The sequence below is a fragment of the Cydia splendana genome, chromosome 24, assembly GCF_910591565.1.
Source record: "Cydia splendana chromosome 24, ilCydSple1.2, whole genome shotgun sequence".
Taxonomy (NCBI): domain Eukaryota; kingdom Metazoa; phylum Arthropoda; class Insecta; order Lepidoptera; family Tortricidae; genus Cydia; species Cydia splendana.
The window spans coordinates 11469859-11541947 of record NC_085983.1 but is presented as its reverse complement, the minus strand read 5'-3'; the positions used below and the strand labels follow the sequence as shown (position 1 = coordinate 11541947).

General features: G+C 39.0%; 1 long non-coding RNA gene and 1 other non-coding gene across 2 annotated transcripts; both read right to left on the bottom strand.

The window, feature by feature from the left end:
- Positions 1-28488: 28488 nt before the first annotated feature.
- On the bottom strand, positions 28489-28561 carry Trnat-agu (transfer RNA threonine (anticodon AGU)). Its single transcript has one exon. It is a non-coding gene; the product is annotated as a tRNA-Thr (tRNA).
- Positions 28562-33520: 4959 nt separating this feature from the next.
- LOC134802532 (uncharacterized) lies at positions 33521-49356 on the bottom strand. The gene is made up of 4 exons (XR_010145855.1): positions 49223-49356; positions 48155-48325; positions 43241-43481; positions 33521-33656 (listed from the first exon to the last, which is right to left on the bottom strand). It is a non-coding gene; the product is annotated as an uncharacterized LOC134802532 (long non-coding RNA).
- Between the last annotated feature and the right edge of the window lie 22733 nt (positions 49357-72089).

The window sequence follows — 72089 nt, the reverse complement described above, 5'->3', positions numbered from 1 at the left end:
AGAAATGGTAGAACCAATTGCTATTTTTACATCAATAACTAATTGTCATACCTAACTATGGAATCCAAAGGTACCTATAGGTTTTATTGGGATATGCTCAGCTAATACCTTTTAATGTGATTTGCTACGTCTGAGTTTTAAGTCATAAGTAATTTTTTATACCCTTATAACAGTTATTATTTTATATTTTATTACAGTGACAATTTCCCTTGGCGGAATTTTGGATCTTTTTTGCACGGGAAGTAAGTAATTTTTTATTATATTTATTTAAACAATGATTTTAATTAATTAACTTAAAAGTTTTTGTTATGATAATTTACTTAGGTATTTAATATCTGTGTGACCGAGCTTTGCTCGGAAAACATAAAACTCAAAAATGCGCGTTTACCCAGAGATAAGACCTAGCTGGATTGATTTCTCTCTTCCTTGTCGTATCCTCATGGCTGAGGGACGTGACGAATGTGGACACTCTTCACCAGCGCTCTCCAAGCCGCAATGTGGCGTTTGTCTCTGACGTTATTCTGTCCGCCCAACGCGTGGCCATACGTCCACCCCTACGCCGCTTCCCCGCCATACGGCCAGTAATAAGGAGCTCTTCCAGGCTATCTGGCCCTGTCCTGCTCAGATGACCGAAGAAACCAAGTACACGTTGGGAGCAAACAGTGGAGAGCCTCGTTCTAATATTAAGTTCGTCGAGAATGGATGCATTTGTACGGCGTTCAGTCCATGAGATCCGGAGCATTCTCCGCCAGCACCACATCTCGAACGCATCTATCCTGCGACGGGTTTCGGGTTTGATGGTCCAGGTTTCGGACTGCCGTGTCACGCGCATCTCATGTAACTTTAAAAGTTGAGTTTCGAGATAATTACCTACGTTTAAAGTTTTAAAGATTCAAATGCTGTTATCGTTGACGGTTCGTCGTATTTTTTATATTTTTTATAATCTACATGTAGTAAATATGGTCACAGATTAGGCCCTTTAATCTTTTTTTCGCATTATTGAATAGTTTTCATTTTATTCGAATTAAATGATTTCGCATGATCAACTCTTCCATACTATAGTGGTCACACGAAGTCATGTAAGTCAAGTTACATGACATACGCGTGATCAAACGTGACACGTTTTACTATACCAATATTGTTGTCGTATAAATCAAGCGCTCGGCCAGTCATGCCTAACTCCGGTAACTTAAGAAACAATGTTGATATTTTGGTTGTGTCAGCCATACAACTCAAGTTAACTGAGTTGTGCCTGACGCCATCGGCAAAAAAATGAAGTTACATGAGTTAGCCATATGCCGTTCTCAGTAAATAATGAAGATTTTCAAAATTTTCTTTTAGAAGATATATATTTAATGGTTTTTAAGACGATTTAGACTGGTTATCCGTAACTCATGTAACTCGAGTTAACGGAGTTTGGCGTGACACGGCAGCGGACGCGTACATAAAGATCGAGAAAACAAGGGTCCGCATTAGTCTGATCTTTGTTTTGCGGCTTATGCTTCTGTTCTCCCATAGTTTCTCGAGTCTTTTCACCGTAGCCTTGGCCATATGTGCTCTTCTCAACTACCTCTTGGCCGCATTCACCATCGTCGCCTATTTGAGATCCCAGTTACACAAACTCGGATCGATTTATCGCCCCCGAAAACCCCCATATAGCAAATTTCATCGAAATTGTTAGAGCCGTTTCCGAGATCCCCGAAATATATGTATAAATAAATAAACATAATTATAAATAAATAAACAAGAATTGCTCGTTTAAAGGTATTAGATATATATATGTATCCGACTGCCATTTTAATGTTTTTTGTTTGTTTTCCAGTTGGTTCCATCTTTACCAGAAGTAAGTATAAAACTAGTGTATTTTTCTAGATTTAATATTTTAAAAACAGTTACTAGTTCTTTGCTTACAGTATGTATAAGTTACTCTATGGTTTACTATAATATAGCTAGCTAGCTTAGTGCTGCACTCTGGCGGCAGAACATTACAGTAATACTCCCTATTAGTTTCGCCAAGTTTCGCTTATTTCATGATTCAATGTACAGTCAGCAAAACTATTAGCATAGCGCTCTTCTTCCATACATATTTGTATGCAGGGAGCTCATTGTAAAGTTTGTTCTCTTGTGACACAATATTATTTCCTAGTTGTCGCCGTAATCTACAAGATCGGCTGCTGCGTCCACGGCTGGGGAGACAAAAGCATTTGCACTAAAGAATACAACTCCCAAGTCGGCGTCAACGGCGATGCCACGGATATCGAAGATCTCCGCGATTTGTACGGACTACGGACGTGCAAGTCTGATGTCATCACCATTATTAACAAATACACTGGAGGAAAAGGTATGTCAGCTTTCAACACGTTTGCGGACGGTAGTGAGTAACGTCACGTGCCAAAGGAAACAAAAAAACATCGTGAATGCTATAGCATTCGTGTCTTAAGGAGTACCACGAGGAAGTGTATTGGGGCTTGGACATTTCATTTCAAATTCATGGGTAGTAGAAAAGGTGCTGTTTTATGTAACTTGTAGATGTTTTCTATAATTCTTCACGAAGAAGTACAACTCATGTTTAACCTAGCAATTATGATCACTAGAATATATTAAATTGTTTTACATTACTTGGAGATATATTTTACGCTTCCCCCTCTCTCTCTTCAATTCCACAATTCTCTTCCGTTCTGTATAACTCGTTTCAATCGTGGATGTTGCGCGCTACCTGTCTATACCTAATTAATTATACTTGGTGTTTTTAACGTATATCCATCATATGTATTCATATATGTAGGTAGGTCTCATACTGAATAACTTTTTTCTGTAAAAACCTACAAATCGCAAAAAAAACGATTATTTCATTAAAAAAAATCAACAATTAACTAACAAACTATTACATCTATTCAGCCGAATTGTACAGCCTATGAATCAGCATTATTTCGGCATCTCTATCATCAATGCAATGTCAGTAAAAATTAATCTTTTTCCAGATATCTACAAACAAACCGACATGATAAGCATCATCCTTCAGAAGATCCTGATCCTCGTGGACATCATCGACTCCGGAAAAATCACCAAGGAACACTTCTCCACCTGCTTCGTTCAGGTCATCAGCATCTTTGGCTGCGTCATCAACTCTTACTCTAAAGAATGTAAGTACTTCATATCGTTTACCCGGCTTCTGTATCATTTGTTAGGGATATACTAAAATTAGTTTTATTTTCTTACGATTTGCGGCTGAATTTCCTGCAAATAAATGATTTGATATTTGATACTTAAAAATGACAGATGTGCCTACCGAAAATATAGGTCCGACAGATCTAAACACAGCATTATAATAACTATTATTATAATAACGTTAGTATTATCAGTATTATGCATAAGTATGACAATATATGTATACTCTCTGGAGCCGCCATTAACAGGCGTTCCCCTCTGCAAAAGCTCGCGGCCGCCGGTCAAGGAGGTTATATAAAACTATTTAGTTGCCACACGTCATACGCCATTTAGCAAACGTCAGTCTAAGCGGAATTATAGGAGCTGAAAATGCCGAATTGCAGCGTTTTCTCGTACAAAATGAGATCGGAAACGTCTAGCGTACAAAAAGAATACGTTTATTTTCATATGTAAGCACTATTACATCTAAATATTATCAAATAGTGCACTAACTTTGCAAAAAACTAAAACACATTGTCAATCTGAAAGTGATACCACTTAATGATACTAGATCTAATTTAGGGTAATTTTCAAGATGACTTTCTAAATATTAATTAGGTATAATTTCTAATAGGAAATATTATGCGAAAGGCGTAGAGGCGTAGGGGGTGCTACTACCACAATCCATCACAATATTCACAATCTGGATGCGGACCGCCTTCATAAAGGCTTGTGCGCTATTTACGCGCGGTTCGATAGGAGGGGAGGGGGGTTTTAGAAAAAGTTGATCACGTTGGGGGAGGGGGGTACGTGAAATTACCGATAGACTACTGTTTGAAAATTCATTTTTCCTTTAGTTTCTACATAATTATATTTTTATTGAACGTGTCAAATATTTTATTTATTTTAAGGTATTTACGGCTGTCACTTTCCATAAATAAGCACTTTTAATTTATTACTCTGGTATCACCTTACCAAAGTTAGGATGGGATACCATAAAACCAATATCGATAAAATCTATATAAACATTATGAATATATTATCAGTTTTATTTATTTTTCAGATTTAAGACACAAAAGTATACCAATATTAGGATAAATTATTTATCTAAAAAGACTGACCTTAAGAAATGCATTAGGCACATATACACAAAATTTTTCATTTTAAGAATCAATAGAAATTCATTATAATATATACAAATAAAATATTATTATAAAAGTTCTTTTTTGTTGTTTTATAAAAGCTGTTATTTCCATTAAAAAAATGTGTAAAATTGTTCTGCCTGAGCTTAAATTCAGGCCAATCACCCATGTGAAAATAAAAACCGGGCAAGTGCGAGTCGGACTCGCGCACGAAGAGTTCCGTACCATAATGCAAAAAACGGCAAAAAAAACGGCCACCCATCCAAGTACTGACCCCGCCCGACGTTGCTTAACTTCGGTCAAAAATCACGTTTGTTGTATGGGAGCCCCACTTAAATCTTTATTTTATTCTGTTTTTAGTATTTGTTGTTATAGCGGAAACAGAAATACATCATCTGTGAAAATTTCAACTGTCTATCCGTTTGCGGTTACTGGTTAAATAACATGATCTGACTAGCGACTACCAGCCATATCGTCAGGGCCGTCTTCAACTATGCTGGGGCCCTTGGGCACATAATAATTTGAGGCCCTTTTGGAAAGTAAAGAAAGCAAATTGAACTAACATTTTTCTACTATGACCTTCTATTTATTATAGGTAATCAAATATACTGCTACTGTCTGATCTCGGGGCCCCCTGAGGAGGGGGGCCCTGGGCACGGGTCTCGTGTGCCCTTATGGTAAAGACGGTACTGCATATCGTTCAAACCTCAACGTTTGACGATTTGCCTGGTGACGTTTAGGCATACCTATCAAATAAGTAGGGTGTGATATTCTTAGGCAGATCATGAAACGCCGCCATTTCATGATTTGCCTTTATATTATTATTTTCCTTTATTTAACTTGGGTCTTGGTTAGGGTTTTAGGTACAATGTGAGTATAAAAGTACAAAAGTATAAAAACACTTACAAAACATTACAAAAAATATATAAACGACGAAAAAATTTATTTGACGACCGGTCTGGCCTAGTAGGGTAGTGACCCTGCCTGCGAAGCCGATGGTCCTGGGTTCGAATCCCAGTAAGGGCATTTATTTGTGTGATGAACACTAATATTTGTTCCTGAGTCATGGGTGTTTTGTATGTATATAAGTATGTATTTATCTATATAAGTATGTATATCGTCGCCTAGCACCCATAGTACAAGCTTTGCTTAGTTTGGGGCTAGGTTGATCTGTGTAAGATGTCCCCAATATTTATATTTATTTATTATTGTTTATTTATAAACACATTATAAAAAAATAACCTAGGGTGCCGCCGGCAGCGGGGCATAACTGCCGGTGGTCTGGGCCGCAGAGTGAGGAACCGACGTACTATAAGCGCCGTGACCAAAATTACCGCCTTCTGCATGTGACCCTTGATCCAACCACCCAGCGAGAGTCTCTCTAGGTGTTGGTCGAGCGAGACCGTTCGCTGACACGACTATAGGAACAATGATCGTCGATTTAACATCCCACATGGCGGTTATCTCGTGAGACAAGTCTAGGTACTTGCTGGACTTGTCCTTTTCGGCCATCACGAGATTCTCATCATAGGGGATGGTGACGTCGACGAGCACGGCCTGGCGGCGCTGCGATCGATCTATCAGCACGATGTCAAGCTTATTGGCTATAATAGTCCTGTCAGTGATGATAGATCGACCCCAATAGAGCGTGTCACGACCATTTTCGAGAACTGGCGCAGGTGAGTACTTGTAGTACGGCACTTCGCGGTCCACAAGGCCGTATATAGGAGTGCCAGTTGCTGGTGAATAATTCTGGCTACGAGATTATATCTGTGCAAGTTTTAATTTAAGCTTTTCTATGTTTGAAAGTATATTAAATCACATATCGTTATAATCAGCGTTAAATACGCTATTTGAATAAAGCAATTAAATTATTATATTGTTTATACATTTGGCCAGACCATCAAACTCCGGAAGTAAAGTTTTCTTGTTAAAAATGAATACCACCATAAAACAAATTGATGATTGGAGGTGCTCGCTATTTAATTATCAAATTAAGACTTCTATTTTAAAGATTATATCATTAAAAGGGACCTAACATACAATTTATTTTACAAAACAACCTCTTAAAAATCAAGACTGAACTCGAACTAGGCGGTCGCTCCCGAATTAATGGTAAACAAATTGTATACCAAGTCTAGGTATTTGTGTTCCTTACGGTATGCTATGCTAATTTTTGGCGCTAGAAGAGCGTAACTATACTTAAATGCCTTCAATTTCACCTCTAAATACGGCAACACCTCATTAACCACTCACTGGTGGCCGATAGTTTACTGGTTTTCGCATCGACCCGTGAGGGGTGGGTCGCCAGTTTACTGCTTTGTTTGATTCGACCATTAACGGGTTGACCGCCACTTAAAGGGATATCGACAATATTATCGACGCGTCCCTCGCACTGCCTAGGTTTACTTAGAAGTGACGTCATCTCGTTCACGGACGGGGTTGTCTGTGTTTGTTCTTGTACTAGTGTGAATATAGTTTATGCTAGTGTTTGATAATTATATCGTGTGCGTGTGTAGCGACACACGCATAAAAAGCATTAGTGTTAACATTATTTGTGTGCGTTACCTCGTCCACCGCGCCGAAAACGACAGAATGTCTCAGATAGAAATTAGTGCTCGTCGCCGCTCCATTGTTAATTACTCCGAGTATACTCTTTACGAAAATCTTAATAATTTCTGATTCTTTTGAATCTTGGCTTCAATCCTTTATGAATGTAGGTACTTAGTCGAAGAATAAATACATACTTCGCAACTAAATAACTTTTCTCAAAAATGGACGGCAAAGTCGACTTTTACGTTTAAAAAATTGGTCGCGAAGCGCGTAGTTTATGGTCAGTCAAAAATTAAAAAGTTAAAAACATTATTGCAGTCTCGATTGTGGGACTGCAATGTTGCATACAAATTCCATTATTTGTCGTGTTCCAAACTTTTTAAAAGTTGAAATGGCCATATCAAATAAAGACACAGGCCCATTAAACAGCCAAAGAGATGATTAGTACTTATAATTATAATGTTGGTACCGCGACTATTTAGCTGTCTCAAATAGGTTGGCGTATTTTCGGCAGAAAAATACACTTCTATTTATTAATTAAAAAAATAAAAAGGCGGCAAAGCTAATTTTTTCAATTGTTTCTACTTTTTTCTGTGAAAATATATGCGTAAGAACGTTGATTCTGTAAAATATTTCTATTATATTTATATTTCTTGCACCATTTTTGAGAAAAGCACTATATATGACTCGGCTGGAAGGCTACTTGCTGGCTTCGGATTCAATTAAACGGACTCCCAAGGTCGTCCGTTTAATACGAATCCTCAGCCTGCAAGTAGCTACTTCCGAGCCTCGACAATAATGTACTATTGTGTATCCAAGCCTATAGATTGCACAAACAGAAACACTCTTTAACTGTCCATCGGTGGACCTCAATAATAATGGCATATAAGGTCCACCGATCGGTGTCATAAACTTAGCAAGAGAAATATCTGTTTTTTTCCGATATAATAATAGTTATTTGTTTCACTCGGGGCCAAAGTTGTTGTTTAACTGCTCGTGCTAATATTGATACCCGAGCAAGCGAAAGATTCCAAAATTGAACCACGAGCCTAGCGAGTGGTTCGAAAAATGGAATCTTGAGCGTTGCGAGGGTTTCAAAGCACGAGGGTTAAACAAAATTTGCCCCCGAGTGAAACACAAAATTTTTCACCACACCAACCTGAAGCAAATATTAAATGTAAAATATCAAACAAAATCAAACCAAATCTAATCCAAATGAATGTAATTAAAAATTTATCATCCAAAATCATCATTTAAAAGTCATTTTTACCAGCAAACATAAGAAGCCAACTCAAAATTTGCATTTGATTACTTTGTCTCACATGTGAATAAAATGCAACTTTGCTATCAGTTTTTAAAGTGCAAAGTAAGCCTTTCCGAGCTGGTGTGGTGAAAAGTTTTTTTAATAATACAATGATGGTGGCAAACAAGAATACGGCCCGCCCGATGGTAAGTGGTAACCGTAGTCCATGGATGCCTGTGACGTCAGCAACAGTGATGTTTTACAATTGTCGCACCTGTCACCGTGGTGAAATTGGGGCCTGTACTTTTCAATACGGCGTGTCTTAGTCTTAAAATATTTTAACAGTAACCCGTTTTTTGCAGACGGCTCTGTGATCGTCCAGAAGGTCATCCACGTGTGCGGGCCGCACCTCGTGAAGCTGGGCTGCCCTGACATCCTGAAGGAGGAGACCAGGATTGTGACCGTCATCACTGTTGGGAACAACGCTAGGATTGACTGGAAATATATTCAATCTGTGGGTTGACGATAATAGGGAATATTATGCGAAACTCTGCGTAGGAGGCGCCACTACCACTATGCGTCACAATATGGGGGTCTACCGCGAAACAAGAAAATCGAAATTTCGTTATCTAACCTCTCTATCACTCTTGCATATTCGAGCGATAAAGAGGCAGATAACTAAATTTCACGTTTCCCGATAGGCCCTTGTTACCAAACCGCCTTGATGCATCAATGTCATATTTTATTTTCTGTGAAAACTTGTCAAAAAACAGTATGTATAAGATAATCTATGGTTTACTAGAGGAGCTAGTGCTGCACTCTGGCGGCAAAACATTGCAGTAATACTCCCTATTGGTTTATGTTCTTTGCTTCTTAGGGTTGGTTGCACCAAACCGTCTGTCACCGTTAAAGCGTGCGCTAAATGATATTGCATGGGAAGTTTCATAGACCTCTGCTGATCAGTCTGTTAAATGTGGTTGGTGCAACCGGCCTTTAATGTTTTAGTTTTAAAGGGCATGTTTTGGTTACATAGTAAGGTCAATATAGAGAAGACCGTTTATCAGGTTAAGACCGTCTACAAGCTCTTTCATCGCTTCTAACTCTGCCGTTTATACACACTCTCCACAGAAGGTCGGTAGAGCAGATAACGCGAAAATCTGAGCGAAGTACAGTCGCCATCAGATATATCGGAGCGGCGGAGGTGCTCAAAAATATCTGAACACGCACCTAGCGCCATGACAATACAGCCGTGTTCTGATATTTGTGAGCATTTTGGCCGCTCCGATATATCTGATGGCGAATACACAATTTAGTAAAGCGGAACTGCTTATGAAGGCCATAAAGATTTTGTGTAGTACTTTTTTTTAATTAAGATTTTTTTCAGAAATACAACTCCGGTGACCTTACCACGGATGTGAAGATCGCCTTCAAGGATAAGGGCTCCAACCCCTCCCTGAAGCAGGTGTACAACCTGGAGACACCCTCGAGCTTCGACGGCTGCATCAGATTTCTACTGAAACTGTTGCACGCGCTGGGAACCATTATTGACGAGGTCTGCCATGGATTGGGAAAGCTTATTGTCAGAAGTAAGTTTCTCCTTCTAAGTGTCAAATTGTGTAGGTACCACTATAAGCGTCATATCTTCTTCTTCCTCGTTGCACTTTTTACAGAATGGTAGTGCTATTATGTAAAATTTTCAGCGACTCGCTTAACGACACGTCGCCATTCCACCAGTAGAGCTGCTCTCCGTGAGCATTCGCTTACTGTGGCCGAAATACTGGCTTTGATTTGGTCGGTCCATCCCATTGGCGATCTTCTTCTAGCCCAGTCACCTCCCACTCTTTTTTGCACAACTAGACGTTCTATGGATGTTCCGTCTCACCGAGACACGTATCCAAAGAAGTGGAGGATCCGAGTTTAGACCATAGAAAGCCAACCGCTCGTTCATGCCAAGCTCCTCAAAAATCCGGAAGCGTCATATATTCATAGGAAATTGACATTTGGACCTATGTAAAGCCCTTTTCTTGAAACCCTGGTTTGGGACATTGTCCCATTGCTTTGGGGCGCTGTCTCCACGCCTCGGCATGCTGCCCCTGGAAAATTAAACCTTGTGACAGAAAACACGTCTTAATATTGAACATCACACTGATATTTCCGTTTCATTTTCCAGTCGTTGGCTTGCTCATCCACTACATCCTCGCCATCTTGGGTAAAGGACGCCACAGCAAGAGCTTCGTCTGCCAGAAGGCGTATTTCAACAGCTTTGAGATCACCGTGAAGAGTTCGCAGTGGGCCGATCTGGTGACTGGTTTCAAACTTGGCAACTGCAAGCAAGATCTGGACGATATAGTAGCTTCTCAAAAGGACAAAGGTAAGTTTTGACAGGATTTATCTAGTGATATAAATATCATATACTAAGAAAAAGTGATCAACGCCTCCAGTGCCCCAGGCTGGTTCCAACCAGCGTCCTCTGCTATCGCGGCAGGTGCCTGTGCCATTCGGCCACCGGGCCACAGCGGCATACGTCGAATTTTTCCAAGCAATTCTTACTGAAGGCTTATAATGGCGCCCCCATCTGTTCGTTTAGAATTTATTTATCTATTCGTTTAGAAGGGAATACTTACCGTTTTGTTTACCCAGGTTGACATGACAACATTTTAAGTACAGGTAACCATTATCATTGACCCTTTCGTCAATTGAATGATGGTGTATTTAACGAGAAAACACTTTTGGTAGCTGAATACCCAATTACACAGGCCTGACAAAAAATGTTCGCAGCAGATGGTCCTTAAATACTTACCTTGACGTGACGTCTTTAAATAAGTACTTAGGTATCTTAAAATTTAGAAAATGGTTTAGAAATCAAAATCACACACAGTTTCATGAATACGCGAGGTGTTATGTGTGGCTTCTCTCGGTTCATCTCTACTATAATATTATAAATATCAAAATAATATATACTGTCTGTCTGTCTGTTACCTCCTCACGCCGAACATATAAAATTTGATATGGAAATTGGTGAGGACCGGGAAGGACATTTATGATAGTACTTATTATCAATTATCATAATCTTTTCACGCAAACGAAGTCGCGGGCAGAAGCTAGTCCCATCGTCCACACTCTTAACTGTCCATTGGGCCTTATGCCTTTCGAAATAAGGTCCAACGACGGGCAGCTTGACCGATTGAAGTCTGCAACGATTTTGATAGCATACGCAGTGCAAGTGTTATTGATACTATTAGAAGTTTGACATTTAAAATAACATTTGCACTGCGTGAGCTATCAAAATCTCTGCAGACTTTTCTTGGTCTAACACTAAGAGTGTTGCTGTGTGTACTGTAATTAAAAACTCGTTGAAGTTGTTCCACCATTATTTATTTTTCGCAGACAACCCAGTGATCAAAGTGATCATCGAGTGCACCAGGTCCCTGGTGTCCATCGTCCTCAAAGGCCCCAAGATCGTGGAGGACGACTTCACGGACGTCTTCAGCTACTCCTTCACCATCTTCGCCGCCTTCGCCAACAGCTGTCAGCCGGACCTGGGGAAGAAGATCAGCGAGCGCTTCCTGCCGGTCTGCAGCGACTTTTTGAAGAAGAATGATTATCCAGGTAAGTTCACCATTCACTAACCCAGGGTTAACCGGTTAACCTTTTGGACGCCAATGACCGATATATCCGCACCGCAGGTTCAACGCCAAATACCGATTAATCGGTCACAGACCACAGAGCAACCTACCTACGTGCATATGCATAAAGTTCAATAGGGAATATTACGCAAAACTCTGCGTAGAGGGCGTCACTCGCATACTCACAGGCCCTACCGCAAAAACACGAAAATCGAAAATTCGGTTTCTGCCTCTCTATCACTCTTGCTTATTCGATTGATAGAGAGGCAGATAACGAAATGTCCATTTTCGGGTTTTGCGGTAGGCCACCTGTAAACAAACCGCCTTGATGCATCAATGTCATAGTGAAAACTAGTATGTATAAGTTACTCTATGCTTTTACTCTATGTTTAGTGCTGCACTCTGGCGGCAGAACATTGCAGTAATATTCCCTATTTCAGTTTTGACACTTGGGTGACGTGACGTCCAAATGACAGCTTTTGTGTTTGACACGGCGTTAAAAAGGTTAAACCTGGAGTTACCATGGTCACTAGTGCAATTTGACACTGGGTTAACGGTTTGTGGCGCTAAGTGATTCACGCACTGACACTGCCCGAGTAGCACAAGGGCATTAATTTTGTTTAAAATTTCCACTTATTTACATATGTAGTGCATAATTGTTTTCATTTCTCATGCTCTGAAAGAGGGTCATTGTTGTTCTAAAAGGTGTTCAGAAAATGATACGTTTCTGCACTAGAGCATTTTAGGTACCAAGTACGATTTTATTTATTTTATTACGATAAGCAATTGAAATTTGGGTATAAATGGATTTGCTATTCCATAAATAACGATACTTTTGCCTAAATTGTTAATTGAAAGTACCCAAAAAAATACTTTAAAATTTTTTACTTAGTCATGTTTTAAGGTGCAGTGGGTTCAGAAAACGAAGTTTTTAAAAAGCCGTAGCTCTTTTTTGGATCACAATACGGCTGCCATACATTCAATTAGCAATCTTGAGGGCTTTTTCTAGTGACTTCCGCGATTCGAATCCTAAGGTTTTGACTTTTGCTCGATAGAAAACGATCACGAACATAGGTCTAAAACGGACTTTAAACATTCGTAACAATTTGTGCACAAAAGATAAAAATATGAAAACTGCTTCTAATAACGCGCAATTTTATGCTTGAGCGAATTCCGCGATTACTTTTGACATTGGAAATGTCTTTTCGTTCGCTCCAGTATACGGTCCGATTTCACGAAAAAGTGCGATCCCCTTATATCTCGGAAAGTTGTGAAGATATGATATTAAAAAATAGGCTCAAAAGACGCATAATCATGAGAGCTGTAAGGTGCAAAAATAATTTTTCGAGAAAGTCAAAAACAAAAAAAGTTATGGTCGAAATAGTGAAAATAAAATTCAATTTTTTCCGAATTTTTGATTTTGGTGCTCGATAATTTGGAAACGAAGAATGATATCAAAAATTTGAGAAAAACGGCTCTGGACAATTTAGTCAGCTACAATTTGAGCCTAAAACAAAGACGATCGGGTTAAGGGTTTGCCCTGTAGCTTAACCTTAAAATAGTCAAAAAGTCAGAACGACATTTTTCACAGGACATTTATGACTTCATGTTTCGCATAGTTCGTTATCGGTGTTTGTTGTGAATTATCGGGATTATGACGGCAGAATAACACTTGCACTGCGTGGGCTTTCAAAATCGCTGCAGATTTTTCTTGGTCGAACTCTATCTATCCTGTTTGAGACGGGCGTAATGATTATGATTATGATTATGAGGGAGAGGGAGAGGGAGAGGGAGAGGGAGAGGGAGAGGGAGAGGGAGAGGGAGAGGGAGAGGGAGAGGGAGAGGGAGAGGGAGAGGGAGAGGGAGAGGGAGAGGGAGAGGGAGAGGGAGAGGGAGAGGGAGAGGGAGAGGGAGAGGGAGAGGGAGAGGGAGAGGGAGAGGGAGAGGGAGAGGGAGAGGGAGAGGGAGAGGGAGAGGGAGAGGGAGAGGGAGAGGGAGAGGGAGAGGGAGAGGGAGAGGGAGAGGGAGAGGGAGAGGGAGAGGGAGAGGGAGAGGGAGAGGGAGAGGGAGAGGGAGAGGGAGAGGGAGAGGGAGAGGGAGAGGGAGAGGGAGAGGGAGAGGGAGAGGGAGAGGGAGAGGGAGAGGGAGAGGGAGAGGGAGAGGGAGAGGGAGAGGGAGAGGGAGAGGGAGAGGGAGAGGGAGAGGGAGAGGGAGAGGGAGAGGGAGAGGGAGAGGGAGAGGGAGAGGGAGAGGGAGAGGGAGAGGGAGAGGGAGAGGGAGAGGGAGAGGGAGAGGGAGAGGGAGAGGGAGAGGGAGAGGGAGAGGGAGAGGGAGAGGGAGAGGGAGAGGGAGAGGGAGAGGGAGAGGGAGAGGGAGAGGGAGAGGGAGAGGGAGAGGGAGAGGGAGAGGGAGAGGGAGAGGGAGAGGGAGAGGGAGAGGGAGAGGGAGAGGGAGAGGGAGAGGGAGAGGGAGAGGGAGAGGGAGAGGGAGAGGGAGAGGGAGAGGGAGAGGGAGAGGGAGAGGGAGAGGGAGAGGGAGAGGGAGAGGGAGAGGGAGAGGGAGAGGGAGAGGGAGAGGGAGAGGGGAGAGGGAGAGGGAGAGGGAGAGGGAGAGGGAGAGGGAGAGGGAGAGGGAGAGGGAGAGGGAGTTTGGTGCAACATAGACAAACGCTGTTATGGTCATCTCTCGTCGCGTCAAACTGCTGTCAAGAAAATTTCATATCTTGCAGCAAATGGGCCGCTGCCGATCACCACTTCTCGAGTTGACTACGGATTTACCGTGTAATAATTTTCTTGTACTTTGAACATTAATATATCCTGCTTATTAATCGAAAAATGAAATATGTACCTATACTTATGCGCCACGGCGACAATTATTCAAACTTGGATACGCGTGTGGAAATTTTGCAATTTGTTTGTTCACATGCGTTATGTCCAGGATACTTGTGTTAGTCTAAGAATAAAATAATTATCATTCAACGTTGTAGTTTTATTTTGTAACTTTTTCCTTATCCAGACTTTCTCGTCGCTCAGCGACAATATTTTTTCGAATTCCGTAGATTCATTTCCAATGTGCTCGATAGTCGTGTGAGGCACGAAATCTGTGATTTTTTTTTTTAATTTAACATTAAATAAATAAGTTCAAAAACATGATATCAGCGGTCCCGTGCACGCAACTTCTTTGATCAGATGCCCGCTGGGCTTGAACGAAGGCGGTCCTATCGCGGGGCGCACTAAACTGACAGTTGGGTTTTGCAATTATTTTGACATTAAATCATATACGTATACGAAAAAGTATACCAGTAGACAAATTGTATTTAAAAAATAGGGTAAATTAATTATCATCACATAGAGCTCGAGTCTCATCTTAAATTTGATTTGTTGTTGTTTACGGGGGATAATTACTGAAAAACGCAGTAAACTATCTTAAAACAATACGGTTCTAAAATCATTTAAGTAATTTGCTCCTTAAAACCCCGCTTAAAATGGAAAAAGTTTGAAGACTCATACTTACTGATTGGAGTTAATTTTCATTATGCTGGTATTACCTAATATTGCGTAATTTTAAAAACATACCCATGTGACTTCTGTACGTCAACGTCAATGATTGTGATGACAATTTTGTGATCTTGTATTTATGTTAGAGAACTTTTGATCTTCAAATATTACCTATTAATACGGAACGATATGTAAATATTTCGTGTACTACTTGAAAATCTTGAAGCGGTACACCTATTTTGTTGCTGTGAGGTCCGCCCAGATATATAATGCGGTTACGTGCTGTTCTGCAAACCTTCATGAAATCAAGAATAAATAAACGACTATGGTCTAGCCTCAGTCCTAGTGAGTTTTTGCGGCTCGTGAAGGCCGAGATATACTTGCCTACGAGGCTTACAGGCCAATACCGTTGCGGACTGGTTTACTGTGATTGTCTATGTATCGATTGTTATCCAAATTTACTATAAAATAAAACAAAGTTTCTAGTTCAATTATATTCTGTGCATATTTAATTTTATTTTTTATACCTCGTCGATGACAAACAAGCATACGGCCCGTCGGTTTACTAATATGTGGCCGAAAATTGTATGGCAAATTATCACTTCCCAAACTATTTTTCCCATAGTAAAATTTGGCAAAACTATCAGATGGCAGACCAATGTTTCGCATATATAACATGTCGCAAATGATTATTTACAATATTATGGTATGGCAAAATATTTAGTTGGTCATGTTTCAAAGTCTTTTATTGTTATGTCGAATGTATTGATAGGCATAAATTATTTTTCGCCTAATATTGTGAATAACGTACCTATCCGTGGGAGCAGTTTCGTTTTTAGGGTCAAAAAAAAAAAACCCTAACCTACCTATCTCTGGGAGCAGTCTCGTTTTACGGGTCATAAAAAAAATGCTAAATATAGTTGTGATCCAATAAAAAGTATGCGAAATTTCAATTTGGGCAAACGTTATTTAACAATAAATAGTTAGGTATAATAAAACATTTGCTTAGTAACTATTTTTCTAAATGAATCGTGGTAAAATGAACATCTGCTAAATAAAATTGTGTTCAAATAAAAATTATGCTAAATAATAATATGCTAAGTATTGGTTTGCCAACTAAAAGTACAGCAATAAGTTGGTTGGGAAGTGAAATTAGGCGAAAAATATTTCGGCGAGATGGCAGTACACCCGGCCCGTCTGATGGTAAGCAGTCTCCGTAGCCTATGGACGCCTGCAACTCCAGAGGTGTTAGGTACATGCGCGTTGCCGTGCCTAACCCTCCGCACCCTCGTTGATAACTGACAACCATACTCACCGGCAGGAACAATACTATGAGTAGGATCTAGTGTTATTTGGCTGCAGATTTCTGTAAGGTTGAGCTCTGCTCTAGATCTGGAATGACATCCGCTGTGCTGTGTCCTACCACACAAAGCGAGATGTAATTCACAGTGCCCATACCTCTCTTTTGGACGTAGTTCAAGGACCAGAGGAATGTCCATATATCTTAAGTATTTTCGTACTAAATAACTACACAGATTCAGATTCTGAACATATAACCGTAAGTTTACCAAAAATTTGGCGTAGCTGTACAGTCAGATGCAGAGAAAAACAATCCGCCAAAATTAAATTTCCACCCTGCCAGGACTTTATTTATTGATAAAGATAACGATATGTTTGCAAAAATGTAGTGATGAACATAGGTGGACAGTAATTTTGGATGCGTAGGGGAGAGCGGGGAGAAACGCAACACTTTGTACTTTGACCTTAGTTTCTGACTAACCGTTATTATTTTGATGAAATTAATGTAGTCATATATAACTTCATTGCATGTTCTGTACATTAACATCTTGATTAACCTTATAATTGTGTATTTTGTATGTAAGTACCAGAGTGACTAAAAAATCGTCTTTTGTTACTCATGACCCCGTTGGCGTGCAGAAAGTAACACGTGTGGGTCAAAAGTAACAAGACACAGTGGGCTGTAATTAATATAATATGATAGGTATATGAAATCAAAAAAGTACTAATTAAATACATATGTAAATTATTATTGATCACACACTTTAATATTTGCATTTTAACTAGATAAACATTAGCATTTTAAGAAAACAAATCAATATTAAGTCCTCTTTAGACATTGTTGACAGATAATTCAGGGCCAGAGTTTTTTCACTCACAAATATGGCATACATCGTTTAAATCAGGGGTCTCCAAACTTTTTTACCTGAGGGCCATATTGCGCCTCAGCATTTTCGCGCGCGCCACTGTCGGCGCCGGGGGGGGGGGGGGTGTATCTGGTTGCTGCTGAACTGATACTGATAGGGCTGAACACCTGGAGCCTGGCTCCCGCGGGCTGGATTGGACCGCTGTCGGCGGGCCGGATTGGAACGCTTCGCGGGCCGGATTTGGCCCGCGGGGCGGGGTTTGGAGAGCCCTGGTTTAAATCATCATTGACGCATTAAGCATGTGACACCATATTAGATTCAATAGGTATATATTCTATGGGATGTAAATGTTACTTTTGTACCTATACGGCTTTGTTACTTTTGTACCCGACCGCATTTTTCTGAAAACATGAAAGATATCTTTGAAACGGAACGTGCTCGAGAAAATAAATTGCAATCAATCTAATCAATAATCAATATCCCTGCGGGTGGCAGGGCCTCCGGTTGAAGGGTAGGAGAAATGGTGCGGCCATTTTTTTAAATATGCCCCTGCGTGGCAGAGGGCGGGAGCCGGACACTTCCCTAATTGGCGGCGAACCGGGAGACGGTTCCGTCATAACAAGCCCGTGAGTGGCAGAGACCGTCTCCCGGCCTCTGTGCGACATCGTATTTCGCGCCTAAAATAAAACCGTTAAAACTATGCCTTGCTTGTTCACTCTTGCAAGATGCATTCGTCAATAAACAAGGATGGTATTCCTTAACGGTCGAATTCCCGCGTAAAATAAAGTTTGTTAGAACTGTGTGAATCATATTAAATGTATTGTTTTGTCATATAAACTGCTTTTTCTACAGTCAATTGTTTTATTTCCTAATTATACGTATTTTTATACATGAAAGTAGAAAAAAAATGGTAATAATATGAGATTTGATCAAGTCCAGCATAATTCACATAAAATAGAATGTAATTCATTGGTATACAATCAAATAAACCACTATATGCTGAATTCAATAATACATAGTTAATATATATCATTCATACATATTTTTTGAGAAACGGTCATATTTCTAACACGCGCCAAATTCGTGATGACCCTCCTGGAGGCCCCACCACTTGACGTATATTTTTCCAAAATGGCCGCGCCACTCAACCTCAACCCACCGTTAAATCTGAGGCGCCGCCATTCAACGGCTTGTTATGTCTGTCCGTCTCCCGGATCCCCGCCACTTACCGTAGAGACCGGGAGCCGGACAATGCCACTCTAGGAGATATGCAAATATTCAGAAAATGTATGTATTTTAATACAACGTAAACATCAAATAACTAAAAGTCGAAAAACGTACTTTTGATTCGAAACATCACGTTGCGTCCTCTCACACAACCTAATAGCACGTGGCGCCTGTTTCGACTGAATGCAAGTGAAGGGGGCGCCACTGTCTATCACGTAATAGCAGCGGAATGGTGTTTTGACTATTAGATACACCTACAGAGCAATAGTTACTTTCCTTTCCACCCGCCGTTACGTTTGTCCCCGCTCTCCCCTACATTTCACATGAAAAAGCATGCAAAATTTTCTTATTAGCTAGGTACTACAACTAAATATATACAGATTGAAGCTAAGCTAAGGTAAGTACGTTATATAATAATAAGATCATCGGAATACACATATGATTTCAATGAAATTGTCATTGAATTGATTTTGCGCCTTATCGAAAGCCCTATTGAATAAACGACTTCTGTATTTATTCGGTTTATTTAGTACGCGTATCTAATGAATTCGATTTTAGTTAATTTACATTTAAATACGTCACATGTGACATGCACAGACAAGGAGAGTAAGATAAAATATATTGTTTCTCTTCCTTCTTTCAATGGAACTTTTTTAGAGTTTCTCTTCCTCAAAGGAGGCAAGTGGTTAACACGAAACTCAAAATACTCTCATTTGCATCTTAAAAAAAACAGGATGGGTCACTGACCTGTCCCAGTAAAGTGAGGTAGTGTGCGTGAAGTGTGCTTGTGTGTGAAATGGGGTAATTTGACAGAATCTGAAAATTTTCCTCGGGCATACCTCGCCTTAAAAAAACACATGCATTTTACTTTCCTCGTATTCGAAATGAAAAGTAGAGTATTTAACTCTGGTGAAAGGCATCATTTCAGCCTCGGACTATTGGCGCCAAACTACCTCGGCAGAAATGAGTGCCTTTCATCCCTTGGTTAACAATCTACTATTTACTTCGTATTGTCTCGGAAATGTTCGTATTTGTCATGCTACTTAATCAATCTCAGTAATTTTTGTGCCGAGCCTGACTAAAATAGCAAGACACGTTCGTACGTTTCCGTGAAAATACGATGGAAAATAATTATGCATTACAGTCATCTGTAATCGTATGGCATGCAATAAAGAAAGATATTCAGAGTAAAACTTTGAGGTCGCTAAACCAGGCAACCAACTCTACTCCACCAGGGGTGCGAAACTTCTGACTTCGGCCAAACTCGGCTCGGATAGTGCCATATCAGGGATAGCATGATTCGACCCTGAACGCGCGGCCAAACTTCGGTTTTGTAGGAAGTTTCCTTTCTGTACGGTAGTACTATTACTTATTCTGTGACTCCACTTCCAATCCACTCAGAATCGCAGGCATTTCGTTTCTGAGCGTTTCTTTTATTACTTACAGGAGAAAAAAAGTGTCCTAAAATTTCCATACATTTTTCAAACTTTCCTGTTTGTTACCGCCATACAAAGTATATGGGGAAATGGTAACACAATAGGAACAAAACTCTGGGACATTTTTTATCCCATTAGGATCGAAATAGCTCGTGACTCTGAGTAGAAATAACACAAAACTGCCAAAAAAGGTAACAATATACAAAAATGGCAAAAAATAAAAGAAACGCTCTTCTAATAAAGCATTCTGTGTTCCTAAAAGCGTCCCAAAATTTCATAAATTTTTAGCTACCTATTAACCTTTTAAACGCCATAGAATTTTTCATCGAATCAGAATCAGAATCAGAATCAGAATGCTTTATTTGTGAAACATAGGTATACATGGTCTTAGGTATATAGGTACATTGAGCGCTATGTTTTGCCGGTTGGCATACAAATGTCAAAGAGAGTGAAAACCTAAATTAATATTTATGCAAACTTAAGTTTCCCTTTTTGGTGTAAAATACACTATTTAGTCTAAAAATTAATATTGCAAATGTCAAAACTTATAAAATAAATTAATACAGTTGAAATTATATCGAGCGTGTAATGTAGTAAATGAAGCAAGTTGTTGTATGGAGACCCATGCATTAATTTCTCAGTCGATGAAATTTAGCTTGGTTATTGTATAGAATGAGCCGAGACTAACATTATAAATATCCAAAAAAAAAACCCTCCTAAGTTAGGTAAAAACACAAATCTGATTATATATTGAACCGAGTAATTCCTCAGTCCAAAATTATTTTACAAAATAAGTTATTTGTATCAGTATGTGATACTAGAAAAAAATCTAAAAGTTTTGTCAAACATGAGAATATTTTTTTATGATACTTCCTTTTTTTGACGCTCATTTTCATCGGAAATTGCTCTGTCATTTTTTTCTTCTTATATGATCTTAGAATATAATTTGGCGCAGTGGGTAAAAAATCCAAAAAAAAAAATGCGTATCGAAATGTATGTATTATAGAACTATTAAAAACTGAGAGTGGAAAATTTTTAGATTTTCATTTTGTAGGTATAAAACGGCAATAAAATGGCATTCCAGTGAAAAAATTAGACTGAGCAATTTTCCGGTCCAAGACACGCCAAAAAATTTTATTTTATTAATACTGGTATTTCTGCTGGGATATTTTTTTGATATTTCATATATTGTTGGAATACGTTACATGAATATGTCTGGTGACGAAAGTTTGAACGGAGCATTTTTCCGTAAAAAGATATTAACGATTTAAGACTTTAGGTATTTACTTTAATTCTATTATTATTATTCTTTGGAAATTTATACAATACTTTTTATTTATTGATACTTTATCATACTGTAAAGTTTTTTCTGGCTGAGGAATTACTGCGGGGTCCACTACCTTTATTTACTACACTAGTGCTCGTGTCGCCGGCGCTACGAAGTTACACGAAATTTCGTCTTATTTATCAGACCGCTGCAAAATGAGTCCGATTTTGTATGTCTTATATATATATCAGTCTCAGTCTACAGCAGTTGAAAGGCTAATTTCTGCTGCCGATTGTACATGAATCGGTTTAAAACACTTAGTTATTTATCGTTGTTTATTCCACAGCACTGTCTGGCCACCAGACGACCATCATCAAGAAGATCGAGGTGTGCAACAACGCCAAGGTCGCTTGGGTCACCAAAAACTGAACTGTCGTCGAAAACTAAACATAATCCTAAACTTAAACACTCATATTTGGCCTGTCAGATTTGATCATTGAAAAAGTGACCTTGACATTTAAAGTAATAGATTTAAATTCCCACGCACGGATCCGTGTCTAAGCATATAAAGGGTTAAAAAAAACATTCAAAGCTAAAAGTATGAACATAAACTTGAGTAACTATATTGCATTAGTTTTTTTAATAATTAAAATGAGATCAATTTGGAGAAGACCGTCTACAGATGTAGCGCATAATTATTTTCCATCGTATTTTCACGGAAACGTACGAGCGTGTCTTGCTATTTCAGTCAGTCTCGGTACAAAAAGTACTGTGGTTGACTGAAGTAGCATGACAAATACGAATGTTTCCGAGTAAATACGATGGAAAACAATTATGCACTTAACATCTGTTCAAGTTTTTCATCGCTTCTAACTCTTGCGTTTGTATACATGAGTATGTGTACACTTACATAAGGTCGGTAGAGTCGAAGGAGCTTCTTCTTTCTTTCTGTGTCTGAGCGAAGTTGACGAAATATAGAGCCGATCTCTCGAACAAGTTTGAACAAGATCGGCTCACTTTATCGGCCCGATTCGAACTAATTTAAGCTATGTGAAATATTACGTCTAGATATGATATGCATTAGATATGTCAGTGTCAAAAGTGACGTTTCTTCATACAAAAACGTCACTTTTGACGCAGACATCTAATTCATATCATATCGTATGTAGACAGAATATTTGATGTACTTAGCTTAAAGTTCGAATCGTGCAGCATATTTCGACAACTTTACGTATGTAAGTACTTATAAAAATACGGGAGCTCTTGCCTTATGACTTATGACGGTATTTCCAATCAAACATTTCATATGCCGGTTTTCCTCACACTGACCTTATTTAGTATGAAAACTTAGCGTGGTCGACTCTAATGTAATGTAAAATATCTTCCTACTTCTAACTATAAGTTAAAAACAACGATTATGCTCACAACACGGTTTACGAAGTTATCATTAAACTTTTGGACGCCAACGACCGATATATCCGCACTGCAGGTTCAACGCCAAAGACCGATTAATAGGTCACAGACCACAGAGCAACATAGATCTACGTGCCTATGCATAAAGTTCAATTTCAGTTTCGACACTTCGGTGACGTGGCGTCCGAGTGACGGCTTTTGTGTGACATGGCGTCGAAAAGGTTAAACTTTCTCAACCTTTTGAACGCCAAGATCGATCGATCGCTACAGGCGTCATAACCAGTCGTGCCCACGGTGCCATGAATACACATAAGTGTTATGATGGCGTACTCTGTTGAAGAAACCTTCACACTTTCTAATAAGGTTTACATTAGCTCGCTTGCGCCGATGACCTTGGCGTGTGAGTGACGTTTTTGTTTATGACGTAAAGCGTTCAAAGGGTTAATCTTTTTTCTTTGAATGTGCTTTTTAGTAAATACCTACTTAATACATTAAGTACATGAATTTTAATTTTTTTTAATAATTTAATAATTTATTTGTGAATCATTTTTAGTTTTCCAATAGAATAATAACGTGTATTTTGTGCTGTAAATAAACAACTTCATCAAAATTTGAGTTTTTTATTTCAAAAACGTTCCTTAAAATAGACACTAATGGTTATGTAGAAAAGTATGAATATAAGTTTTGTTATATACATGTTCATGATACATAAGTTAAGTACAATACTAAATCACATAACACATCTAATATGAAAAAATGATAACACAATGAAATAAAAATTAAGGGACACTTTTTTTTCCTAACAAATCAGATAGAATAAGATCTAATATCTTTAAAAAAAGATCAATGTCCAACTTTAAATGGGTCATTCTCTGGAAATATGTTCTCGGTTGCGTCTAATTGCCACGACTCTTTTCATACATTGCGTATCGTTCGTGGCAATTAGAGCGCAGGCATATTTTTTAGAATGACCGAAATAAATTGACCCATTTACTCGTAAGATCAGACCCTAATGGCTGATTTAGACGGTGCGAGAACTCGCATGCGAGTTTCATTACATTGCGTTATTTGATCAGTCGGCTGAGTTGATGTAACCATAATGGTGCGCAATGTAACTAAAATCGCATGCGAGTTCGCGTGCCGTCTAAAAGAGCCCTCACTGGCAGTGGTAGTTGTTGTTTTCTTCCCCATATATTCGCTCGGTAATTTCGAAGTCTTCACCATAACGAAGATGATTACACCAACGAACATTAACACGGACACTGTCGAAAATGCGTACATGAAGATTTTGAATTTGTTGCTCCTTTTGACGCCGTAACTTTCGCGGGCGCGTGGCGTTGGGTTCGAACGGGATTCAGAAAACGCTTTACGCTCCATTTTACTCTGTAATAATAAATAGTTATTTGGATTACAAAAGGGCAAAGTTGTTAATATACGCGCCACTAGAATTTCAACTTTGGCATTCGTAGTAAAGATTCAAATTAGATTGCATTTTCGGGAAATTTGACTTGTCTTCAAATGACTCATCAAAGCTGGATTAATTGGAATATATTTGGATTTACCGGGAAAATCTTATAGATAGGTGCGGCCTGGAAAAGGGTTAACTGCTCGTGCTAATATCGATACCCGAGCAAGCGAAAGAGCCCTAAATTGAACTACGAGCGTAGTGAGTGGTTTGAAAAATGAATTTTGCGCAACAAATTTTGTCACCGAGTTAACACACAATTTTTCACCACACCAACACAAGGAAAATGCCAACTGTAAAATATCAAAAAAATGAATGTTGTTAAATATTTATCGTTCATAATCATCATTTAAAAGTGAATTCTACCCGCCAACATTAGGAAACAACTCAAACTTTGCATTTGATTACTTTGTGCATAAAATGTTGCATTTTCTACTCTCATCAGTTTTTGAACAAACAAGAGAGCTTTTAACAGCTGGTGTGTTGAAAAAAAGGATTATAGTTTAGCCATGAACTGTATCATTTAACCTTTTCGCCGCCATGGACTCGATATAAAATCAGTACATTTCGTGCCTCACACACGCCAGCACGCCACGACTTGATATGTTGTACGGGATGTTCCAATTTGTGACTTGGCGTTGATGACAGTTTATTTCATTAGCGTGGCGGCGAAAAGGTTAAAACATCGACAGAGATAATCACATCGTCTTTTGGCCTGAGCCTGAGTCGAACCAAAGAGGATTTGAAGAAGAGAGTTACTGTCATGGTAAATTATGTAGCTACAGTTCATTTACTGCCATCTTTCGACAGAAGATTAAACCTGTTTGAACGCCATTTGACTTTGATCCTTATTCTTTAACTAATATGTTTTAACTTTTTAAATATTAATATTCACGCCATCTACTCGAGCATAGGTTGAAGGTTGTGGTGCCATCGCTCGAAAACATGGAACCATACCTTTGGCCTATAGTCGAGTAGATGGAGTGAATATTAATATTTAATAAGATAACACATACCTATCACTGAAAGAATAAGGGTCAAAGTCAAATGGCGTTCTAACAGTTTTATGTTCTGTCGAAAGATGGCAGTAAATTTACAGTGGCTACATAATTTACTTTGACAATCCGTCTCTATAGACTTTATTCTCTTTGGTCGAACTTTAAGATACGTCAAAAGTTTGCTAAAGATACCATTGAAGATACCACTTTTGACACTGACATATCCGATCGTATCTTCAGCAAATTTTTGACGTATCTTAAAGTTCGAATGAGGCGTTTGTCTTACGCTAGTACTAGCACCCAAAAACCGGACTCGCCCACCGAGGGTTCCGTACTTTTTAGTATTTGTTGTTATAGCGGCAATAGAAATACATCACCCTTGAAAATTTCAACTGTCTATTAGCTATCACGGTTCCTTAGATACAGCCTGGTGACAGACAGACAGACAGACTGACTGACTGACTGACTGACTGACTGACTGACTGACTGACAGACAGACAGACAGATGGACAGTGGAGTCTTAGTAATACCCAAAGGGTAAAACCGGGACCCTAAAAAGGTATGAGTATAGTTCATTTCTTCTACTTTACTGAAAAAATTGGTTTATCGGACCATAGATTAGAATAAGCACTAAATCGGAAGTATGCTTGAAATCGACTACGAAAATAATGATTCGGTTAAGTTGTGTTCTAATGTATGGGGAAGACAAACAAATTATAGCCAACCTTTTATGAATGTAGTATGATACCGTTGAGTATGGTGCTTTACCCACGCTAGCGTCCCCCTCCCCCCTGCCGCAACCCCCACTTTTTGCCATGAAATATTTCCCAGTTGACGGTTTTTATTAATTTTTGAGAAAAGTTTTAGAATTAGGAATAAAGTGTCAAGGTAAGAAATAATTCTTAATAAATTCTAAACAAAAAAGGTTATGTGCAACTTTTTGGTAAGACTCACCATATTCATGTATTAACTTGTTAAAGTTCAATATAACATAGTACGTGATAGTACCTACTGAAAGAAATCTTACACGGAGAATAAGCTTGCAAGGTTATTCTCCGTGTAGGATTTCTTTCAGTACTATTACGTACTATGTTATATTGAACTTCAACAAGTTTTTCAACGGTTAAATTTTGTCGAAGTTCATCTAGCCATAACATGAATATGGTGCGTCATACCAAAAAAAATTAATATAACTTTATTTGTTAAAACTTTCCCCAAAAAATGAAAAAAACTGTGAACCGGGACCTATTTCATGCAAAAGGGAGGGGCAACCCCCCCGGGTTGCGGCAGGGAGACGACACAGTGACGACGACAGTGAGGGAAGGGGACGCTAGCGTGCGTAAAGCACCATACCCAAAGGTATCATACTACATTCATAAAAGGCTGGCTATAATTAGTTTTTCAAAAAACACAATTTGACCGAATCATAATAGTCGTTTTGGTACCAAAACTGATGTATGGAGTGAGCCCTCTATACTTACTATGTTTCTCTATGCCTTGGTTTTCAAAATCAAATTAAAAACACTTACTTTGCTTGTTCTTTTTTCTACACTGGATACCATACACAATAAAACCAATCAAAAGGGAGATTATCAGAGCACCTCCTACAACATATTTCAGCCTATCGTAGTAGTGGTCCAAAAACTTATGGATACACCCAGGCTCATACGGTATGTGCGGTAGGGACGTGCTGAGTATGTAAAATACAAATATTTAAATAGGTAGGACATAAATTAATTTTATATCAAGCAGAAACGTCTGCGAACGATGCTATTATGTTAGGGGATATTACTGCAATGTTCTGCCGCCAGAGTGCAGCACTACCGACTCAGTAAATTCATAGACTAACTTATACATACTGTGCTTTAACTGTTTTTTGACAAGTTTTCACAGACAATAAAATATGACATTGATGCATCAAGGCGGTTTGTTAACAAGGGCCTACCGGTAAACGCGAAAATCGAAATTTAGTTATCTGCCTCTTTATCGCTCGAATATGCAAGAGTGATAGAGAGATTAGATAACGAAATTTAGATTTTCTTGTTTCGCGGTAGGCCATGTGATTGACGTGACGTGTGATGTGTCAATGTGGTTTGTTTACTGTATGTGCCACAAAGGTGCCACCTACGCAGAGCTTTGCCTCATATTCCCTATTAAGTACCTAACCCTTTTCCAGGCCGCACCAATCTACAAGGTTTTCCCAAAAAATCCAAATACAGTGAAACCTGGTTAATTGGCACCTGGATAAATGGAAAACCTCAATAATTGCAACCAAAAGTCCGGTCCCGGTCCCTTGAGACCAAAAGGCCTCTATAATTGAAATTTTGGAACCTCTATAATTGCAATTTAGATTTTAGTGCTTTTCGTAATTTTGCCTCTGTAATTGACCACATCGCAACTAAGACCTCTATAATTGACACTGCTAAAAAAATCCGTTATTCTTGCTCTTCTTTTTACCTCTATTATTGAAACGAGTCTTACTTATTACCTCTGTAATTGAAATAATGTAGTTGTAGACAGCAGTAACAATATTTTAATAGCAATGATCATTATTTTTATTTATATCTTCACCCAGATTTTTTTTTATTGGGTATCTATCACATCAGCCTGTAGTAGGTGAAATCGTTTTGATTAAATCAAAAACAAAGTATGCTTTTTACATTCTAATAAAACTTTCTTCTACAATTCAAGGGAATTTTTTAAACCCAAATGATAAGAAAATAAAGTAGTAATTAATGTAGTGTAAAAGTGCAAGTATAGACAGAAGCAATATATAGACCAGAAACTCAGAACGTAAGCGTGTAAATCTACTTTCAATGGTTATTTGCACCTCCATAAAAGAAATGTGACAGAACGCAACCTCTATTAATGAAAACCTCTATAATTGACACAACGATTTTTTGAACCTCGTTAATTACATGACCTGCTTTTTAAATGAAAAACCTGGTTAATTGACAAAAAATGGCCGGTCCCTTGAGATTGCAATTATCCAGGTTCCACTGTATATTCCAATTAATCCAGCAGACGATTCGTTTGAAGACAAGTTACATTTCCCGAAAGTTAAATCTAATTTGAACTTTAAATCGGATTGCTAAGATTCAAATTATATTGGCGTGTATGTGGTCGATAAATCGTACAGTCTGCAGCAGAAGTTGCTAAGCGGGCGAGGTGTTCAAAATTACCTTGACACGCTCTTATTCTCATAACAATAAAGTCGCGTCAAGATAATTTTGATCACCTCGCCCGCTTAGCAACTTCTGCTGCTGACTGTACTATGCCTGGAAAAGGATTAAAAGTGGAAAAATTCACTGTCTTGGGTGGGACTTGAACCCACGACCACTGGGTCACTAGTACAGTGCTCTGCCATCTGAGCTACCAAGACCGTATACAGGGTTGGGCAAAATACTGGCTTCCACGTATTTCAAATACAAATTACAAAATACATTTTTAAAAGTATTTGAAATACCAAATACAAACTACTTTGGTGACTGGTATTTGAAATACAAAATACAAATTACAGTGTTTAAAATAATGTATTTCAAATACAAAAATACAAAATACTTTTCTTTTTTTTTGTTTAATCATTTAGTTTTTTTTAACGAATATCCTTTCCTAAAAACTTATAGGGTCATTGCGCTTGTTTTCGTCCTTCTCTAGTTTTCGTCCACTTGACGAAATTTGAATATAAACCTACATTGCTGCACAAATTTGGACTGATTTCAATCCTTAGCTAAACAATATATCTGTCTACATATAAAAAATATATTTCGCAAATAGTAAATTAAAAATGAAATATATTATATGCTAATCTGTCAAGTGGTCGAAAACTAGAGCATGGACGGAAACTACTACAATAACTCTATCCCCTGGCTGTTGACGAAAAGTTCTGCGCAGAATAGCTCGCGCAATGTACCTATTTGCGCTCGTACAAGTCGTACATTATATTTAAAAAAATGTTCCATTTTAGGATCATAGAATTTAATAAAATGTATTTTGTAGAAATGTATTTTGAACCTTGAAGTATTTGAAATACAAAATACAAAATACATGTGAGTGCAGTATTTGAAATACAAATACAAAATACTAAAATGTATTTCAAATACGTATTTCAAATACATGTAATTGAAATACTGCCCAACCCTGACCGTATACAATACAGCGAATATTTCCACCATATATTATAGGAAGGCTCTAGTAACATCTACCGTAAGGCCCACTTGCACCATTCTACTAACCCGAGGTTAACGGGTTAAACCTGGAGTTACCATGGTTACCAGTACAATTTGACACTAAGTTAACGGTTTAACCGCTTAACCCCGGGTTATTGGGATGGTGCAAGTGGCGGTTAAACGGTTAACGGCTTAATAGCATCGTTCGCAATCGGTTCTGCTTGATACAAAATTAAATTATTAGGTATGGGGTAGCGCGGTAAATTTCCAATATGACTTGGAACTCCAGAGGACTCCATAGTTTAATAAAACATGGTCTTCTCTTCCCAGAGTGACACAAGCCTACGTCACAATAACATTGCCACTTTGTATAGCGCTTTGCATATTATTATATAGCGCTGTCGCATGATAACGTAGGCTTGTGTCAGTCACGTGGTCGGAAGAGAGTACCAGGCGGAGTATATTATTATACCATGAGTGGACTCTATAGAAAGTAAGTCACGCAGACTATGGACGGCAGAGGAAGGACAATCTCTTCTGGCAGAACTGTTGCAAAAGTGTCCAGCTGTCAGCTATAAATAAAAGTTCCAAATTTCACCAGAGTAGCGCTAGAGTAGCGCTAGAGTAGCTAAGAACGTAGGCGTTATTGACGGAGTGAAGCGCGCTGTCAATCATTTGTAATGTTATTAAATATTCTAGGTATTGTGGCGCCACCTATTTAAGGTTTTTTGACGGACACTTTTTGATACTTACATGGAGATTGACCTTCCGTAACGCAGACGTTATAGCGAATATGTTCGTTTGATATTGCTAAGGGTGGTATTCCACCTATCCGATAGGGACCGTGCGCGTTGGAGGGTCTGCCAATTCTGCCATCTTGTGGCCTGAATCGGAAACATATGTGTACATGTACATTGCCAAAGCAAGTGCTACCATCTACCGTTCTTGTCGGTACGTTTCCTTGTGCATAGTAGGTTCTGCCATCTTGTGGGCTACATCGGGAGCATAAACGTCACATTTACGCCTCGCGCCAAAAATCTGACGGCTCCTTTGCTGCCCCCTATAGTTCATGCATGGGGCCTATTTCTTTGTCCAATGTGTATTGCGTCTCACAGTTTGCTTCAATGAGAGAGTGAGACGCACTGACATTGGACAAAGAAGTTGGATAGGCGGAATACCACCCTAAGGCAGTCGTGGTAAGGCTATACTACTCAAGATGGCAATCGTACCTAGACATACGTCAAACGAAAAGTAAAAAACCGGACAAGTGCGAGTCGGACTCGCCCACCGAGGGTTCCGTACTTTTTAGTATTTGTTGTTATAGCGGCAACAGAAATACATCATCTGTGAAAATTTCAATTGTCTAGCTATCACGGTTCGTGAGATACAGCCTGGTGACAGACGGACAGACGGACGGACAGCGGAGCCTTAGTAATAAGGTCCCGTTTTACCCTTTGGGTACGGAACCCTAAAAATCGGGATAACAGATGCTGCAAAAACTCACGTGACTCCATTATGAAAGTTTCGATTGGCGTTTTCTATCAAAGATTGTCACCTTGGGTAGGGCCCCTGTGCTAAATGTAAAAAGAACTAAATCTAAAACCAAAAAATACATTGATTGACTAAGGACCTCTTGCACCAATCACTAACCCGGGGTTAACCGGTTAAACCTGGAGTTACCATGGTTACCAGTACAATTTGACACTGGGTTGACGGTTTAACCGCTTAACCTCGGGTTAGTGGGATGGTGCAAGTGGGCCTAAGATGCTTAAAATCTTAGACAATCTTGTGCTTCGACTTTGACAGGTAAACGAGATGTGTACAGTCGCCATCAGATATATAGGAGCGGCCAAGGTGTTCACAATATCTGAACACGCGCTCTAACCTGGGACAGGAACCGGTTACCTTAACCGGGGTTTTTCATAGGGTTATTTTAGAGGTGTTTATAAAAACCCCTACCATAACGGTAACCGCTTAATAAGGTAACACTTTGATTCGGTAACCGTATCAGATCCAGTTAACCTCTGTTACCGGTAACCGAAATAAAAACCCAGTCTATTCAGTTACCTCATTATGAGGTTTTTGACCAGTTCAAACGATTGTAATCTTTACGCACACTTAAATTCAACTTATTATTGAATAACCGAGGTTGGCATGGGCGGTCTATGAAGCCTCCAGCACAAACAAGTTTTTTTGCCTTTCCTTTGTTTATCTTTATACCTACCTGTGCGGTGTGTTCTTATTATAAATCAGGGACAGGAACCGGTTACCTTAACCGGGGTTTTTCATAGGGTTATTTTAGAGGTGTTTATAAAAACCCCTACCATAACGGTAACCGCTTAATAAGGTAACACTTTGATTCGGTAACCGTATCAGATCCAGTTAACCTCTGTTACCGGTAACCGAAATAAAAACCCAGTCTATTCAGTTACCTCATTATGAGGTTTTTGACCAGTTCAAACGATTGTAATCTTTACGCACACTTAAATTCAACTTATTATTGAATAACCGAGGTTGGCATGGGCGGTCTATGAAGCCTCCAGCACAAACAAGTTTTTTTGCCTTTTATTTTTGCTTTTTATTATTAAATAAATTAAATAAATTAAATAAATTAAATAAATTAAATAAATTAAATAAATTAAATAAATTAAATAAATTAAATAAATTAAATAAATTAAATAAATTAAATAAATTAAATAAATTAAATAAATAAAATAAATTAAATAAATTAAATAAATTAAATAAATTAAATAAATTAAATAAATTAAATAAATTAAATAAATTAAATAAATTAAATAAATTAAATAAATTAAATAAATTAAATAAATTAAATAAATTAAATAAATTAAATAAATTAAATAAATTAAATAAATTAAATAAATTAAATAAATTAAATAAATTAAATAAATTAAACTAATGAAATAAATTAAATAAATGAAATAAATTGAATTAATTAAATAAATTGAATTAATTAAATTAATTCAAAAAAATAAATAATTTCAATAAATTCAATAAATTAATTAAATTAAATTAATTTAATAAATAAATTAAATTAAATAAATTTAATAAATAAAGTCAATAAAATCAACAAAATATAAATAAAGTAAATAAAATAAACAATTTTTTTAATATTTTTTTTAGTTCTGACGGCACATCACTAAAACTACTTTAATGTAGCAAACCAGTAAGCAACCGATAATAAAGGTTACCATAACTGAATGAAAACCTGTTAAAAACCCTTAACAAAAACCCTATCGCGATGGGGTTTTGAGATTAACTCGGTTAAAGGTTAGGGTTACCGTTTCAATAAGGTTACCATTACAATCAGGTAACAGTATGATAGGGTTACCGAATGATAAGGTAACCGAATCGATTGGGTTACCGAATTGATAGGATTAAGCGTAAAGAGGGGTTTTCCGGTCCTTGGCTCTAACGCCCTGACAATAGAGGCGTGTTCCGATATTTGTGAGCACCTTGGCCGCTCCGATATATCTGATGGCGACTGTACAGCTCCTATTTAGCGGTAACTCGAATTGTGTCGCTTAACTTCACTCGGGTAAATCCATTCGACCCTCTTAGGAAATATCTACCCTATTACCTTTTCTTAATACCAAAATCGCATAATCTGACAGATGGATTTACCCGAGATTGAAGTTAAGTGACTCCATTCTCAAAAAATGGCGTTTAAGAGCGTTTTCACATTGTCCGATCCGATATCGGATGTAGGATCCTACATCCGCGTAGTCAGGCCGCGTGGGCGCCGTCACGCACACTACAACAAACATTATGCCTACACATACGCACACAAACAAATATTATCGGTCAGACAGCTGACGGGGGGCTCTGACATGGCTGAATTTTTCGGAAGCGCCGCACCGATATCGGATGTCGGAAGGCGCCTATGACAAAAACAGCTGCAGGAGAATGCCATTATCATTAAGTCCGCCTTTTTGCGTTATTTATATTTTTTTAGTAATGATGATTTATTAAAAGCATAAATAAATACAGTGAAGCACATTATAACTTACATTTTACTTCCTTCCAACATCCGATATCGAATCGGAGAATGTGAAAACGCTCTAACAATTCAGTGGCCGCAAAACATATGGCGCAGTACAGCGCCATCTGTTTTGGATGTCACATTACGGGGCACGTTTTTTTCTTAGACTTTACCTCTATTACAATCCTTTTAAAGAATTTAAGAACTCGGGGTGTGTACAGAAAACAGCGTAGATAACGAAACCGATGACGAGCAAACCGAGCAATATGCCAGAGAAGATGTAGCATTTCTTGTTGCCCATGCCAGTCCTGAAAAAAAAAAACGGGTTGCACTCCGGGAGTGCCCACAGAAGTGAAAACTCAATGACTAGTCCAAAATGTCTGCAGCACTATGTATAATTGACCCATCCTCCTTTCCATTGAAAAACTTTAGTTCCGAAATTGCTGGCCAGTGAGCTTAAATTTGTAGCGTTAATTGTTTAAAATTCGAATAGAAATTGCAAAGTTACCTTTCAGACCTCGTATCTAAATATATTTGGTCATGATATTTTGAGTTTTATTCACCAGTACTAGAGTTCACTTTTATTATCGATTTCATCAAGATGTAGCTTTATTGAATTATATTGGAGTGATATAAAGTTAGAATGTAACTGTGAGATCCTCGTATTTCAGCCCGTACAAGATTAGAACATTGAGCTTTATTGCTTAATATAAAAGTGCAGTTTTAAATAATTGCACTGATTATGATACGTTATGACTAAAGTTCTTTGGTGAATAAAAACGAAACAGCAGGCTCAGGCATACATTTTCGCCGCGCGGTAGAAAGAGAGGGTTACGCCTTACGCCTTACGCCTGACGCCTTACGCCTTACGCCGTCTCGTTTAACATTGTTCCCCACCTCAAAAAGTGCACAGCGCCGTTAACGAAGTTTTCACTTCAAAAGTTTCGGAAAATGCATCGCTTCGTGTATGTAAGACATGTCAAGATCGCATACCTTCTTTCAAGTTCTTTCTAATGCAAAAAAAAAACCGGGCAAGTGCGAGTCGGACTCGCGCACGAAGGGTTCCGTACCATAATGCAAAAAAAAAAGAAAAAAAAAAGCAAACAAAAAACGGTCACCCATCCAAGTACTGACCACTCCCGACGTTGCTTAACTTTGGTCAAAAATCACGTTTGTTGTATGGGAGCCCCATTTCAATCTTTATTTTATTCTGTTTTTAGTATTTGTTGTTATAGCGGCAACAGAAATACATCATCTGTGAAAATTTCAACTGTCTAGCTATCACGGTTCGTGAGATACAGCCTGGTGACAGACGGACGGACGGACGGACGGACGGACGGACGGACGGACGGACGGACGGACGGACGGACGGACGGACAGTGAAGTCTTAGTAATAGGGGAGTCGTTTTACCCTTTGGGTACGGAACCCTAAAAACGAACTATACCTGTAGCAAAGCGACGAAATCGCGGAGTGAGCTACGTCTACCAAAAAGCCTATTATTTTCGTAGTCGACATCTAGCGTCAAGTAGTGAAATTATCAGTACCGCTAGATAGATGTCGCGACGAACGGAAAGTCTAATGCTCAACAACTTTCAGTTAAAAGGTATTATTATTAAATAAATTATAACCAGATTAACCGGAACTATTTACTAATAATTATTTTCAACTCCTTCTGCTTATATTAGTTGTATTAATTGTTGAGCAATTTTCCTTAGTCGCGACACACGTGAACATGCAGTACCACGGAATAAATAATACATAGTGCTAGGTACAGAAAACTCACTCTCTAACAAAACGCGTCTGTTACGATCAGCACAGATATGGCCGCTAGGTGGCGACAGCGCCACGCGCGGCTTATGGCAAACCCCAAAACTGGGGCCGACGGATGTACTTTTAGCTACCTGTAGCAAAGCGACGAAATCGCGGAGTGAGCCACGCCTGGCAGTACTGATAATTCCGCTACTTGCTACTAAGGCGTTTTGGTAACAAAACTGATATAAGTATGGAGTGAGCACTATATGCTTACTGATTTCCACTTTGCCACTTTTGGAACACCGGTTTAAGGGCCGATACAGACGGACTGCAGCCCGACTGCAACTTGTATAGGAACTGCAGTTGGCGTGCAGTCGGCGTGCAGTTCCCATATAAATTGCAGTCCGGTTGCAGTCCGTCTGTGCCGGCCCTGAACGCTCTCAATTAACTGAGCTACCAAAGCTTACCGGAACCGTCCAAACCTTACCATACCTTCCTTTTTTACAAGCCTGCAGTAGGCGCGTAGCGACATTTACCGTTAGAAAAAAAGTGCCATCTAGTGTATCCATACCAAAACAATCTCGTCAGAGAACACCCTTCAATTATACTCTGTATCTTTAGGTATTTAAATAAAAGTAAACAAATAATTTGTACATTTTCGGGTAGTCATAACATTTATTGGTTAACCAACCAAATACAAAACTGCCTGGATCTGTCACTGAACGACCTGATTTTAACCTAAGTACATTATTTGATCGTGTAATGTTTTTATCTACCCTCAAGGCTTAAGGAGCAGGCAATGGCTTAAGGAGCCATTTGGTTTACTTTTATTTAAATACCTAAAGATATAGATTATAAAAACCAAGAATACAAATGGCACAGACACACAGTAAAACGTTACTCTGTAAATACTTAAATAATAAACAAATAAATATTGTGGAACAATATTAATCAAATCCATCTAGCCCCACAACAAAGATTTGAAGTAGAAGAAGTGTTTAAGATAAAATAAAGACAAAGAAAAAAACGTGCCTCGAAAAATAAAAAAAATTTTTGCTCAAATAGATGGCGATATACCTTTGACCTTGTGACCTATAACAACCTACAGGTCGTTTATCGGAAAGTTGGCGCCGCCACCTGTAAATCGGTTTATGTTAGAACTTTTTTTTCATTATGTATAATTTTTTTTTATAAAATTTTATCACATATTTAGAGAGACTTTTTACACAGAGGCCTAATACTTTGAAAAAGATTTAATAAATACTGATTACAAAAAAAAAATATTGTAACTACGTTTATCCGCTAACCTGTCGTGTCCCAACGCGAGGTACTGATGTTCCGAGCTTTGAAAGCCACACAAATGATTAACTTAATTTAACGTCATTGCCGTATTTTATTAACATATATCCTTAACTTTTAAAGTATTACTATCGCATAACAATATTATACTTATATTTTAAGTTATTCGGCTTCAAAGTTTGTCCAAGGCAATTCTTAACATTCATCTGTCGCGTCACGTTCACGACGATTGTATAACCCCCACCGCACCTATCCCGTCTCACTCCGCACGAGCCGAAGCCGTCACTCATCAGCTATCACCTGGTAGGACGAAGACGTGGTTATTGTGCTCCGCAAATAAAACACAAACGACAAAGTATCGGAAATTGGAGTTTGTAATGGGTAAGTACTCTTTATCCTGGCGTGGATATCTTGTTAATTGTGTAACCTATCGCATTACTATTAAGATATGTAACGTATTCAATAGTTTAGTTTTATATTCCTAAGTATGGAGTTCATCAAGCTAATACATTTTGTGTATTCGCGATATAACTGCCATTTTCCCCATCACCTGCATATCGTCCACCTGGCTAAAACTGCAAGGTGGATGAGAATTTGCGGCAGGTTAATGTCACTGATACTGCCACTAGGTACTGCACATAAATTTTAACCTGGCGGTGCCAACTTTTTGAGAAACGACCTATACTCGAATGGCGACACCGAACTACTAGCCCCGATGAAAATTAGTTCGTCTAGTTCCACACAACAATTTTGTTAATTGTAATCAATTTTACACATGAAGATATCATGACCCAGTAATGGGAACCATAATAGTAATATTTAATCTAGTTTATTTTGATCGTATAATAATAGCTTGCATGAGACTTTTATTGCTGAAATAATGTACTTTTCAAAAACGTTGTCCAAATCATATTGTCCTCTCTTATGCCGGCTGTACACACTCGGCGAGACCCTCTCGACGAGAGTCTCGGGCGGGAAGCTGTCGACGAGAGCACACCATGTACACACTCTGGCTTTGGCATTGGCAGAGCCGTGTTGCTTTCTCTGGTAATAGCCCTTATCACATCTGTTAATACAGTGGAAACTGGATAAGTGGAATCGCAAGGGACCGGCTGTTTAGTTCCGCTTATCCAGGTTTTCCATTTATCCAGTTTTCCACTTAACCAGGTTCAAATAAAACGTTTTCTCACTTACAGAGGCTCTCGCTAACAGAGGTTGTGAATGCTAGTAATGTCGCTTATAGAGGTCACGTATAGTATGGTCAAATAAAAGATCAAGAAATAAATAATCATCTTTTCTTAAATATGAATGTATTAACAAAAAATCGGTATGTAATCCTGACTTTAAAAAATGCAATACTGTAAATAATCCACAGTACACGTTTACAATTTTCAAAAACAAAATCAATTAAACAAAATCACTCCTAATATTTATTTATGCAAGAGAAACCAGTATGGTTAAATAAATCAATGTACCGATTGTACTTTAATGAAAAAAAACCGTTATTTTGGTTTGTTGACCTGAGTCACATTTTACCACATTTCTTTCAATATCGAGAATACTGTCGAACACATTTTTGTCTACGTTTGGCTGCGATTAAAAAAAACTCTGCAGTGTTTCTATTGCTTTTTCAGTCTGTTATAATTTTTAATTTATCCTGAAGAGATATAAAAACTTGATTTTGCGCTTAGGCATTGCTTATCTATCAGCACGGCACCGCACCACGGCTAAAAGAACCAAACTGAACGATTTGTGATCTCATACAAAATACGTAATTAAAACACGAACCATAATGTTAACGAAACAAACTACCCTCCTTGTGACGGTTTATTAAAATTACAAATTTTATAACGCCGAGCTATTCCACTCATAGAGGTTTCGGACACGGCTGCTTCCAGTTACAGAGGTAAAAATAAGAAATTTTCGAAAAAATGAATTCCGCTTATAGAGGTCCCAAAATTCCACTTATAGAGGTAATTCGTTGCCAAGGGACTGGAACCGAGAACTTGGGTCCACTTAAAGAGGTTTTCCACTAACCCAGGTTCCACTTATCCAGTTTCCACTGTATATTCCTACCCGTCAAATAAAAAATAAATAGTCGTTATTTTATTGTTTCAGTACAAATGGTATTTCTTGTATTTGGATTTAGTCATTGTAGAATATTACCATATAAAATTAAACTACATTAGTATTATCATTAAATATACGTGATTTTTAAACTAAAACATTATTTTTGTACAGTCACCATACGGGATTGTTATGCCATTTAGGGTTCTTGCTGAATTGGAAACTTTATGGTATCGTCTTGGGTCGTCCCATTCGTTTTTCGTCAAGTTCTTAAATTAGTCCTATTCTGCGTTCGTCACTCATTCTACATTGAAAGCCACCGACGATTGTGACGAATGTAGAATGAGTGACGAAATCAGAATAGGACTAATTTAAGAACTTAACGAAAAACGAATGGGACGACCCAAGACGATACCAACTTTATAGCTTACTGAACAACCAATTTAGCTGGGACCCTAAATGGCGCAACAAGCGTGATGGTACCTACAAGGGCATTTTTATTTGAAAATTGCACCCCAACTTGTATTTTAGATTTTTGAATTTTTATATTATTTATTTTTTTACTTGTTGTCCGTTTTGTTACGGTCATAGAAGGTTATATGAAACCGCGACCAAACGGACTAATAATTTCAATCTTGACGTGTCTTTTAATTGAAAAACACGTTTTAAAAATAAGTCACTGCAAATATGTAACAATTATGAATCTAATACAATCATTTATATTCTTCTGCTTTCATAAGCAATAATTATTGATTTTCAAAAAGCGTTTTTCAATTAAAAGACATGTCAAGATCGCTTACCTTCTTTCTAATGCTAAAACAAACGAACTATAAATAGAAATGCCCACAAACGCGAGAACCTCAAAAAATTGTCTGACTAGACCAGCGGTCGGCAACCTTTTAGCAGCCAAGGGCCACATAGTAGTTAACGGAGGTGACGCGGGCCGTACTTTGTTAATATTTATGACTTTATGAGACATTCTCGTTTGTCACTATTACATACAAAATAGCCAAGGCGCCTCTCGGGCCGCAAGTGACAGTTTCGCGAGCCGCATGCGGCCCGCGGGCCGCAGGTTGCCGACCGCAGGACTAGACGAAAACATATATGCATCGGGGCTAGTATGTTACTCTTCGAAGGTCGCAAAGGGCAACATTGTGAGCTCGGCGCTTGTGAAAATATGTAGGAATCAAAGAACATACCTACACACCTTACTTATGTGTATGTTTGGTTGCGCACACGATAGCGTAAACAAATACAGTAAATATTATGAGTATGCCGAGAACGACGCCCACTAATATGCATTTAGTAGTATTACTATCGTCCCTGTCCATGCAAGTCCTAAAATAAAGAATACAAAATTATAAATTTAAGGAAAAATGGTAAAATTCACCGCATCGGGCTAAACTCGAACTTTCGACCCCAATACCTATATATAAGTATACATATAACTTGATACCTATATTTTATACTTCACGTATAATTACGTCGGAGGGGTGCTGACCTGCAGCGAGTGTGGCCGCACATTTGCTGCAAAGATTGGCTACGTCAGTCACCTGAGGCGCACCAGCGACGCTCGCAGCGGTAGAAAAGCAGTCACTAATGATGATGATAATTTGAGACTCCCGTGCCGTTAAGATATTATAATATTCTTACGGTAAATGTCATTACTTTACGGTGTCGGTAATGTCGCTACGCGCCTCTCTAAAGAGTGTCATAACATAACTATTCAATAAAATAAAATAAACAATCCCTACGCTAATCATAAGATTTGAAACCATACTCGTATTATGCAGAAACCTCACTTGTTTACATCATTTTGGAAAAGAGCTGATACTCTTCAAACTGCTGGATCGATTTTTATCATACACTATAGTTCGTTTTTTTAGCATTAGAAAGAACTTGAAAAAAGGTAAGCGATCTTGACATGTCTTTTAATTGAAAAACGCTTTTCAAAAATCAGTAACTATATTACTTATGAAAGCAGAAGAATAGAAATGATTGTATTAGATTCATAATTGTTACATATTTCCCGTAACTTATTTTTAAAATGTGTTTTTCAATTAAAAGACACATCAAGATTATTTACCTTATTTCTAATGATAAAAAAACGAACTATAGCGACCCACCCCGGCTTTGCACTGATTACACAAAACCTTAACAAATTATACACCTAAACCTTCCTCAAGAATCACTCTATCGGTAGGTGAAAACCTCTTGAATTAATATTCAGTAGTTTTTGAGTTTATCACGAACATACATACATACACACAGATGCGGCGGGGGACTTTGTTTTATAAGGCGTAGTGATAGCTCAGAACTATAGCAAGGAAACTCGCTTTCACGTAAAAAAACGGCATCGAAATCGATCCATCCGTTTGAGAGCTACCATGCCACAGACATACACACAGACAGACATTGGCGTTAAACGTTAACACCCCTCTTTAGGCCAATCAAATTAGATATTTTTAGGAATTAATTCCCAGCAAGCTAGAAAAAACCTTCATTTGGTTCCAAATTATACTTCGTTTTTTTAACCGACTTCAATTTCATAGAAGGAGGAGGTTCTGTATTCGGTTGTGGCTATCTTTTTTTTTTTTTCTATGTACGTTCACCGATTACTCCGACATCCGTAGTCCGATTTGAGTAATTCTTTTTTTGTTTGAAAGGAGGTACCTCCGAGTTGGTCCCATATTAATTTGGTTCTGTTCTGATGATGGGATCCATGAGGAATTGAGGGAACTCCTCAATTTTTAAAGGCACATGCATGGTGATTTGGGTGTTTTCTTAAGCAACTCGAGCATTTTCTCTCGAAAACCACCAATTTGATGAAGTAGACCTGATGATGATTGTTTTGATGATAATGATGATGATTTTTTGAATGTAGTATGTTCAGCGATTACTCCGGCACCTGTGATCCGATTTGAGTAATTCTTTTTATTGTTTGGAAGGAGTTACCTCCAAGGTGTTTCCGTATTATATTTGGTTCTGGTCTGATGATGGAATCCATGAGGAATTGAGGGAACTCCTCAATTTTTAAAGGCACGTGTAAAGTGATTTCGGTGTTTTCTGAAGTAACTCGAGCATTTGCTTCCGAAAACCACCAATTTGTTGTAGTGCAACTAGCCTTACCGCGAGTTTGACATTGACATATTCGCTAACGTCTTCGTAACTTACTTTTTATGCATCTCGCTCGCACTAAAATGCCAGTACGAACGAGATGCAAAGAAAGTAAGTTACACCCACGCTAGCGAATATATCAATGTCAAACTCATGGTAAGCTGGTAAGGCTACTGATCGGGGGTTAGGGTTAGGAGTTAAGGGGTCTTTAGGGGAATTTAGTGCTAAACATGATCTTGTTTTTCATTCATGCGTCGCGCTCTTAACAATGCGTTAAAACTAAAAATGGAAAAATAAAAACTTTACAAAAAAAAGAAAACCGACTTCAAGAAGGATGAAATAAAATATTATCCTTTTTTAAGTCTATGCGTTACCAACTGATATGTTTGAAGTCGGTGCCAAGCCAAGTAGTAACAATACCAGTCAAACATAATCACCTTTATGGCTATAAATCCCATTAGAACTGTACTAATAACTATTATAAATGTGTAAGTAAATCTGTCTGCCTTTTCATGGCTAAACAACTGAACCGCTTTAGGTGATATTTGGCAAGAAGGTAAATTCCTTGAATTGTTTTATATTTTGGAATGTAGTCCTCTGGATAAGGAACGGGAAATAACTCAGTCCCAACCCCACACTTGCGTGCTATAGACTGTTCGAGCATTAGTAAGAAATGCTCTTTAAAAAATACGACGGCAAAAAATGCATTGGCACTAATGTGCCGACAAACATGGTACGGACTGCGCCAAGAAGGTTTGATCGTGTGTTCTGAGGTGTGTTCTTAGGTACAGTCGACGTCAAAGATATGTTTACACTTTTGCACCTTACTCCTTTGTAATAAGGCGTTAAGTGTAAACATATTTTTAACGTCGACTGTACCTACAGAAAGTACGTTCATTGTCGTCGTGTAAGGCAATTCAACGTACATCCTTCTCGAATCGCATCAAAATCATGGTATGCTTCAAAATTTGGCATGGCACCGACTTCAAACATATCAGTTGGTAACGCATAGACTTAAAAAAGGATAATATTTTATTTCATCCTTTTTGAAGTCGGTTTTCTTTTTTTTTGTAAAAGTTTTTTTTAGCATTAGAAATAAGGTAAACAATCTTGACGTGTAATTGAAAACACACATTTTAAAAATAAGTTACGGCAAATATGTAACAATTATGAATCTAATACGATCATTTATATTCTTCTGCTTTCATAAGTAATAGTTACTGATTTTTAAAAAGCGTTTTTCAATTAAAAGACTTGTCAAGATCGCTTTCCTTCTTTCAAGTTCTTTCTAATGCTATAATAAACGAACTATAGTGTAATCCGAGTTTGCTCCATTCCAGGAGTTGTGACAAATAATTTTGCTCTTTTTCAGTTTTTTGCTTGCAGTTCAAAAACGGATGGTCAAAGTTAACTTGCAAGATTTGACACTTACAAACAGTTAACATAGATACAGCTTGGCAAAAAAGAGTAGAAATTAAAAAGTGGCAACACTGTAGTGTCGTCCCGTTTTCTTATATACGAGTAAATTGGTTTGAAAGGGACGACACTACAGTGTTTTGCCACTTTTTAATTTCTACTCTTTTTTGCCAAGCTGTACATTGCCAGATTTGCAAGCTTGTAAAAAAAGTAAAAACAATATTATTATTAGTAGCATACCCTTGCGGACAAATACACTTCTGATCCGGAAATTCCTGGGCACCAGCTTGACCCGGCGGTAGGGTGGGGGTACTACCAGGTATCTTCTGTGGCGTACCAGTTGGTTTCCCCGGCGGTACATTAGGTATTGCTTTCTGTGTGGTATCAGTTTTCGATTTTGCGGTATCGGCTTTCGATTTTGTGGTACCACCTTTTTCCATATTAGAACGCTAATTCATTTCATACAATTGTTATTTTATATCTGAAAACGTCGTTCTAAAATGAGAGCGTGACTTTGGTTGTACAGTTTCCATCAGATATAACGGAGCGGCCGAGGTGCTCAAAAATATCTGAACACGCACCCTAACGCCTTGACAATAGAGGCGTGTTCAGATATTTGTGAGCGCTTGGCCGCTCCGATATCTCTGATGGCGACTGTACGTACCGGCTTTTTGGAGGCGAGTTTGTGTGACTCTAATTTATTTGTTGCAGTTGATAAAAATATAAAAAAAAAAGTTATACCTAAATTGCATTATGCCGGGGTCCAGGAGTGAACACCTACCTCGCAAAATGGCTACACAGCAGAAAAACTACAACGCAAATAGTCTATAACGCCATAAAGCCTACAATTAAAGTTGCCTACCTCGGAAAATGTACACACAGCAGAAAGCCAACGTTGAAGAAAACCCACTACTCTTGAATTCCTCCTTAGTATTAGGACTACATCGTCAAATGACTCTGTCGCAAAATTACTACTTCTTGAAATATAAGGTCAGCAAAATAATTTATATTTGTAAAAAAAAAATTTACTTTTAGTACAGTCATTATAGATTTTGACCCGTGAATAATTAGTTCTTGGATTTTTTTTCGTAGGTCCCTCGGGGGGGTCACTGGGAGTGTAAATTCAAAAAGTAGACTGAATCAGGCTCCTGTGTATATTGGAAAAACGGTTTTTCTTGAATAACTCGGCCATTTTTGATTTTACAGTAAAACCGTGAGGACAAAAATTGTAGGAAATTTGATTCTCTACAAGTTTGATCCTCACAATTTTTCTTCTAGGATCGATATTTTGGAAATTAAATTTGAAAAAAAGCGACAAATTCAAAATATTTTCAACATCTCGTTTATTTTCAACTTTACGGCATAAATGAAGAGGACTAAACTTGTAGAGAATCAAATTCTGAACAATTTAGGTTCCCACCTTTTTTCCCCCGAAATCGATATTTTAGAAATTAAACCTGAAAAACGCGACAAATTCAAAATATTATCATTATCTCCTATGTTCCACGCTTTACGGCATAAATGAAGAGAAACAAAGTTGTAGAGAATCAAATTCTGAACAATTTTTGCCCTCACGGTTTTACTTTAAAATCAAAAATGGCCGAGTTATTCAAGAAAAATCGTTTTTCGAATATACACAGGAGCCTGATTCAGTCTACTTTTTGAATTTACACTCCCAGTGATCCCCCACAGGGACCTACGAAAAAAAATCCAAGAACTGATTATTCACGGATAGGGTCGGTTTTTTGGACTGGACTAACTTGTAGAGAATCAAATTTCCTACAATTTTTGTCCTCACGGTTTTACTGTAAAATCAAAAATGGCCGAGTTATTCAAGAAAATCCGTTTTTTTTGGAAAGTGCCCAGAAGGCCGGCCGCATTGCCCCTCTGGATGACAATGCTGATCCGCTGAGCAAAATAATGGCCAGCCCTCTGGTCACCCCAAGCCTTTTAAAGGCGCTTTGCTAACTCCTTATAGAGGCAACGCAAGGCCCTACGGTCCCCAGGGTTTCAATCCCAAACGCCGCAAATATGTAGCTACTACCAAGGATGACATTCAGGCCCGAATTTGGAGACCTAGAGTCCTTTTTTAGATGGCCTAGAATTTAGATGGGCCCCCTTTTCCATTACAAAAGTACTCAAAACCAATGCTAGGTTTCCTGGACCCCTTGTGAGCCTGGGTGGAAATCCTGCCCTGGTGACATTACTTGCGACGCTTGAGGCTTTCTGCCGAGGATGCGGCCACACCAGCGCCAACTTAGGTGCTCGGAATATGGAGCGGCGCCGGCCCATACTCCAATAGTTTTAAAACTTGCTTTGAGGGGCATAGCACACTGCTTCGCACTTCGGAACGATGCTGCGATTTTTAACTTTGTACTGTAGAATCTCGTTTGTATGCAAGAATCGCACGGTATAACACATTGGCTCCGTCTCTCTGTGCGAAGGTGCGAATCGCATGACGGTTCGTGCTTTCGGACGGAGATGGTGTGCGCGCCGCAGGTTTGCCACACCGAGCTCCATAGGTACCGTATGGATTTTTGTACGTAGACGCGATTCGTCGCGCATCGCAGCTTTGGACGAAGATACGAAGAAATTCGCACTACCGGACCATCGTCGGCGTCGTCGCCGCACGCGAATTCGTTGCTTCGCACTTCGGAACGACATGCGACGGCAGTGTGCTATGTCCCATAGAATTTATTTCATATTCTTACGTGCCTCTGTCGCTCCTTCAAATAACAAAACTAAAAATAATAATAAGTCCACACGTCACCATAAGATTTTCAAAGTTCACAAAACACAAGAGTCAGATAACAAATAATTTTTGATAAAATATAAACTCGTAAACTAACAATTTGATTTGTCAAAAGTCGATTTGACAGACAAAAAGCAAACAGAGGAAAAGAGGTATAGTAGAGGTACAGAAAAGGTTAGTTTATATCTACAGACATCTTAGAGCATTTAATAACTGGAGTCGCCTTTAAGAGCTTACCCCTCTGCCAAAAAACTTGCACAATTGTCGAAACGTTTGTACGGACTGACTTGGCTATTTGTACGTTACGTACAAATCATGTAGAAATAGCAATACATTTGACATCCCCTCCCCCGCAAAAATCGGCAGACTTTCGTATAGAAAATGACCATGACGTCTCCAGTTACTAAATGCTCTAAGACGGACATTGAGCGTGCAAGATAGTGCAAGACACGTGCCGTGGCAGATTTTTTTCATTTTCATTATAAAATAATATTCTATATTTTATAGTGTCTATTAACGTGTTTACCTATTATTTCTACCGTTACACGTTCTACGTTCCACATTGCACGCAGAGAAGATGGCCGATGGGGTCGAAAAGTGCTCGAGTGGAGACCACGGACTAGCAAGCGCAGCGTAGGACGTCCACCCACAAGATGGACAGACGTCACAGACGACCTTGTTAAGGTCGCCGGAGGACGCTGGATGCGGGTCGCTTCCAACCGGTACGAATGGAGGTCCAAGGGGGAGGCCTATGTTCAGCAGTGGACGTCTTATGGCTGAGATGATGATGATGATGATGACCGTTACACGGCTGTACAGACGGCGAGAGACACACTGTGTATAGAATATTGTTTTTCACCACACCAGCTGGTAAAGGCACCTAAAGAACCTTTGGGCAGAATACAACAGGGTATTTTACTGTATTTAAAATAGATTATTTTACACCATGCAATAAATAGAGCACCAGAAGATTAATAGAGAAACGTAGACAGAAGTTATTTTTAGACACAATTTCTATTTTAAAACCCGTATAAAACTATAAAGAGTAGGTAATTTGATTGTGACATCACATGCTAGTGTTTCATATAGATTCCATAGTAGCAAAAACGTTTCGACAGTTCATAAAAAGGAACTGATTTGACTAGTAGTCAAATACCCTACTGGTTGTTTTAAATAGAATACCTAACCTACATACGGGATAATGATGACGCCTGTTGCTGATTAATGATAATGATGACGCCTGTTGCTGATTAATGATAATGATGACGCCTGTTGCTGACTAATGATAATGATGACGTCTGTTGCTGATTAATGATAATGATGACGCCTGTTGCTGATTAATGATAATGATGACGCCTGTTGCTGATTAATGATATTGATGACGCCTGTTGCTGATTAATGATAATGATGACGTCTGTTGCTGATTAATGATAATGATGACGCCTGTTGCTGATTAAAGATAATGATGACGCCTGTTGCTGATTAATGATAATGATGACGCCTGTTGCTGATTAATGATAATGATGACGTCTGTTGCTGATTAATGATAATGATGACGCCTGTTGCTGATTAAAGATAATGATGACGCCTGTTGCTGATTAATGATAATGATGACGCCTGTTGCTGATTAATGATAATGATGACGTCTGTTGCTGATTAATGATAATGATTTCGCCTGTTGCTGATTAATAATAATGATTTCGCCTGTTGCTGATTAATAATAATGATGACGTCTGTTGCTGATTAATGATAATGATGACGCCTGTTGCTGATTAATTATAATGATGACGCCTGTTGCTGATTAATGATAATGGTTGTACCCTTCTGACAAAGCCTACGCTGTCGGTAAGAGTTTGTTAATATTTTTTTTCTACTCCAGCTCTTTATTATTATTATTTTTATTATATTTTGTAGATTGAATGGCTGCCAGAGAGATGGAAATCAACTTCACAAGAAGTATGACGCGCGGGGCCCCGGCGCAATGTTCTTAGGATTCTAACAGTGTTCTTAGGAATATTCATACAATATTATGCTAGTGTTTTTTGACTATTCTGTATTCTAGGAAATATCTACAAACTATTATTTACTTTGATTTTATTTATAATTTTAGGTGCAACGGTACATAAATTTTAGGTCTCAAAATCAACTTCGTTGTTTTGTAACTTCGGCCCTTGAATTTTAAGAACCCTTATTATACCTTATATAGTACCTGTTGCATAATGAATATTATAATTGAGTTGGGAGCTCATACATGCAAATTACAGTTACAGTTTGGTATACGAAATCTTATTCAACCATTACAGCCGACGAGTAGAAAAAATACTATTTATGTTCCGTACTTTTATTTAATTAGTTTTACATTAGGCACTTAAAAAATAATTTAGATTTTCATTTTCACTTACTGGTTATATATACGTCACAAGAAGGAAGATGAGTAAGCAGACGAGTAATACTAAAGCGATCCCAGCACACACATATATGTAGATCCTCATTTTCCCCACGTGCTGTTCGCCGTATACGGGACCACGGATACGGAAAGGGGATTCTGGCAACGGTTCATCTTGCCTCATGGCCTGCAATAAATAGTACGAGTATATTACATACTAGGGCAGAAAAGTAAGAAAGACTCTCTTATTTATTGGCGTGTGTGTGCATGAACTATAGGGGGCAGCATAGAAGCCGTTAGATTTCTGGCGCGAGGCGTAAATGTGTCGTTTATGCTTCCGATGTAGCCCACAAGATGGCAGAACCTACTATGCACAAGGAAACGTACCGACGAGAACGGTAGATGGTAGCACTTGCTTTGGCAATGTACACGTGCACATATATTTCCGATTCAGGCCACAAGATGGCAGACCCTCCAACGCACACGGTCCCTATACTATTTTTATGTTTAACGGAGCCTGAAAGCGGCAACTTTCAGGCTCCGTTAAACATAAAAATAGTATAGGGACCGTGTGGACGGAAGTTGACGCTATTCGCGTGGAGAACAAGCGGGCTAGCCAAGGTAACAGCCAGCTTGCGCTTCGCTATCGAATCGCTGTGTGTCTCTCTATCACTCTTCCATATTAGTGTGACGGTGACAGTTCCGTTTCGTTCGCTGCGGTGCGTTACCGATTGGCATGTTGTCTACAGGGTCTGGATATATTATATTACTTAGGTATTAAATGGAGTCTACATTGTAATTCACACTGGGCCTTACTAGGAGAGAGCTATTGCTGCAGAAACCTGGGCCGAGTGGGCAAAGTAAACTTGTATCCAATCACTATACTTGATAAAACAATTGTTGGTATGTTCGCGATGTCCTCAAAAACTGCTGAACGTATATTCATGCGGTTTTCACCTATCAATAGAGTGATTCTTGAGGCAGGTTTAGGTGTATAATTTGTTAACCCGTGCGACGCCGGGGCGGGTCGCTAGTAGGAAATAAAAAAACTAACCAAACAAAACTAAAATATACAATTACTTACTAAAACATTAATACAAGTAGGTACATAAATTTAAATGCACATTACAATACTTCACAATTTACTTGCACAGACACAAACACGAATGGAATTTGCAATTTTTAGGCCATGTTAAAAAAACTATTTAAAAATACAAAATAAACACTAAATTTCAAATGTCAAGTAACGTCTAAACTGACGGACTATAGGTAAATAAATATAAATAGGAGAACAGAAAATAGGTTATAATTGAGTGATTCTCAAAATAGTGGCATCTTAACCTGTCATAGAGTTTTTGAATTGAATGTATCTTTAATTTGCTTTTTTCATATGAAACAAAAATGTATCTAGATAAACTAAAACAATGTCTATCGAGGCCAAGTCATTATTTTTTATTTAAATTTAACTTTTTTTTTCTCTAGCCTATTTTGGTGTCACACTGCTGGGCAAATTTAATACTTATATTTATAAAAAAAGAACCGGCCAAGTGCGAGTCGGACTCGCGATTACATGAGACTAAAATATAATAATTGTGTTTGAATGTAATTAAACGTATGATATGTAAAAAAAATATTACATGTGAAATGTAACACTTTCTTTTTGTAAATTTGATGTCCCCGACCTCTTTTTATAACAAAAAACTGAGCAAACAGGCATTTTTGTGCAGCAGTGTTCACGCGCGCATCTGGACTCGGTCTAGTGAAAAATCCGAGTGCAACTAGTTTTATTACCCGCGCTAGATTAGATTGACGCGCTAATCTTGTACCTCGGCAGAGGGGAAATAGTGCGAATGCCGCCTCCCTTCCGTGTTGCTCGAAGGTATCAAGCTAACCGCCGTAGGGTACCATCATGACCCAAGTGTCGTAGTTTCGTAGAGACAAGTGGTTAAAGGCAGACATCCGGGGTTTTGTAACGGAATGTTAACTTTAACTTGTCTCGATTATTTTAAGAATTTGGTATGGGGCCTAATGTAATAATATCATTTTAATATTGTATGAAGGGTTATTCATCTATGCTTAAAGTAAGACATTCGTATTATTATCCGTTCAAGGGAAAAAATGAAAATGAATGTATTTTTCACTGTAACCTGCTTAACTTTAACCTGTGTTCAATGTATAGGTTATTGTAAGTCTTGAAAAAAACTTCTTTATTTTCCGCTCCCTTTTGAAAATTTGGGGTACTTGAAGTAGTATAACATATTTTTCATTCTTAAAAGTAAAAAAAATACAAAAACATTTTTTTGTCTGTCGATGCCACTTTCTTGAGAATCACTCAATTATAATGTTGCTAAAATATAAACACTGCTTTTTAAGACCTACACAGACGTCACGATATATTATAATTGCATGCGATTTGAGTTACATTACGGCATTTGATCGATCGATTGAATTCATTGCACCGACTAAAAAAACCGGACAAGTGCGAGTCGGACTCGCCCACCGAGGGTTCCGTACTTTTTAGTATTTGTTGTTATAGCGGCAACAGAAATACATCATCTGTGAAAATATCAACTGTCTAGCTATCACGGTTCGTGAGATACAGCCTGGTGGCAGACGGACGGACGGACGGACAGCGGAGTCTTAGTAATAGGGTCCCGTTTTACCCTTTGGGTACGGAACCCTAAAAAGGAGAGGAATTTCGTACATTGACCTGCTTTCCTATTCCTAACTCTATCGCACGCGCATACTCATATTGTTGTACCGCTCGCAGTGTCATTGACCGCGGACACTGGGCGGGAAGTGAAGTAGAGTTAGACCAAGATAAGTCTGCAACGATTTTGATTGCATATTACGCAGTGCAAGTGTTCATTTAAACGTCAAACTTTTTTGAAATCATGGTCACGTTGGTGACCGAAGAGCTGGCGGCTACCTCGCACAGCACAACGAATCAGCATTGCGATACAGCGAGGAAATGCCGCCAGCATCCTTGGTACAATACCTCAAGGGCCTATTTTAGATTTTAGCTACGGCTGGCTACGGAACCGGTTTTTGATGATGCAAACTGTTTATCTGTTAATATTTGTGACGAAATAATGTTACTAGGTTTTTATCGATCTCCTTCTTTTACTAACATTGATCGTTTCTTAAATTCACTCGACGGTATACTCAACCAAATTAAACCAAATCTTCACATCGTGGTAGCTGGTGACATGAATATTGACCTGCTTAATAATTTTGATAATAATCAATCTGAGTACTCTTGCCTAATGTCTTCCCACGGACTCCTGCCCGCGATCACGAAACCCACTAGGCAAAAGACATGTATTGACCATATTTATATTAAATATAACCATGAATCAGTAGGAGCTGTCTGTCCTTGTTCTGTCACAGATCATGATATAGCCATGGCTGGGCTTCGGCTTCCCGAAAAAATTCATAATTCTGTGAAGCGTAACCGTCTCATACATAAAGTGAACTATGAAGAAGTGGCTCAAGAACTACGGTCAGCAGACTGGTCAAGTGTCACGGGTGCGAGTGATGTAAACGAGGCTGCCGTAAATTTCGATCAACTGTTTTCTAATGCCGTCAAAAGCAATACCCACCCAGTTAAACTCAGTAGAACAAAATTCACCATTAAGCCTTGGATCACGCCGGGGTTATTGCGCTGTATGAAGCATAGAGATAGGTTACACTTACGTGCTAGAGCGGACCCACAAAACCCGATTTTGCGCTTAACCTACACAAGATACAGAAACTTTTTCGATAATCTGTTATACAAATTAAAAAACGAGTACCAAAACAAAGAACTGACAAACAATAAGAACAACCCCCAAAAATTGTGGCAATCAATTAAAACTATCTGTCAGAACCCAAAGCGCATGAACGATGCTGATAATCTCACTAATGTTAGTGGGAAATCTAAACTGGAGTGTCTCAATAATTGCAACCAGTATTTTGCTGAAAACGGGAAGAGACTTGCTGATAAAATTTTAACCAAACTCTCGGAAACACAAGAGTCCTTAGCGGACAAGTATAAACCCACCCAGATAGCTGTACATTCTTTTTTTATGCATCCTACGGACAAGTATGAAGTAGATAGAATTATTTCTTACCTAAAACCAACTAGTGCTCCAGGTCCTGATGGCGTAAAACCTTGGCTAGTAAAAGAAATTAAAGATGTTATTCTTGAGCCTCTCACCTTCATTTGCAATCTCAGTCTTCAGTCCGGCCGTTTCCCTGACAGTTGGAAAGTTGCTTCTGTAACCCCTATCTATAAAAATGGAACTAAAGATACACCAAGTAACTACAGACCTATTTCATTGCTATGTGTCTTTTCAAAAGTCCTCGAAAAGCTAGTTAATTCAAGATTAATAAAATACATAGAAACACACCACCTGATTTCCAATCGCCAATTCGGTTTCCGAACTGGGAAGTCGACAGAGGATGCAACCATTCTCCTTGCAAACCAGATATCTGGTCACCTCGACGACGGGAATATGTGCATAGGCTTATTTTTAGATCTCGCCAAGGCTTTTGATACTGTTTCACCGATTATCCTCTTGAAAAAAATGGAACACATGGGGGTGAGGGGCCCTGCTCTTGACTGGTTTGCTAGCTACTTAACCGGACGCCATCAAAAGGTAAAAATTGACCATCACAGTAGCGATGAACTTCCAGTTCGTTTTGGAGTCCCGCAGGGGAGCATTCTGGGTCCAACTCTATTCATTTTATATATCAATGACATTTTCGACTTAAAACTTAAAAACACAGAAATTTTATGCTACGCTGATGACACAGTGATTCTGGTACACGACAAAACATGGGACAGAACCTTCTGCCAAGCAGAAAATGCTCTAGCTGCAGTGGCCTCTTGGCTAAGTAATAACTTGCTCACGCTGAATATAGACAAAACTAACTTCGTCACATTTTCGAAAACGCGTACTACTACTCCCTCGGCAGATCGTGATATTAAATACCACACGTGTGTATCAAACCCTGTCGCCACATCTTTTTCACCAGCACAACCTTGTTCATGTCAAACAATTACGAGACGCGTGTATGTCAAGTATCTGGGGCTTCTATTTGATCAGCATCTCACGTTCAAGCAGCACATTACCACACTTGCCGCAAGAGTGAGGAAACTAATTTACGTCGTAAAAAGACTCCGGGATTGCGCTTCTCGCGAAGTGCTACGCATCGTGTATCTTGCACTGTGCCAGTCTATTATACAATATGGTGTGGCTGTCTGGGGTAGCACAGGAAAAAGCCACATGATAACAATTGAACGAGCACAAAGAGCCGTGATAAAAGTAATGTACAAAAAACGCTATCGTTTCCCCACGAATCGGTTGTACTCTGAGTCCAAGTTACTAAGAGTACGGCAGCTCTTCATCCTAAAAGCAGTCACGCGTACCCACCGTTCCTTACTTAACTCTTTGTCATATAAGGAGATGCTACTAAAGAGAACCTTCAAAGCCCGTCTACCCCCAGTTAGGTCTGCGTTGGCTAGGAAATCTCCAGACTTCGCACATCCATACACCTACAACAATATTTGCGGGGCTCTAGACATAAAATCATTGTCCGTTCACAATGTCAAAATTAAAGTAACAAACTGGCTGAACACTTTATCTTATGCTGAGTCGGAAAAACTGACAACGAAGGCTTAACCTAACCACATAACACATTTTCTGGCACACACACACACACACACACTTCCCACACAAACTCGCGCCCACACTCAAAATTGAATAGCATGAATATGAATAGCATGATTAGTTCTTTTAGTTTAGTTTAGTGACTTTGTATCCTATAGTTTGTATTGTAGTAATTACTTTTAGTATTAAGCACTGTACCTAAAAATAAAATTGAATATAGTTGTCAATCGCTCTCGCAGACTTCCAAGATACAGGCTCAGCCTAGTTTGGAGTCTGATAGATATTTTTCTGCACATGTATACAACTCTTTTTATGATAATAAATTATTTGTAATTAAATTGTAATTAGCTGGTTATTAATTTCGTTTGGTAGACACACTGTACATATCTTGTATGTAAATATTTGAGGGAATAAAATTACACCTTATAAAACAGAATCCTCCGCCGTGTCTCGCCTGTCTGTATGTGTGTTCGCGATAAACTCAAAAACCGCTGAACGGATTTTTATGCGGTTTTCACCTACCAATAGAGTTATTCTTGAAGAAGATTTAAGTACTTATATAATTTGTTAAGGTATTGTGTAACCCGTGCCAAGCCGGGGCGGGTTGCTAGTTATGTATAAATAACATTTGCACTGCGTGTGCTATCAAAATCGTTGCTGACTTATCAATGTCTAACTCAATTATACTTTTCATAATTATATTATAAGATGGTATTGTTAATAATATTATAATCTTCTTCAACCTTGCGTTTTCCCGGCCTAGCGCCAGGGTCCGCTTTCCTGCTCAGTCTTCTCCACTTTGCCCGGTCTTCGGCATCCTCAGGTGTGAGATTGTTCTCTTCTATGTCCGCTGTCACGACATCCAGCCAGTAATAATATAATAATTAATAATGCCCGCAGGCAGCTTGTGGGAGCTGTTGGGGAGTAACGACCCCACGGATCCGAGTGCTCCCAAGAGTCGGTCAGGGTCTCCGTCTCCGGCGTGTCTTCGTTGGTCGGAGTGGACCCCAAGGGGACCCGCAGGACTCTCAGCTCTGGCTTGCCTTCATTGGCCGTCCAGAGAGGAGTCGCTAGAGCTATATGCTCCAGGGGTGGAAGGGAAACAAGAATAAGACGCGAGTTGGCATAGTGGCTGGTAACAGCCACTGGGTAGAAAGCGGCGCACACCAGTTCTGTCGACACTCCTGAGCCGCTCACACCGGTGTTGCTCCTGGTCGTCTTCGCGACGGCAGTTTCAGGGGCCCATCTAGTCAGCGGCAAGTCAGCACCTGCCTCGATAACGTGTTTTAGCATTGTTATGGCAGGTGTCCGTACTTCTCTACAATAGCCCAGTCTCATTGTCCACCCAAACTTCAATCCATAGACCAGTATACTATTCACTTTTTCTACAATATTCCCATTGCTTGCTGCGACCGGTTCATGGGTGTTTATTGTTGCGCCTGTGAACGGGTTCCAGCAGGCGTTCTACATGACATTAAAGCTCTCCAAGGGGCCTCTACGTGTTGGTTCTATATCCCCACGCAAGCCTATCAAAAGACCGGTATTTATAGGCCCGTGAAATCCAAAATGGAGAAACAAAATAATAATTAGTAAAAATATAGTGCACCCAAGTATGTATAACATAATATTCACTTACGCATGTCAACTAAAACTCCAAGTTTGCAAAGACGTCAGTTAGTTCGAAGAGAAAGAATACGACGATAACAGCGATTGCGAGTATGAGTGTACATGTGGCCACCGTCCCTGTACAATAAGGTGAGATGAGATGAGATGAGATGAGATGAGATGAGACATAAGTGTAAGGCCTGAGTGGACGCTCGAAGCGGAGCGTTCGGCGGGGCGTGCAGCGTGGCGTCGGGCTCACAAGTGATTTGAGCAGCGTGCACTAAGGCCGCTCCTATAGGTACGTTTGCATTTGTTTAACATGCACGCCGCATGCCCCGCCCCACTGCACGCCCTACTCGAGCGTCCACTCAGGCCTTACACTAAGAATTTGGGGCCCTTTTGGAAAGTAAAGAAAGCTAATTAAATTAACATTTTTCTACAATGATCTTCTATTTATTATGGGTAATCAAATATACTGTTACTGTCTGTCCTTCGGGGCCCCCTGAGGATGGGGGCCCTGGGCACGGGCCCCGTGTGCCCTTATGGTAAAGACGGTACTGGCCGTGGAATGTATTGGGCCCCATACATTCCACGACTCTTCTCTTTCCGCACAGACTCTAACGAATTGTAAGATAAGATAAGATATTCAAGCGATTGTACATAGTTTATAGTGTTTAACCTTTTGTGTAACATGTGTTTTGGTATGTAAACTGTAAGCTTGTGTGTTGTATGAATAAACAACAATAAACAATAGCACAGAATAAATAATAGTACTACCGTACAGAAAGGACACTTCCTACTAAGGGGTCATCCATTAATTACATCACACGTTTAGGGGGAGGGAGGGGGACAAGAAAATGTGACATGTTGTGACAAGGGGGAGGGGGGAGTCACAAACTTTGTGACGTCACTTTTAACTTCATCAGTAACCGAAAATGTATTTAAATTATTTTATTCGCTATAACAAGTTTTTGAAACGATAATCGTTTTTATTCGTTTAATTTTATTTCTTAATCAGTTTTGGGTTATAAAATTACTAATATTTATTTTGTCAAAAATATTTGCCGATTTCGTTGAAGAAATGTGACGTCACACCAGTGGGGAGGGGTTTGCCAAATGTGACCAAGTGTGACAAGGAGGGGGGGAGGGGCAAAAAAACCTAGAAATTCGTGTGACGTAATTAATGGATGACCCCTAAACCGAAGTTTGACAGCGATTCAGCGTCGAGTCATGATATCCCTTTCTAACTTATGGCACGATCCCTTTCGGCTATTTAGGGTTGTCAAAATTCAAGTGATTATCTTATCTGTGGTCGTGCACGCAAAAGGACGTCAAGTGGTGGTAACCCTAATAATTGCTCGGAGCAATGCTGAGCCGACCGGAACCGAGTTTGCCCGAAGTCAGGAGTGTCTCCCCACTGACAATAGTATAGGAGCTTACCTACGCAGCATCGTACGCATTTTCCCGTCTTCGTGTTGTAGCCGAGATTCCGCAGAGGGCGCACCAGCATCGACGGGGAACTGCGGATCTCCAATACACTTTCAGACCCGGTCGCTGATGAAATTACACTTAGTAGAGACAAAAAAACCGGCCAAGTGCGAGTCGGACCCGCGCACGAAAGGTTCCGTACCAACAAAACGCAATAAAATCGCGTTTTTTGTATGGGAGCCCCACTTATATATTTATTTAATTCTGTTTTTGGTATTTGTTGTTATAGCGGCAACAGAAATACATTATCTGTGAAAATCCCAACTGCCTAGCTATCACGGTTCATGAGATACAGCCTGATGGTGACAGACATACAGGCGGACAGACGGACGGACAGCGGACTCTTAGTAATATTAGGGTCCCGTTTTTACCCTTTGGGTAAGGCACCCTAAAAATTATCTTTGGTAGGCTGTAGAGAGCTTTACCATTTTGTACCATTTGGAGTTGAAAACTTTATATAGGTCCATGGGGTCCCAGTCCCAGCGCGCACTAGTTGTTTGCAGAAATCGCGAAGCGTCTGGTTGACGTAACTGGTGAACGTTCGCGCGGACTCATTTCTATATCGAAATGAGTGTGCGTGCAAGTGAGTGGAATGTTTAAATGTGACGTTATCTATGAAAAGGGACCTTATTGTCGATGGCGCTTACACCATTATTAACGATGCTCCGATATAAATACAGTGCCGTGCGACTCTGTGCGGCGTAAGCGTCATCGACAATAAGGTCCCTTTTCATAGATAATGCTCCTAATTATTTTAAAATAATAAACGAGTACGATTATGACTCAGTCATAATAATACATCGGGGTTTTCGGTGCGGGAATGTTTTACACTAGCCAAATAACAGGTAAAAACTGCGAAAGGATACTAATTTAACATTTCTAAGCTCTATGTTTAATTCATAGTTTGGTAATTATTTTACAATAAACAAAGTTATAAATACACGTTCCCGCTCCGAGAACCCCGATGTATTATTATGACCGTGGTTGTTTCTTAAATCCGATTTGTTTACTCCAAAATCAAGCAAAGTTAATATCTTACTATCTGGTATCCGGCCGGATAGGTAGTCGCTATCCGGTATTCGGCCGGATATTAAAATAAGAGCCGGTTAGACCGGACGGTAACCGAATAGGTGCATCTCTACTTCAGATACAGCTGCTCAATTTTTTTTCTATACGAATACCTATTTTGTGTAACAATACCAGGTTAAAACATTGTTCAGACCTGTGCCCTGTTTATCAAAACCTTGTAACTTGTAATACAAGTGGAAGTCCCTTTTTGACAGCTTTTGTTAGAAAGGGACTTCCACTTGTATTACAAGTTACAAGCTTTTGATAAACAGGGCACAGGTAATTGTTGTTTTGTAATCGTTAGCGTGATATTTGGTAAACCTTTTAATATGAAAGTACGGACTCGAACAATGTGCTCGCGCCCCGAGGATTCTGTACTTAGACAACATTTACCTGTTTCTCTCCTTCCATGTTTAATGAGCGATAACCTAAAAAATAAAAGACTTATACAGTATTTATTTAAGTACATAAAGTAATTGTGTGCCCTAACAGGGTGTCATGATCTGACTATATATAATGTAACACCCAATGTACATGACAATACAATATGAAATAAATGAAATGAAATAAAGCCTGAATAGAATGTCTACCCAACACTAAACAGTGGTGTTCTGGACATTTGGGAGCGCGCGGAGCCGAAGCCAAAACGTAGAGCCCTTTTGACACTTTAATGAGATATTAAGGGGTACCGTGAGCGGATGCTACATGGTCTACAAAGTACAGTCAAGTGTAAAAATATGGGTGCATACAACTTTACTCAAAAATATGTCCCATAATAGTTCTTAATTCGCTGACATACTTAATGAGCTATGGGACATAATTTTGAGTATGATGAATGCACCTATATACACTTGTCTGTACAGTGGGAGCATATTTTTTGAGGAAAGTTTTCAGCAGAAACTCAAGAGTTCTTGTGCCATACCACGCCATACCATAGGTTTGTACATAGGTATCTTAAAGCAGGTTAGTCCTTTAAGACTTCCGCTATTTGGCACGGCTGCACGGAGCGGGTGAGCGGGTTACATGCATCGATTTAAGCAAAAGAGGAATTACATGCGCGTTAACGAAAAATTTTATAAGCAACGCTAACTGGCGCGGGCGCGTGCGACGGATTTTACCTAATTGGCACCAGCGTGCGTGTGCCCACGAAGGCTACTTTTCGCTTGAAGACCATTGAACTATTATTACCTACTAACGTATAGAAGTGGCACAGAGAACCAGTATTTTGTGCCATGAGTTGATGTTGTTCTGACATCAAAGCGTGAGCCTCGCGACCTAAACGCGTAAGCGCCATGAATTCTTACGGCGCTTACAACGCTTTGGTCGCGTGGTACAGGTTGTGATTGGGACAATTTCATTGTTTAGTATTGCTTCTCTATAGTAATAATAACTCAATATTAAAGACATGTATAATAAAAACCGGGCAAGTGCGAGTTGGACTCGCATACGAAGGGTTCCGTACCATTATCTATAAAAACGGTCACCCATCCAAGTACTGCCCCGTCCGACGTTGCTTAACTTCGGTCAAAAATCACGTTTCTTGTATGGGAGCCCCACTTAAATCTTTATTTTATTCTGTTTTTATTATTTGTTGTTATAGCGGCAACCGAAATATCACGAGATACAGCCTGGTGACAGACGGACGGACGGACGGACAGCGGAGTCTTAGTAATAGAGTCCCGTTTTACCCTTTGGGTACGGAACCCTAATTAGTAATAGGGTCCCGTTTTAACCTTTGAGTACGGAACCCTAAAAAGGGTATCCACTCCACATATAGGTTGTCTAAAAATTTGGCAACTTTTGGTTTGAGTTCTAAAGGCACCAGTCACTGGTATAAAACTGTATTGACTTACTGCGGATTTCGCATATATGAGAATACACTATGCATGTTTAAATTTATTATAATTATCTTCTCATGAAAGTAAAATATTTACATGTCAGTTGGATGACGTTTACCATAGAATATGATTTGAGCAAAAAATGTAGAGACGTATAGATGCAAAAAGGAGAAGTTGCAAATCACAGATCTATAGTATATATATACATGTAATGCATAATTGTTTTCCATCGTATTTTCTCGGAAACGTTCGTATTTGTCACGCTACTTCAGTCAACCTCAGTATATTATACTTTTTGTACGAGACTGACTGAAATAGCAAGACACGTTCGTACGTTTCCGTGGAAATACGATGCAAATAGCCACCTTTTTTCTATGACAAAATAGTGCTGGTGATTCATTAAATATAGACTCAAGTGTTACCGATAGCAAGTTATTTTTAAATCATAATAACAATCGTGATTCGTCCTTGGAGTAAACAATATTAATTAATAGTGTGTTACTAGTTCATTAAATTAATAGTTCATTATTTATTTGTTTGTAAACCTCTTTGATTTCTTTACCCCATGGTGAACCCAACAGAATAATGGTGTTCAGGCTTAGAGGATATAACCAACGGAGACGCCATGTCTAAAATTTTCGGTACAAAATAGTCTGCCGTTTTTTGCGGGGGAGGGGCACATCAAATGTATAGGTACGTCATGTCAGATAAACGTCAGTCCATACATATGGTTGACATGTGGTTGACCATTGGCCGCCTTTTTTCAACAGAGGGGAACGTTTGTTAATGGCGGCTCCATTGTCTTCAGGACATTTGGGAGGCGTGTGCGGAGCCGAAGCCAACACGTAGAGACCCTATGATGAGATGTAAGGGGTACACCGAGCATATGTCCACTGTCCTTGCTCGCATCATGGGACGCACGCAGAGGCAATACCCGTCAGGGTAAAAGGACTAAAAACCGAACGCCTGCAAAACGGCGGCGGCGGGTAATAAAACGGTATGCAATTTTATTTCCGGCAGACGGTGACTCGCCCTCATAAGCGACATCTAGGAAGGCTCAGGGGCAACATCGGCTAACCTCTTGTAGTGTATAAAAATGAAGATTTTAAATAAAATAGAACATGTGGAGCGACGGTGTACCAAAATAATAATTTTAAATGATTTTAATAATTAATGAAGGAATGCCTCGGATAAGATCCGCAGTAAAACATTGGACTATTGAAGTACAAAGGTCCTCTTGTTGAGTTGTCCTGGTTAACGGGAGCTTGGCAGGGATATTGAAAAAGATAAGGCCAAATATACAACATGCAATTTAATTATTCATACTAGTTAGGTACATGGCACACCGCCTAAGCGGGCGCTAGGAACAATATAATATATTTCTATAAGCCGTCAACGGATGTGGGTTGACCCCACACTTATAACTAACACACGAGACGCGAGACTTTGACCAAAATCAAAAACGTAAAGTCAGTGCACTCACGTTACCGGAGCGAAGACGCAATGCGCGAGAGCATCAATGCTCATCGCAGCATACAAGCAGTAATCAAATAACGGCGGCGGTAAATAGCGGCGGGCGTCCATCGAGCCTTAACTTAACAAGTTAAAGCGAGGACCTGCCCGCAGCAGCTGGTGCTTCATCCATGGGCCCACGTGGTGGACCTCGGGATCGTCAGGCGGCACTGCTCGCCGCCCGACACGCGACTTGTGGGCTGGAGTCGTGCCCTACGGCACAAGACGGCGTCAATACGCCGCGCCGAGGGGCTAGTGGCACGCGTAGGCGCGCAGGGGAGACATAACCTCCCGCCATGCCCGAATCCACGAGCAATGTATTAGGAAACACTATCTCACGCACTTCACAAATACAATTTAAACGCGGCGACAACCGCACAATACATTTTAGGCTCTCACCGAGAGCCTTAATGACGATCCTGATTTGGAACGAGAGCGCAGGGCATTGACGGTTAGATGCAATATGCTGGTGCGCAGGTTTGCAAAGTGTAGCAGTGACGTAAAGGTTACACTTTTTAAAGCTTATTGTCAGTCCTTTTATGCTTGCAGCCTGTGGACCAGCTTCACGCAGCGATCGTACAATGCCCTGCGCGTGCAATATAATAATGTGTTTAGGATGCTGATGGGTCTGCCTCGGTACTGCAGTGCGTCGGGGATGTTCGCCGATGCCCGTACGGATGACTTTTACGCTATTATGCATAAAAGAGCGGCATCCCTATTGCGTAGAGTGCAGGGCAGCACCAACAGTCTCCTAAACGCATTTGTCGACAGAGTAGACTGCCCACTGATGAGGCGTTGGAATCAATTGCACGAACCCAACGCATCATCAAAATAAATAGTATTAAGTAGTTTTAGGTATTTATTATTTTACATATTATACACTAACATAGATATAGGTAGTTAAATTATATATTTTGTACTAACACTATGGGTTCTATGCCTGAAATAAATAATTTCAATTTCAATTTCTAAAACCCATAAGAACCTCCCTAAGTCAATAAGACGAAACCTCGTTAACACGAAGTTTTTGGCGTTTCCCTTGAGATTCGTGCTATCGAGGTTCCACTGTACTACCGTACAAAAAGGCCACTTCCTACAAAACCGAAGTTTGACAGCGATTCAGGGACGAATCGTGCTGTCCCTTTCTAATGGCACTCCCTAGGGAGTTATAGCTCTTTTTTTCACAATCCATAACTCCCGCGGGAACAATATAGGCCTTTGTCCTTCAGTACACCTGCATGTAATAAGGTATTTTTCGAGCAAGTGTGACGAGCTGTTTCTAGTCGCGATTTTTAACTGGCTAAAATTATATGTAAGTATTCTATAACTATAGGTAGGTATAAAAATAGCATATTTACTAGCGTATGCAGTATACGTAATTATATATTAGGTATTGCTACATAGGTGCGCTACATATTATTTTTAAATAAAGTTAATTCTTTACTCAACAATATCCGTTTTTAAAAACAAATAACTCAATATACATTAATTTATTAAATTTGCACAGTTGTTCAACCAATGCTATGACGGAAACTTCAACGTTGATAATAATTGAAAAAAAAAAAACATTTAACTTTACTTCAAAAACACCATTTAGGCAAAGATAATAGAGTGTAAAGAGACGGATTGACAAAGTAAATTATTTAGCCACTGTAAATTTACTGCCATCTTTCGACAGAACATAAAACTGTTAGAACGCCATTTGACTTTGATCCTTTCTTTCACTAATATGTGTAAACTTATTAAATATTAATATTAACGCCATCTACTCGACTATAGGCCAAAGGTATGGTGCAATCTTTTCAAGCGATGGCGCCATGACCTTCAGCCTACTCTCGAGTAGATGGCGTTAATATTAATATTCAAAAAGTTAACACATATCAGCGAAAGAATAATGATCAAAGTCAAATGGCGAACAGTTTTAATCGTCTGTCGATAGATGGCAGTAAATGTACTATAGCTACATAATTTACTTACCATGACAGTAACTCTCTATTTCAAATTCTCTTTGCTATTAGGAAGTGTCATGTACATAACAAGCATAAGGGAGTACCTTCGCAGCGCTTTGTACATATTTTTACTAAGAGAAGACTTTTTTCAATAACTCTAAAACGGCTGGACCGATCATATATTTATTAATTTTTTACGATTTTTTCATATTTTTTGGACCCATTATTCAAAAGTTAGAGGGGGCATATTTTTTTTCATTCGGATCGATTATTTATAAAATATATCACTTTGTCACTCAATAAAGTTCAATTTCCAACTACCTTTTCAATAACTGTTCCGGTTGATACTCGTACACGTGGTAAAGTCAATCAATGTGAATTGAGTTTTTTTATGATATAGGAGGCAAAAGAGCAGACGGATCACCTGATGGTAAGCGATTACCGCCGCCCATGGACACCCGCGACACCAGAAGGGTTGTAAGTGCGTTGCCGGCCTTTAAGATGGGAGTACGCTATTTTCTTGAAGGTTTGAAGGTGGTATCGGTCCGGAAATACCGTAGGCGCAATTCATTCCACAGTTTCGCTGTGCGAGGCAGGAAGCGTCCAAGTGGTGAAGTATGAAACAACGCGCTTAACCCTTAAATGCATAGTGTTGCCAAATGTCTACAAAGCATTAGACAGCTCACAGATTAAAAAAAAAGGCTTACGTTCTTGAACGCACCTTTATACCAAACGTCAAGTAGTATTGTGATGATTTAAGGGTTAAATTTACGCAATATTTTTAATTTATAAAAATTACATTCGTTTTAAGACGAAAAAATCAGATTTTGATAATTTTTAGTATGTGATTTTGAACGGTGTTTTCGGGGCTTGTAATTATTTTATATTTAAAAACTTTATCATAGGTATATCACAAATACCGTGTTCCTTTCTAATGGTAGTAAAAAAATCATACATATATTACTGAAAATTACATATTTACATAAATATGATTGGCACGTATTTAACCGGTCAACTAATTAATCGAATTTGGGTAGTTAAAAAAAATAGAAATGGGTACTAAAATTAATAGTTTGGCAACAAAAACGGAGCCTTAAAATATATCAATATGAGTTGTATTTTAATGCCGTTACAGCTTTTGATTATTTTTAGGCAGGTACCAAGTATTTATTTGGCAATTGAATTATTATATTGGAGACCATTTATGAAGCACATTTTAAAAAGACAACGGCTATCTATTTATTCAAAAATGAAGTTCTTTTAAAATATTTTGTTTGGTCATTACACGGTCAAACTAACACGCTCCTCCTCGCTTTGCTCGTCGTCGCACCTATCTGTTGACTCTAGCAGAACACAGTGATAACTATTGAAATTAGTAATTAAAAATTTAAAGATCTAATGGTATAATGTCCATTAGGCGTTTCATGATTAGAAATTTCGACTATAAGTATACTGACCATTACGTATTGGTAAATTAATTTGAGGTGTTTTGTCTGTGGTTCTACTTGCTCGAATTTCATACAAACTTTCTTGTTAACTCACTACTATTCTGTAGGGTGTCTTCACTTGAATACGTAATGTTTGGGTAGTATATATATTTCTTACTGCGCCAAAGTAACAAAATACTAGAAATTGATTAATATTTTTAAGAAAAAAGCCTTTGAAAATTAGTAAAATTTTGCCCCATTGCTTGTTTGTGTGAGTGATGCTTATAGTATAGGTGTAATTCTAATATGGCGACTTCTTTGACAAGCAATCATTTTTAATTTATCAAAGGTGTAACAGATGGCATTTTAAAACCGGAACACAGGTTACCTGTGTATTTTGTTTGCGCCACCCGCATCCAGCGGACTCCCGCGACCTTTACCAGGTCATCAGTCCACCTTGTGGGGGACAAATATAGTGCATAATTATTTTCTATCGTATTTTCACGGAAACGTACGAACGAGTCTTGGTATTTCAGTCAGTCTCGGTACAAAAAGTACTGAGGTTGTCTGAAGTAGCATGACAAATACGAACGTTCCCGAGAAAATACGATGCAAAATAATTATGCACTACAGCTGTATCTTTTTTAGGGTTCCGTACCCAAAGGGTAAAAACGAGACCCTATTACTAAGACTCCGCTGTCCGTCTGTCCATCTGTCCGTCTGGACGTCTGTCTGTCTGTCTGTCACCAGGCTGTATCTCATGAACCGTGATAGCTAGGCAGTTGAAATTTTCACATATGATGTATTTCTGTTGCCGCTATAACAACAAATACTAAAAACAGAATATAATAAATGTTTAATGGATGTAAGTAATGGGAGCCTCCCATACAATAAACGTGATTTTTTGCCGTTTTTTGCGTAAATGGTATGGAACCTTTCGTGCGCGAGTCCGACTCGCACTTGGCCGGTTTTTTGTGAACTATCAGAGAATGATCCATACTTGTGACGCATAGTCTGATACTTTTGGTGCTTCTGTACAAATACCTATACTTTAAAATTACTTTAAATTACCTGTTCAAAATTCAAAAATCTCTTTGTCATTCAAATTAAATATAATTCCGCGTGTAAATAACATATTTCATGTGATAAATGGCAAATTTCAATTCATAAACGCACTTGTGTAAATTCAGGAAAATAATAAATTGGGGTATAAATGAGGTTTTTCTGCGGATTTTGGCAGTGGATAAGACTCTAGCAAAATGAAGGGGCTTCTGGTACTTATTTCGACGGTATGTACATTTTTAACACTTGTATTAAGAGGATAATGGACGACCGCTTTTCCATACAAACGTTGTACCATTTTCCTCCCGAGATATTGACATTATGAAAAATATTTTTTCACCACACCAGCTCTAAAGCTCTAAATAAAGGCTCTTTTGATTGTTCAGTTTTTGAACAAGTTTTTAAGAAAGTTGCATTTTATCTTAGAGGATATAACCAACGGAGACGCCATGTCTAAAATTTTCGGTACAAAATATTCTGCCGTTTTTTGCGGGGGAGGGGTACATCAAATGTATAGGTACGTCATGTCAGATAAACGTCAGTCCATACATATGGTTGACATGTGGTTGACCATTGGCCGCCTATTTTCGACAGTGGGGAACGCCTGTTAATGGCGGCTCCATTGTTAATTACTCCGAGCATTTTATCCACATGTGAGGCAAAGTACTTAATCAAATCAAATACACATCTTATGATTGCTGGTAGAATTGACTTTTAAATGATGATTTTGAATGATACATTTTTAGTAACATCCATTTTGAATCGATTTGCTTTGATCTTGTTTGATAATTTAACAGTTAATATTTTCTTCGGGTTGGTGTGGTGAAAAAAATCGTGTTTCACTCGGGGGCAAAATTTGTTTAGCCTTCGTTGTTTGGAAGCCTCGCAACGCTCAAGATTCCATTTATCGAACCATTCGCTACGCACGTGGTTAAATTTTGGAATCTTTCGCTTGCCCGGGTATCGATATTAGCACGAGCGGTTAAACAACAACTTGGCCCCCGAGTGAAGCAAATAACTAGTACACAATATTATTATGATGTAGGTATATTAACCGTCTATAACCCTTAGTTTGACTTTTCTCATTTTTTGTACTACATATTATAAAATTTAGGAGCGAAAACAGATTCCTCCATACCTAGAAAAATGTTCTCCTTCCCACCTTGACATTTTTGTGTTTGGCATTTGTGTCTATGGCTAACTATAGATCTACCGTTTAAATGAGGTGGTAGGTGAGAACTTATTATGCTCAACTACCTAATGGCCACCCCTCACTAGCGTCATTCGAGCGTCGTCTTGCCAGCGCCCGCGCAACGACGACACGACGTCTCTAACGTCTTTCGAACGTCGGCGTCTTGCCAGCGCCTTGTCAGCGCCTGCACAGCGTTCTTGCCATGACACGTGCGGCGAAGACGCTGGCAAGACGCCGACGTTCGAAAGACGTTATAGAGACGTCGCGTCGTCGCTGCGTGGACGGTGTTGAGACGCTGGCGCTCGATAAACACTGCTGCCATCGCGCCGACGTTGAGTCAAAAGTTGCGTCACCGCCGCGCGGGCGCTGGCAAGACGACGACGCTTGAAAGACGTTATAGAGACGTCGCGTCGTCGCTGCGTGGACGGTGTTGAGACGCTGGCGCTCGATAAACACTGCTGCCATCGCGCCGACGTTGCGTCAAAAGTTGCGTCACCGTCGCGCGGGCGCTGGCAAGACGACGACGCTCGAAAGACGCTAGTGTAGGGTGGCCCTAAGTCTCACATTTGGTCCCACCGAAGTTTTGTTCTTGATTTTTTTTTTGTTCACAGGTGGCGTTCGCGACATGCTCACCAACATTCGGGTCTAGCGGTAATTAAAGTTTTTTAACCCATTTTCTGCGACAGGTTTCGACTACTTGTCAATTTAATAGAGTTATTTCCGTTATACAGGATGTAATAAAATGAGTGGGGACTCGTTTAAGGGCATATCGCTATCGTGTTCGATTTATTATATTAAACTCGTCCTGCCCATCGTACTCAATATAAGCCATTGAAATTTAAACCAAATGATTTGGGAAGTAGAGTTGATTTTTAGGGCTCCGTACCCAAAGGGTTAAAACGGAACCCTATTGGCTATGTACGAAGTGCATGGTAGGGGTAAGTAAAGCGATCGCAGCGCATGCGGTGGTGAAAATTGGAACTGACGAAAGGATAGCGTCTTTAACATTTCATACAAGTTATATGGCTCGAAATGGAACTTTAATTTACGATTACTTCAAATGTTTTCGGCAAACCGCGAGATCTCAGTTCGGGACGAACTACTAGTTTAAAAAAATAAAAAATAAAATAAAATAAATAAGTCATTTATTCAGATGAAATAAACCCTATTACAGTTTTTTTTGTCTTCTACCAAACTGCAGGACTGTTTGTTGCCAGAGGGAACTCCCTTAAAACATAGATGGGCATAGATTAGCTAATTGCCTAATTTTATAATGTATATGGCATCATTTCATAGAAGTTTGATCGCTATGTACAGTCAACGGTAAAAATATGGGTGTAGACAACTTACTCAAAAATATGTCCCATAGTTCTTAATTCACTGACATAAGTGTTATGGGACATATTTTTGAAATGATTTGTACACCCATATTTTTACCGTTGACTGTATGTTACTAGTCTTTTAACTCTATTGCCTAGATAATAAGGATGGTTTATTTCCAGGCCTCGGGGGTGGTGCTGGGGGCGCAGGCAACGTTCTTAGTTCAGTAACCGGATGCACTGGAGGTAATTAAAACGACAATTAAAACCAGATAACTTTATTGTGCGTTGTTCCATTATTCGAAATTAACTTTCGTGAGACATAATTTTAAACTGTTTAGACGACAACGGTTTCACTCACTTCGCGACATGCGTCATGTTTCGGGCCCGTTGGGGGTCCATTATCCATTTAAAAAGAAAAAAAATGTGTCCTAAAAAAAGACGCATTTTCGCATTTCCACATACATTTTGTATGGACCGTTACAAAACTGACACCCAAAATTTGTATGAAAAACTGGGGACACTTATTTTCTTTGTCTCATTCAATAGTACTCGTGATTCTGAGTCTAAATAACTCAAAAGTAGATGGATTTTCGAAAAAAGAAAAAAGTAAATGGTACACTTTTAAGTGAAAATGCCCTTATGGTTTATTTGCCGGTGCTGGCGGTCTGGCTGGTGCCCCTGGGCATGTTGTTGGAACAGGGACCGGAGGTGCCGGAGGTAACCAAATAATAATGAGTAAAAATCGTGAAAGTTTAATAGTATTGTGATACAAGTGTACGTTGGTTAGCGCCACACCATCCCACTAACCCGGGGTCAAGCGGTTAAACCGTTAACCCAGTGTCATATTGTAATGGTAACCGTGGTAATTTCAGGTTTAACCGGTTAACCCCGGGTTAATTTGATGGTGCAAGTGGCGCTTAGGTGGTGCTTATTTCGTCGAAGTTGTGAAATCTACCACTAAAATCATTTTACTTTTTTTCCAGAATATAAAAATACATTTTAGGGGTCGCTATCGCACTTTGAAAATTTGGACCCTCCATACCATTTGATTTTATTTTCGATTTTTCGTTGTGGGGCGATGAGCCAGGGTGTATTATTAAGCACATTACATAACTACGTCGGAAAATTTAAGGGCCATAAAAATATGTAGGTAGTTTGTACGATACACGTGCGAATAGGTAAATCGCAACTCGTGTCGATTTACAACACTCCCATTTTTTGCACTCGTATCGTAAATAATTATACTGGTTTTGTAAGATTGTCTCACAATATACACATACAGTATGTAATAAATTAACGATAAACATTTACTCAAGCCCGTTAAAGAATGGGTCACACTGAGCAACTTTTACTATGGCACCAAACCCGAAATCGCGAAAAAAAAATTGACTCTCCCATAGAAAATTTCAATGCTAGACCAGCAAAATGTATGAAACAACCAAATTTTTTTTCTCCATTTTGGGGTCGGTGCCATAGTAAAAGTTGCTCAGTGTGACCTACACATTAACGGGTTTGAGTAAATGTTTTTCGTTAATTTATTACAAACTGTATATTATGTATAAATTCCCAGGTCTTCCAGGCGTTGGTGGTGCTGGCAATGGTCTAGGTGGAGCTGGAGGTAATAAAATAACAGACAAACTACATCATCATCATCATATCAGCCCTTTATCACCCGCTGCTAAGAGTGCTGAGCATAGGCCTCTCTTCGAGTACCGTAATCTCGAGTTACTTTGACACAAAGGGTAACTTTGACCCACATGAAAACCTCATTTAAAAGGGTCTAATAAAAATCATAATAACGTCAAAAGTTAGCTAAACCCAACCTCATGTCATATTTCCATAATTACAGTGCAATAATATAACCTGGACCGAGTAAATCTAAATGGCCATAGTTACCCTCCAGGACGAAAGTAACCCGGCTTTACGGTACGCCACTTATCCCCGTTCTGAGCGAATCTCATCCAGAGGTGACCCGCAATCTTCCAAATGTCGTCCGCCCAACGAGACAACGGACGCCAGAGAAACTACAACGGCCGGGAAATAGGGCATTGCCAGCTGAGAGCTGAGCGATGGCCTTCATAAGCTTTTATTTAACTTTCAATGTTTGTATATTAAGAACGGGTCAAATCTTGCAAGCAAAATTAGACCCACTTCCCATTATTCGATTGAGCTGAAACTTCACATACATATGTAAGTTGGGTGACAATCCAATACTATGGTATGTGCCATCGAGCTTATATGATGATGGACACAGGAGGTGGCCATAAGAACTCTGTGATAAAACAACGCAACCTAATTACACGTGTTTAGGTTTCTTAGAATTAAAGCTACATAAACTAATTACAGGACTAGATATACCTTATCCTATTGTAAGTACAAAGTTTCAAGCAAACTAGCAAGTCGTTTTAAATGAGAGCTACCGTTTGTATGGAGAACCGAGCTTGCTGGGGACTCTTAAGCCCCACAGTAAGTTCAAGCAAGCTTATGTTGTGGATATTCAGACATCGGTAACTATTATTTGAGCGTTTCTTTTATTTTTTTCCATTTTTATATATTGTGACCTTTTTTGCCACTTTTGTGTTATTTTTACTCAGAATCACGAGCTCTTTTGATCCTAATGGGATAAAAAATGTCCCAGTTTTCTTATTGTGTTACCATTTCCCCATATACTTTGTATGGCGGTAACAACAAAGAGAAGTTTGAAAAATGTATGGAAATTTTAGGACACTTTTTTTCTCCTATAAGGATGAAAAGGGCTCGCGATCTTGACTAGAAATAACACAAAAGTGGCAAAAAAGGTCATAATATATAAAAATGGCAAAAAATAAAAGAAACGCTCATTTACTAGTTCTATATTTACCTATTTCTCTTCTATTATTTGCTATTTTTTTTGTCAGGCGCCCTTGGAGCCGTAACGGGCCTCGTTAAAGGCGTCGTCAACACCAAAGCAGGAATCCTTCACTCCGCGCTTGGAGGCGCAGGCCTCGGTGGTGGGGCCGGCGGTACCCAAGGCCTCGGTGGTGGCGCCGGCGGTATCCAAGGTAGGATGTGTATCCAAGGCGGTATCCATTTGTATGTAATGTTGTTAACCTATCAATTGATTTATCAACTATACCTCCATAAGATTAGGTAATATTTTTTTGTTTAGTTTTCGTGCATTCTTGTACCTATTCTCGAGAAATACATTGCATTTAAGTTCATTAAGTTACAAAGATAATAAAAAAAATCAAAATATAATAACCACTGATACTTCACGTCAAATTTAGATATAAATAAGGTACAATAATAATCCAGTAGCGTTTTTTACCTTTTTAGGTTCCGTACCCGAAGGATAAAAACGGGACCCTATTACTAAGACTCCTCTGTCCGTCTGTCCGTTTGTCTGTCCGTCTGTCTGTCTGTCACCAGCTCACCTGGCTGTATAAGTTGAAAGTTTTACAGATGATGTACTTCTTTTGCCGCTATAACAAAAAATAATACTAAAAACGGAATAAAATAAATATTTAAGGGCTCCCTTACAACAAACGTGATTTTTTTGCGTTTTTTGCTTAATGGTAAGGGTTCCGTAGAACCCTTCGTGCGCGAGTCCGACTCGCATTTGGCCGCTTTTCTTTTAATTTCACTCTTTTTTTACTCTTTTAGTGTTTTCAACAAAAAAATATATATTTTACAGATGGACTCGGTAGTGGTATTCTTGGAGGTTCGTATTCTGTACTATTTTTTATGCTTTTCTATAAAATATTGTTCCCAACCATTATAATAAACAAGTACGGAACCCAAGAAAAAGTCACTCGCGCGACATATTTCGGAGAGCCTAGGTATTTCCTCTCCCAA